Source organism: Eulemur rufifrons, chromosome 7 (assembly GCF_041146395.1).
Source record: "Eulemur rufifrons isolate Redbay chromosome 7, OSU_ERuf_1, whole genome shotgun sequence".
In the NCBI taxonomy this organism is placed as follows: domain Eukaryota; kingdom Metazoa; phylum Chordata; class Mammalia; order Primates; family Lemuridae; genus Eulemur; species Eulemur rufifrons.
In genome coordinates this window covers 279,494,008-279,562,022 of record NC_090989.1, presented here as the reverse complement: position 1 = coordinate 279,562,022, position 68,015 = coordinate 279,494,008, and the positions used below count along the sequence as shown (strand labels likewise).

At 51.9% G+C, this 68,015-nt stretch overlaps 4 protein-coding genes and 2 non-coding genes across 8 annotated transcripts in view; 2 read left to right on the top strand and 4 right to left on the bottom strand.

Annotated features, from left to right (window-relative positions):
• URM1 (ubiquitin related modifier 1) overlaps positions 1-16,334 on the bottom strand; it is an 18,336-nt gene extending 2,002 nt beyond the window's left edge. The window contains exons 1-5 of the mRNA XM_069474721.1: positions 16,300-16,334; positions 11,416-11,486; positions 2,323-2,404; positions 771-819; positions 1-278 (exon numbers count right to left, since the gene is read on the bottom strand). The exon at positions 1-278 is cut by the window's left edge and continues 2,002 nt beyond it. Coding sequence (XP_069330822.1) covers positions 210-278; positions 771-819; positions 2,323-2,404; positions 11,416-11,486; positions 16,300-16,334 — 306 coding nt within the window. The 3' untranslated portion in view covers positions 1-209. The remainder of the gene's footprint in view (positions 279-770; positions 820-2,322; positions 2,405-11,415; positions 11,487-16,299) is intronic.
• A 6,514-nt stretch (positions 16,335-22,848) lies between these two features.
• SLC27A4 (solute carrier family 27 member 4) lies at positions 22,849-36,633 on the bottom strand. The gene is made up of 13 exons (XM_069474720.1): positions 36,310-36,633; positions 34,790-34,956; positions 32,848-33,242; positions 31,438-31,596; positions 29,764-29,833; positions 29,568-29,659; positions 28,445-28,554; positions 27,953-28,162; positions 27,648-27,774; positions 26,940-27,077; positions 26,552-26,716; positions 26,320-26,466; positions 22,849-24,011 (listed from the first exon to the last, which is right to left on the bottom strand). Exons 2-13 carry the CDS (start codon positions 34,948-34,950, stop codon positions 23,854-23,856), a joined length of 1,932 nt encoding a protein of 643 aa, XP_069330821.1. The 5' UTR covers positions 34,951-34,956; positions 36,310-36,633; the 3' UTR covers positions 22,849-23,853.
• Positions 36,634-36,965: 332 nt separating this feature from the next.
• Positions 36,966-37,056, top strand: TRNAR-UCU (transfer RNA arginine (anticodon UCU)). The gene is given in 2 exon segments: positions 36,966-37,002; positions 37,021-37,056. It is a non-coding gene; the product is annotated as a tRNA-Arg (tRNA).
• Positions 37,057-42,503: 5,447 nt separating this feature from the next.
• Positions 42,504-52,743, bottom strand: COQ4 (coenzyme Q4). 2 transcript variants are annotated; one of them, XM_069476866.1, is made up of 8 exons: positions 52,658-52,743; positions 52,388-52,512; positions 52,169-52,300; positions 49,481-49,577; positions 48,824-48,926; positions 44,289-44,418; positions 43,625-43,718; positions 42,504-43,115 (listed from the first exon to the last, which is right to left on the bottom strand). In XM_069476866.1, exons 2-8 carry the CDS (start codon positions 52,455-52,457, stop codon positions 42,944-42,946), a joined length of 798 nt encoding a protein of 265 aa, XP_069332967.1. In that variant the 5' UTR covers positions 52,458-52,512; positions 52,658-52,743; the 3' UTR covers positions 42,504-42,943. The 2 variants fall into 2 exon arrangements, with proteins under 2 accessions (XP_069332967.1, XP_069332966.1); XM_069476865.1 differs by having other exon boundaries at positions 52,388-52,743.
• Positions 52,744-52,896: 153 nt separating this feature from the next.
• TRUB2 (TruB pseudouridine synthase family member 2) lies at positions 52,897-67,352 on the top strand. 2 transcript variants are annotated; one of them, XM_069474718.1, is made up of 8 exons: positions 52,897-53,019; positions 53,736-53,867; positions 57,296-57,370; positions 59,526-59,587; positions 61,685-61,766; positions 64,376-64,448; positions 65,831-65,967; positions 66,811-67,352. In XM_069474718.1, exons 1-8 carry the CDS (start codon positions 52,911-52,913, stop codon positions 67,032-67,034), a joined length of 894 nt encoding a protein of 297 aa, XP_069330819.1. In that variant the 5' UTR covers positions 52,897-52,910; the 3' UTR covers positions 67,035-67,352. The 2 variants fall into 2 exon arrangements, with proteins under 2 accessions (XP_069330819.1, XP_069330820.1); XM_069474719.1 differs by lacking the exon at positions 53,736-53,867.
• LOC138388934 (U7 small nuclear RNA) lies at positions 54,696-54,757 on the bottom strand. Its single transcript, XR_011234389.1, has one exon. It is a non-coding gene; the product is annotated as a U7 small nuclear RNA (small nuclear RNA).
• Positions 67,353-68,015: the final 663 nt, after the last annotated feature.

Genomic DNA, 68,015 nt, shown 5'->3' with positions numbered 1-68,015 from the left:
CTGGCGCCTGCCTGCCCACCCCTGTTCACGTGCCTGAGAAAGGCTCATTTTTAGCACCTGGCCTCTTTTCCCTGCCTGGAGGGAGCTTGGGGGACAGAGCAGAGAAGAAAGCAGCCAAGGGGGCCGGGAAGATCTTGAAGCAGGGCCCAAGGGGACATCTGATTGTTCTGATCTCCCCACCAAGGGTGCGCGGGCCCAGAGAGGGACCCTCAGCCGCCGTGCAGTGTGGAGATGAAGAGGACGCTGTCCTTGTCCTGCAGCTGGTAGTCCAGCTCACCCTGGTGCAGGAGAGAGAGGAGCAGGAGACGCTCAGGGGCACCTTCCCAGTTTTGTCCCAGGTGTTTGGAGGGCAAGTGGGGAGGGCTGGCTACTCTGGGAGAGAGAGACAGACTCTACCAAAAAAAGGGTATCCTATACACCTGCAATCCCCAACCTCCGGGCCACAGACCAGTATTGGTCCACGTTAGGGATTGGGCTGCAGAGCTCGCCGCATTCCCCAGCCCCCTGGGTCCATGGAAACATTGTCTTCCATGAAACTGGTCCTTAGTGCCAAAAAGGTTGGGGACCGCTGCTGTAAATGACTTGCAAATCTCCAGGATGGAGGACAGTGCCTGCTTCCCAGCTGCCCATCCCCTCCCCACTAGGGAAGCTTCAGTGTGGGGCTGGAGTAGGGCAGAGGATTATCTGGCCACCCTATATGGGCCTAAGGAGAGGCCCCACTGAAGCAGGCAGGGCAGGGGCTGGGGGAGGGACGTTCCCGAGGTACTGACCAGCAGCTCCCAGTCGGCATCGTTAATCAGCACCAGAATTCCTGGCCGCCTGTGGGAAAGATGGTGGTGAGTAGCAGGGAGTGAAAGGCAGGAGGTGGTTGCAGCAGGGGTAGAGAGGTAGAGAGGCCACAAGGCTTTGGGCTACAGGGGAGTGTACTGGGGAGTCTTTCCTCCTGGGGTCTGGCTAATGAGCTCCCAAGAAGGGGAGGCCACAGTCTGACAGTAAAGGAATATAGTCATGGTCTTTGGGACCAGATGGAAAATGGCTGCAAATGCCAGCCAGCACCACCACCCAGACCTCAGGGAAGTCATTTGTTTTTCTGAGCATCAGTTTCCTCATCTGAAAATGGGGTACAATGATAGCACCTGCTCCACAAGGTTGGCGTGAGATTGAGACGAGCTGATGTGTGTGAGGTGCTTGCCGCACTGTCATGGTAACTATTAGGAGAAGCACACTTTCCTAGGGGTCTAACCTTACTTTCCTTGGCCCTGGGAATGCCCATCCTGGAGAGGAGGCCATCTTGGCTCTTCTGAATCAGGGATGGCTGCCAGTGGCACCAAGCACCTGAATGCTCAACAGCAATCCTGCCTGGCACAGGCATGGGACATTTGGACAGGCAGCTTAGACTGGCTCCTGCTGGCAGTGACCCAAGGAGCACTGCTGGCCTTGGGGGTGGCCTCCAGGACCGCTGGAACCATGACCTTAACCAGGGGTTGGATGGGAGCCCTAGCTCCCAGAGCCTGCTGGTGACTGTCCTAGGCTTCGAGGCAGATGAATGAGCCTCACAACTGCGCTGCCCACCTCTTTGACATGGGGGGCTGGCCTTGTTTTAGAGGTGACTTCTTTGCATATGAAATCTGGTCCCTTGCTAGGACGCTGGGTTGGGCCCGGGACAGGTATAGATGATTTGGATGTGAGTGCGTGTGTGTATGCACGAAGTCAGTGACTCCCTGGAATCTTAGACCTGTGTACCTACTAGCCACATGTGGTTATTTAAATTATAATGAAATAAAATGGAACGTTTAGCTCCTCAGTCATACTAGCCACATTTCAAGGGCTCAATATCCCCATGTGACTAGTGGCTACTATATTGGACAGCGCAGATACAAAACATTTCCATCATTGCAGCAAGTTCTGTGGGATGGCACAGTCCTAGACAGTCGAGGGATGAAAGGAACCTTTGGCAACATCTTTTTCTCAGTATTTTCTGCATGGAGAGAGTAACTGAGGCCTGGAGAAGTGATATAACTAGCCAAAGGTTCCACACCAAGTTTATGGCAGAATCCAAGTTTTCTGAGAAATTCACCAGGCTCCTTTCACCTGGGATTTTAAAAAATCCCAAACAGTCCAGTTTTAGTAACAAGAAAACTGAAAACAGACCTCAGACACAGCTGGACCAAAGCTCTTGCCTCAGAGGAACCAGGGAGGAGGAAGGGGAGAACAGGACTCAGAGAAGGCTAGGGCTGAAGGCTAGCCCACCACCTAGGGTGGGGGGCTCAGACATCCGCCCCTCCCTCCACCCTCCTCAGGGAAGGGAGGAACGGGACTCACACGCTGTCTCCCTGGATGAACAACTCTGGTCGCTCTTTTAGCAAATTCTTCTTGATCCAAACAAGGAGGTTCCGGATGTCCCCTGGAGAGAAATGCACAGAAAAAGCTATTGTCAAATCCAATTGATTCCTGGCCCTCAGATCCTTGCTTGGCCCAGAAGGAAATGAACATGGGGCTCAGAGGGCTTCTTTTAGACCAGGCTGTGATGGCCTATGAACCTGTGGATTCCTGAGGTGAGGAAATGGGTTAGGAGAGGCCAGTGACCTACCAGACAGATCTTCAGAAAAAGCTAAATCTGGCACTGCTGAAGTCTTGAAGAAAAGGTAATCGTGTTTACCTATAGTAGGGGGACTCAGGGCAGACAGCAGCAGGAACTGTCACATCTAAAGAGTTGGAGGACAGACCCCCCCTCCCCACAAATCCTGGAAGCTAGTCTGAAAATGCCATGGTTAGACTTCTGAGAGGGCCCTGAAGAGCTCCACCTTTATCTCTCCAGACAGTCCCAGATGGGGAGGATTCAGCTTTGCTCTTGGAGGGGTCTGCATATATTTCCCTTTGTGAAAGGAGAAAAACAATTGCTGAGCCGATAACATCAGTTAATTTCCTCTGGCAGAGGGAGAGAAGGATCCTTCACCAGCCGGGCTGCTGACAATCTCTGCTCCACTACTCCCTCCTTCAAAAGCCCTCCAGGCCGGGGGCGGCCACCTTGAAGAGCCAAGAGGTTCCAGGTCCAAAGGGCCTCTCCTGCTCAGTTAACACTGAGATCTGCCTCCCTGTGGTTCTGAGAAAGCCACCAGTTTCTTTGCACATCATGTGGAGGCTCAGAGCCACCTGTCCCCAGGGTTACCTCGCTCTTCCTAGGGGCAGCAGTACCAGGCTCTATAAACTCTTTGAAACCTATGGCTCTCAACCATATACTCCTCAAAGAGACCATTCTCCTAAGGCTGCTGCAGTTCCTCCTCTCTCCTGAGATGACTTGAGGATAAAGGTCCTAGGGTGACAACCAGTCTCTGCGAAGCCAGTAGGGGAGCTGGGGTTAAACACCCCCAATCCTGAATCCGTGTCTTAGAGGGGTCTGCTGTCCTGGACCCACACCTGAGACAAAGCTCGGCAGCTAAGCTGGAGCAGGCCCAGGCAGTGCCTTGCTTTTTCTGCCTGGAGTCCAGAGTCCTGGAGTGCAGGCAGGGAAAGGCTGCTTGGGCACAGGAAGGTACAGCTCTGCCCCCAGTCTGGGCACTGCAGCATGGCACACACACAGCCCCAGCCTTGGGCAGGGTGTTAAGGCATTCTCACTAGCTCGCATGCCACCCTCCCGGGAGGCAAGAAGGCTGCGATCTGTCAGGCCTGCACCCCGGATGAACTGGTCCACTTTACTCTGTTGCCAACCTGCCTGGATTGTACATCAGCAGAGCACAGGGCCAAGGGCAGTCCATGGACTAGACTGCTGCCTTTCCATTTTAATTTCTCCTTTTACACATAGCAAATCGGGGTCTTCATGGTCCCTGGAGCAGGCAGGGGATAGGGAGAGTGCTGCCTCCACTAGCTGTAGTCCATTTGGACTCCTGGCTGGGTTCCTCCCTGAGGCCTGGGTTTCAGAGCTTCCCCTTGGCTCTGACTCTCCTTGGCCTCCATCTTGGCACTGTCTGGTGGGCCGCCAGCCCATACATCTTGTGGCCGCTCGATAGAGCCGCTGGGGTCTGACACATCCATCAGCCAGCCCTGGCGGGCGGGGGTGTGCCTATGTGTGCAGAGACAGCGAGAGGGACGGGGCAGTGCCTGGCCTAAAGACCACCAGGCGCACCTCCACAGCGCTGGCCTGTACAGAACCGGGGCTCAATTAGGGAACAGCTCAGGCTCCCTCCAAAAGGAAGGCGCTTCTGTTCCACTCTGGATAGGCTTGGGGGTGGGGGAGGGCCAGTGGTCATGTTGGGGTCATCCAAGTGATGGCACCATCATGGAGTCCCAGAGGGATGGCTGGGGGATGAGTCTGCTGCCTGGTGCTGGCTCATTTATCACGATGCTCCTATTTGCTGAGGTCACTCCCTCCCTCCTTTACCCGCCCCCCACCCAGGCCTGCTCACATTTTTGATAGCCTGTTACCATGGTGAGGCTACTGCATCACCACCCGTATTGTTCCCCCATGCCTCGATTTGGGGGTGGGGAGAGGTGGAACTCACAGCTCCCTTCACAGGATGCAAGGGCCACATTGGCCTGGCCTGAAACACACCCCCAGGGACATCTTGCTAGGCTTGTTGAGGCCCAGACAATATGCAAATAGCCTCCAAGCCAGATGGTCGGCTTCCAAAGGCGCCCAGGGGAGGAGGAAGGGTTAAGCAGAGTCAGGGGCTGGTGGCTTGAGGATGGCTCTGGGATAGATGGGGGCTGGGGAATCTCACTTTCACCTTCTCAGTCTGCTGAGGGTGGGCTCCCTCCTGGGATTGATCCCATACAATCAGTGAGGAGATAAATATTTATTGAGCAGCTACTATGTGCAGGTGCTAGGGAGATGGTGCTAAGCAAGACGAACACAGAGCCTACCCTCATGGAGCTAGAGGCCAGTAGGGGAGACAGACGGCGCTTAATTAGTTGTGGTAAATGCTACCTCCTTCATCTGGGATCAGGAGAGTCCTTGCCGAGAGAGTTAAACACTGAAGCTCAGGCAGGAAGGATGAGTGGGGTGGGCTGGGGAGCATTCTGGGCAGAAGGAAGAACATATGGGAAGGCCTGAGGCATGAGGGAATTGGCAGGTTCAAGGTAGCAGAACAGAGATGGCAAGAAACTAGGCACGAGACAGGATCAGAGCAGGCCTTGAGAAAGGGCCTGCTCTGGAAGAGGCCTCTCCCAGCTCGTGAATTCCAGTGGTATTTACTGAGCGTGTGCTTCCGGGAGCCAAGCCCACACTGCCCAGGCCTGTGCTACCATGTTTCTCTGCCTCCACACTGAATCACGATGCGGCTCAAGTGTATGGCATCAGCATTACCATTACTAGAAGTGGGGTCTGAGGGCCTGACACAGTGTGCTGAACCCCGAGATGTTTGAACACATGGACAACTGTGGAGGGAGGCAGGGAGGAGGAACAGGTTAAGAGCATGGGCTTTGGGGTCAGATGGGCCTGGTTTTGAGTTTGATCCCATCACTTCCTAGCTCTATGATCTTGGGTAAGGAATTCTTCCTTTTCTTGTAAAACAGGGATGGTAAAACTAGGGTTGTTGTGGGGATCAAATAAGATGATCTGTACAAAGCTCTCGGCATGGTGCCTGGCATGGCAGGCTGTAAGCATTTCAGGATGTAGAGGAAGAACCTTCACATTCTCTGATGTCCTGGGTTTCCATATGCTCTGCCCTGTGGCCTGGTACCCCTGCTTTGGAGCGTGGGGTACAGTCAACCATTAATCAGACAGTGCTGGGACTGGCTGGTGTCTTCTGTGAGATCCAGTACCTTCCCATTGGAAGCAAGAAAGGGAATGGGGGGATTGTGAGAGCAGTGAAGGGGTCCCAGGCACTGACCCTCTTTCTATTTTAGATGTTCAGACCCACAGGATGTCAGGGGTTGGCCAATGTTCCCAGTACAACTCAGGTGGAAGGAATGACATTCCAAGGCTGTAGATGCTGGAGGCCAGACACCATGGGCACACAGCACCATAGGACGGAGCAGGGCACCTGAATAGGAGGTTTCCAGTGCACGAAGCCTTGGGACCTGGCCTGCCCATCTGGGGAAGAGTAAGTGATGGGCGCTGCTGGTCTGTGGTATAGTGCTTAAGAACTCTGATGCTGGGGCTAGGGGACCTGGGCTGTGTGCTAGAATTTAGTGGTCCCCAACTTTTTTGGCACCAGGAAGTGGTTTCATGGAAGACAATTTTTCGCGGACTGTGGGGTGGGAGGGTGTGGTGCAGAGTTCAGGCAGTGATGCGCTGCCCATTTCCTAACAGGCCCAGGGGCTGGGGACCACAGTGCTAGATGAGTTATTCATGTCTTTAAGTCTTGCTGTCATCCTCTGACGAAAGGGGATAATAATGCAAACTGCAAGGAGCTGCTGGAGGATGAAGGCACAATGCCAACAGCAGGCCCAGCACAGTCACACACGGGACACACTCAGCACACGGGTGCTCTGAGCTGTATGACCCCAGTGACTTCTGGGCTGCCCGAACCTTCTCCCAAAGCCTACTGCCAAAGGGGTAGCATGGCATGCCCATTGTAGAGAGCACCAGCAAAAGCTCCCACCAGAATCTCTCACCCAAGGGATTTGTCCTTGTCTGGGTGACACTGACCACCCCAAGGGTGTCAACCCCAAACCTCTTGGGGCTGAAAGGGAACAACCTCAAAGTCCTATCTGATACTGACTCCTGGCTGTAAAAGACCCTCATCCATCCTCTCTATGAACCTCCAGGGACAGGAGGCCAGCTCCTCTGTGCAGCAGCTCTGACTGTTAAGAGCTCTTTTTTCCCCAAGCAGAAATCTATCTTTCTGTCACTCCCACCCACTGGGCCTGGTTGGTCTACAGGGACCATGCCAACAAACATGTCCCCTTTTTCTCGAGAGGGCCCTTCAGATTTGGTAAAGACTGATCCCTTAAGTCTTCTCTTCTACAGGTTAAACTGCGCCTATCCCCACTGAGTCCACCAGGTTCCAAGATGGCTCTTCTGGGAGCCCAACCCCAGGCCTCAGTAGAAAACGGAGAAGAAAGAGCTGGTCTGGGGTGGGTAAAGGAGGAGAAGGGGTGGAGGGAACATCAGAGGGGCTATTTACAAGTGAATGGGGGTAAGAATGGAGCAGTTTGTGGGCTAAACTGGCCTCAGAAGGAGGTTTACAGATGTGTGAGGGGACGCTCCTCATTGTTTAATTAAGCAGAAAGTGGATCTTTTCAAAAGCAATTTTGCACAGGGACTGGGAAGGGGTGGGGAGGGAGGTGGAGAGGGGATCAGCAAACAGGCCCAGAGAGCAGAGAAAGGAACAGCTGGCCCCAGAGAGGCTGTGAAATGCATGCTAAGCAGTTTAAAGCGCCCAGGAGCTCCTGCAGCTCCTGCCCTCCCTCACCAGCCACCCTTTAATGCGAACAGAGCAGGCAGGCGGAGGGGGCCCAGTGGCAGGGCAGAGGAGAGGGGCAGGGAAAGGTGAGGCAGCCTTGTCTCCTCCAGGGGCCCAGCTGGGGGCCTGGAGTTGAAGGGATCCTGAGTCACAGAGGCTGGCTCCCAGCAGCCACAATGCCCAGAGCTGGTAGGTGCCCACCCTACCAACCCTTGCCAACCAAGGAGATGGCCTGTTTCATGGAGATGGCTTTGACAACAGCACCCTAAACACACACTCAACTTCTTTCTGGGTCTGCACACTCTGCTTCACAGAACTGTACATACTTGGATCCTGAGGCAACTTTTCCAAACTATAGATGTCAAACAGACAACCAGCTCAATAAAGTTAGCCCAACCTCCCATTTTACAGATGGGAAAAAGATGCCCAGACCAACGACCAACTTGCAGCTGCACACTGCCAGGGATCCACTCTCGCAGCTTCACCCTCCTTGGCCTTACCCATCCTCTTCTCCCAAGTTGGCTGGGCTGGAAGATCTCTCCTGGCCCAGGACCCACGGGTCCCCTTGTTTGTAAGACTTGTCACAATCCATAATCTTACGGCTGCTGTTATGTCTGCTGGAGTCTCCAAGACATCCTTGGCCAAGTGGCAGCCCCTGGGCTGGGAAGGCTGCCAGATGACAGATCTGGGCCTGGGCTGGGGGGCGGGGGAAGTAAGACTCTCCTAGCAGCACCAGGCCCCTGCCCTCCCATTGGGCTCACATGTGCCAGGATGAGGCTGACAGCTGCCAACTAGCTCTGTGGCTGCAGTGTGACCTATGCCTCTGGGCAGGATGAACGTGGGAACCAGGAGAAGAGATCCACAGCCCAAAGATGAGCCAAGGGCCAACCTGCCCCCAACCTCCTTTCATTCCACCTGCCCCCTAAGCAGTGGTAAGAGGATGAAGGATCAAAACCCTGAATTCCAGTCCAGCCTCCCTACTTGGGTAACTCTGGGCAGGTCTCATGTCCCTCCCTCCCTCCGGTTTGGTTGCCTTGATAGTAATATTTATTGGGCTCACTATGAAAATTGAAATAAGTAGCTATTGAAGATGCAAGCGAATGGACAAAAGCATAAAAACTGGAAAATACATTACAGGTGTGAGATGTTAGGGCGACTCAGGGAGCCAACTGGGATAAATAGTGATAGGTAGTGGCACAGTGCCAGGACTCTGGAGATCCTGATATCTGGTTCTGAATCCCAGCTCTGCCACTTAAATAACTGTGGCTGGGCATGGCGGCACTTGTATGCAGTCCCAGCTACTCAGGAGGCTGAGGCGGGAGGATCCCTTTGAGGCTGCAGTGAGCTATGATGACACCACTGCATTCCAGCCTGGGCTACAAAATGAGACCCTCTGAAAATAAATAAATCAATAACTGTATGACTTGGGGTGAGGCCCCTGACATCTCTGAGTTTTGGAATCCACCTTTTAAAATGAAAATAATAATGGTAGCTACCTAGTAGGAATTTGTAACAATGATGTGCACAACCATTCGGGGCTTTGCCTACTGCTCCACATCAGCCTGTGCTTGACAGTTACTGGGCTTCCTTCAGGTCCTTGCCCACCCCAAGGCCTCTTACCCCTTGGGGCCTTCAAAAGTGCTGTCCCCTCTGCTTGGAATGGTTCCCCAGGCACCTCTGCTCTCCCTCTGCCATTTATTAGGCTGGATTGTCTTCATCCTTCGAGACCTAGCCTTAATGTCACCTCCTTAAAGAAACTTTCTTTAATCACTTGTTAGTCCCACTCAGAGAACCCTTTTGTTCTCCTTATGCCAATTACTACAATTTGTAATTATATAGTTGTTTTTTTTTTTTTTTTTGAGACAGAGTCTCACTCTGTTGCCCAGGCTAGAGTGAGTGCCGTGGCGTCAGCCTAGCTCACAGCAACCTCAAACTCCTGAGCTCAAGCGATCCTCCTGTCTCAGCCTCCCGAGTAGCTGGGACTACAGGCATGTGCCACCATGCCCGGCTAATTTTTTCTATATATATTTTTAGCTGTCCATATAATTTCTTTCTATTTTTAGTAGAGGTGGGGTCTTGCTCTTGCTCAGGCTGGTCTTGAACTCCTGAGCTCAAACGATCCGCCCACCTCGGCCTCCCAGAGTGCTAGGATTACAGGCGTGAGCCACCGCGCCCGGCCTGTAATTATATAGTTGTACATTTATTGTTTACTCATTTATTGCCTGGCTCCCCTTCCATTACACTGCTACTTCTATCAGGGCAAGAACCACATCTGTTTTACTCACCACTGAACATCCAGCAACTAGCACAGTGACGGCACAAAGGGGGCACTCAAAAGTATCTGCCAACTACATGGAAGAATAAAGTCCTTTCTACCTACCATACCTGGCACTTGCTGACTACTCAGTCAATGAATGAGTGAAACACGGCTGGAATTACAAAAATTTGTGGGCTTTCATTCGAGGCAAACTCCAGAGGAAATAAATTGTAACTTGTGATATTTTAATACACTTCCAGGCAAGGTCTTCAAGACTCAACCTTTGGGAGAATCCTTATGAGAAACCCTTGTTCCCTCCCAACGCTGCATGGCCATATGTCAAACTAAGAAACAGTCCCCTTTATTACCCCTGGGTCTTCCTTCACCAGGAACACACAATCCTACAATCCTGACATTTAACCCCAGACACATATCTACCCCCAGTTCAAGGTGGGTGGTGCCCTGCTCTTCAGTAAGTGACCCCTAGCCTCTAAGTGTGGCAGACAAAATCGCCCTTTGCCATTGGTCCCCCACCAGAGGTGTGTGGTAGTCAGTGAATTTGGGTAATAATAATTGTTTGATTTCTGGTAGATGTACATCCAGTTCCAGAAGAATCCTATCAAACCTCACTTTACCATTTTCTCCTTCCCATCTCCAGGAATCTCATTCCCCTGCCGCCTCCTATGATCGATGCCCTCTTCTCCCAGAATATCTCAGCTATAGGTGGAGACAGGAATCCCATCCCTGAGCACTGCTAGGGTCCACTGCTAGGGTTGCAAAAGATCTCAATAGTTGCCATGTCCAGCCCGCTGCCTCTAGGCTTTACTGATAGTTACCCAGCCAGAGCTCTACAGGTCAACTCTTTGAAACTTCCCAATTTGAAGGCAGGGACTTGCTCTTGTTCGTGTCCATCTCCCAAATGACTGGTACGTGGCTTGCCACACAGGAGGGGCTCAGTGTATTATTCGTTCAAGAAAGATCAACAAGTATTTGAATGAACAAATGAAAAATAACCCACAATCTCCCTTAGTCAACCTCCCTCTTCTGACCTTTTTGGCTCGATATTTTTCTTCTAATCTAAATCTTCTTCTGATAACGTTGAGCCCATCCACATGATTACATTTTCATGAGCACCTCTCTCTGCTGCCATATTTTAATAATAAAGACAAATGGGGCTAGGCGCAGTGGCTCACGCCTGTAATCCTAGCGGTTTGGGAGGCCAAGGTGGGAAGACTGCTTGAGGTCAAGAGCTCAAGACCAGCTCTGAGCAAGAGGGACCCTGTCTCTACTAAAAATAGAAAACTTAGCCAGACATGGTGGTGCATGCCTGTAGTCCCAGCTACTCGGGAGGCTGAGGCAAGAAAATCACTTGAGCCCAGAAGTTGGAGGTTGCAGTGAGCTATGATAATGCCACTGCACTCTAGCTAGTACACAGAGCAAGATTCTGAGATTCTGCCTCAAAAAAAAAAAAAAAAAAAAAAAAAAAGAGGACAAATGGTATAACTTTTACAATCCTCAGAGATAGGGATTACCATCCCCACTTCACAGATAAGAACACTAAAGCTCAGAAAGGTGAGGTCACTGGCCTAAGGTTCTAAGGAGGGAATTCAAATTTAAGCCTATATGAACATAGAACCTCCACAAAGGGACTAAGCTACACACCTCCCTTACGAAGCCAGCTGACCCCAGAAAAGATGTGGGAAGAGTACTGTGATGATCTCTTCCTTCTTCTCCACTGACCAGGGCAATCCTACCTACGACCACTTGAATGGAGCTGAGTGATTCAGCTCCTGACCAATGACTAATACTCACAGGGCTCCTCCTGTTCAGGTAAGGTGACTTGATGTTTCTTTACACCATCAAACAGGAGCTCCGCACCGCCTCTGCAAAGGAGGGCCAGAGAAAAAGACAGCCAGGTGAGCTCCTGCAAACAGGAGGAGGTAGCTGAAACTGAAAACTGAGGATGGGCTGATAGTGGAAGCCCAAGAGATGAAGAGAACAAGGTTTAGGAACACTCTGGATACCAGTGACCCATTGTTGTGATTTCCTAATGTGGTAAAGTAGGATGTAAATAATTTTTACTAGTAATCACGTACCCAAATTTGCAGGCTCTCGATTTTACTCTGCCTTCTAGAGAGGCAGCTTGGCACACAGGTGTAGACACGGGCCCCACCTCTCCCCAACAGAGAGACCATGGGCACTTGACAAAATCTTCTTAAGCCTCAGTCTTTCCATCTGCAAAAATGTTGAGAGGCCACTGTGAGGCACTATGGCAACCTGGTGCATCTAGAGATTTCCTCTGACCAGGTGAGAGTTTGAAATGCCCCTGCCTGTGCCACAAGCTGTTGTCCTAGTGGGCACTTCATAGTGCTGGAGGCTGAGAAAGTCCACTGGGCCTGGCATCAACTAAGAACTGCCCACATCACCTCATCATTTCATCCTCATGGTATCCCAAGGAAGGAGGGAAGGAGGCAGACATTAACTTCATTTGATGGAGAAGCCGACTAAAGCCTAGAGAGGTTAAATGACTTGTCCAAGGTCAAATAGGCAGCAGCTGAACTAGAATTTGAATCTAACTGGTTCCTGCTCAGCACCAGTAGCCTTGGCAGAAACAAACTCGATTCCCCAAAGGTTAGAAAGCCCCTTGAGAGCAGAGTTTGATTCATTTCTGTGTCCCAGCACCTGGCTAAGGGAAGGGACAGCAGAGATGCTTGGAGCCAAGTCTAGCTTCTGAGGTGGGCCCCAGGGCTCTTTCAGTGCCCCACCCGCTTCTCCCTCTGGGTCTCCTGATTCCATCTCAGACTTTATTGGTCTTAACTGAAAAGGTCTTAACAGACTTTTGATGGACACGATGTCTTCCACCCTACCACCCTTTCCCAATTTCAGGAAACAGAGATGTCCTGAGGCAGCCCACTGAGAGGCAAAGGCAAGGCAAGCATTGTCATGGGGGAAACATGGGGCGACTGTCATCCAAACAAGGTCACGCTTTGTTGATGCAGAAACGTGGAGGGGGAGAGGAGGCCCATCTGTGGCCGTGCACACGGCCATTTCAGCTGCAAGCCCACACAGAGCCTCCATTTATCCCCTTCCAAGAGCTTCGTTTTCTCCAGGGTGGGGGTTGGCACATGCAGCAGCTGGGATGGGGGAGGGTGGTAGGCAAGGGGCTCAGAAGTTGGGGGTCAGAGAAGAGGGATGGGAACCGGAGGCAATGGGACTCAGGCAAACAACCAAGAGTGGCCAACCTGGTGGTGCCAGGCTCAGAGGCTGAGGCTGTTTTTTCCTTTACAAGCGGATGAAGGGAGAACCAGTCTGGCTCAGAGAGTGACCCGTCATTGCTGAATTCTCTGGTCCTCAAGGGAGGGGTTGGCATTTCTCTTGTCAGCACATCTGGAGTGGGGGAAGGTGTATGCCCAGTGTCTGGAGTGATTCAGGGAGGCAGACAAGGGGCCTGTTCTGGCCCCAGAGATACTCAAGGATAGGCCCTCTTATGTCTGGACGTCTGATAGGATTTGCTAGTCAAACTCAACTAAGATACCTCTATCTTCCTCCTACCCTCCAATTCTTGGTGGATGTGTTTGTTGATACCAGTAACAGGTACAGACATTCCCAAAATTACCTTCACTTTTTCTAGTTTATCTTTTTGTGAGATATACACACACACACACACACACACACGTATATGGTTTATTTATTTCCCCTCCACCTGCTGGACTGCAAGCTTTGCCTAAAATAGGGCCTGCCATACAGCAGGCACTAAACAAATATTTGCTGAATGAATAAAAAATGTCCATTTCTACCACTTCTCCGACCTTAATGGCATTCCCCCCACCTTTGCCTATACCTGCTCCCCAACTCAGGAAGGAAGAAAAAGTATGGAACACAGGGAAGCTCACATCTGGGCCTTTACAACATCGACCACAGGAACACAAAACACATCTGTACTACATACTTTGAACCCTGTGTGACCTGAGAAAATGCTCTTCTTCTAAGGACAGTTCAGGAGGTAAGACAAAGGATGGCAGAACTGATTACTGACAAGAGGGAGAGATGCAGGCGGCCTTCTAGAGGGTCTACAGAAGATCTGGTGGGGGTTGGGCATGGTGGCTCATGTCTGTAATCCTAGCACTTTGGGAGGCAGACGCAGGAAGATTATTTGAGCTCAGGACAGACCAGCTTGAGCAATAGCGAGACCCCATTTCTACAAAAAATTAAAAAAAACTTAGCCAGGGCCGGGCGTGGTGGCTCACACCTGTAATCCTAGCACTCTGGGAGGCCGAGGTGGGAGGATCGTTTGAGCTCAGGAGTTCGAGACCAGCCTGAGCAGGAGCGAGACCCCATCTCTACTAAAAATAGAAAGAAAATTAGCTGGACAACTAAAAAATATATAGAAAAAATTAGCCGGGCATGGTGGCACATGCCTATAGTCCCAGCTACTCGGGAGGCTGAGGCAGAAGGATCACTTACGCCCCAGAGTTTGAGGTTGCTGTGAGCTAAGCTGATGCCACAGCACTTTAGCCCAGCAACAGAGTGAGACTCTGTCTCAAAAAAAACTTAGCCAGGCAAGGTGGCACAACCTGTAATCCCAGCCACTGGGAAGCTGAGGCAGGAGGACTGCTTGAGCCAGGAGTTTGAGGTTGCAGTAAGCTGTGATTACAACACTGCATTCTGGCCTGGGCAACAGAGAAAGACCCTGTCTACAAAAAAAAAGAAGAAGAAGAAGAAGAAGAAGGAGAGCTGGTGGGGCCAAGATGACATCTGCCCTCAAGGGGAAGAGGCCAAATCCTAACCTAGACTCTTGCAGGACCAGAGTGGGAATGGGGCCAGTCAGGGATAGAAGGGAGAAATTGATGGGCATGGCAGCATCTTTGCAAATCTGCTCAGGATCAGAGTGAAGGGCAAAGCATGTTTGCTAAGAGACATAGGAAATGATAGAAAGGTTGGGGGCAAAAACATGCATTGAGACAAGGACAAAGGGAGAAAGGACCTAGGTTTGGCATCATCTTTGGCATTCTTTCTTCTTGAAAAGCTGCAATTCTCACAGGACACTGTGGTGTGGGTGGAAGTGGTAGGAGGTGGGTAGGTGGGTGGAGGAATGCTGTCCTGCCTTTCCAGAACTCACTATTGCTCTTGGAGGTAAGAGAGGGTGAGACTAGTGATGTCAGACCAGAAAGGGAAAACTACACTGATATGTAAGGTCTGGAGGGCAAGGGCCACATCTTCTTCATATGTCTTCCCCACTGTTGCCAGCATAGCACTTGGCAGACAGAAGACATTTCTGATGAGCAAATACCATGACTGATTCAGTGAGAATGAAAAGCAAGTTGGCTGTAGATAAATTCTAACACTAGCAGTCTGGAGCTTCTCCCTTTCCAGCTCTGCTGAGGTCTGTCAAAGCAGCAGGGATCCTAGAACTCCCAGCTTTGGGGAATACAGCTGGGCCAAGGGTCAAAGAGGCAAAATAGTTAGGCGGTCAGACCCAATAAAGTTCTAACTGGATCCAAGTGGCCAGACAATATCAATTAAGATGCACTTAACAGTCACGAGTCTGTCCCCTTTCTAAGGGACAGAAATGCTGAACACTGTAGGGCATGGACAGAGTTCTATTTATCTTTGTATCCTCAGTGTCTGGCTCACTGCCTGGCACATGGTAGGCACTCAATAAATGACTGGTGAATGAACTACCCAATGAAGGAAAAACATGAAAGAAACTGGGGGAATCCAGTGGGAGGAAAGGCATTTGGGCAGGGGTTTTAGATTCCTATCCCAGACTTTTCCTTTCACACAGACCTTGGCTTCTTTATCTTCACACACACACACACACACACCCTCTTACTCACCTCTAATCCCAGCTTTTCCAAGTGATTCTGGAAATTATCCCACCCATCTTTTAGGGCCTGTTTCCTTGCCTTCTCTCTAAGCTCCGCAGTTTCTGTCAGCTTTGAAACTATGACAAATCTCCTGTTTGTAGGAGGGACAAGATAGTGTCTTGAGTAGACTTCCTCCTTGGTCTGTTTCTTCAGTTATTGTTGTGTGCCCCAATTCCCTCATTTTTCATTTATGCATACTATACTGTCAGTGTGAGTCTCCCTCACTGTGATTTCTTATTTATCCCACCAGACTCAGATTCTCCACCCGACTCAAGATGTGCAGAAGGCACTCGGCAAGTTTACTGACTGTCCTGAAGGAGGCTCAGGTCTGTTTAACATACCCAAGTCTTGGGGAAGCGAAAGAAAGTCGTCCCGTCCTGGCCACGCATCCCATGAGAAACAAAACCCCAAGAACAGTGTAAGCAGAAATTGCTGTCTGAAGGCAGAAATCAGGGGATGAAGGGTAGTCCTTCTAGATTCTAGGAGCTCAGATGCCAGACAGATGGGATTGGTCCGAAACGGGATTGGTAAAGAAAACAGGGAGGCTGCCTGCTAACCGTCACGCTCGTTGAGTCCTGCAGGGCGTCAGGCACCAAGGAGTACCCACAGCGCGCCTCCTCAACCAAGTGTGCGCCTCTATTTCCGGACATACGGCCTCTTCGCCAAAAGAGACTGAGCCTCTCAGACTCTCCGAGGCAGGTGGCGCAGTTCACGGCAGACATCGGGAACCTCGACAATTGGGCCGTGTTAGGCCCCAAGGCAGAGGGAGGGGAGTTCCGGGCCCGACGACTTCAATCCATCCCCACGGCGCCCCAGCTCTGCAACTCACCCGAATTCCACCTCCACTGACAAGGGCGCTGCCATGTTGAGGAAGCCGAGCTCGCAGGAAACACCCCTCAACTTCCGGCGCGCCTGGCCATTTCCGGTCACCGCCCGGCGCGGCGGACGGAAGAGGCGGTGCCCAGGGGATCAAGGGGGCGGAGGAGGGAAGGTTACGGGCGCTGTGACAGCTTGTAAGTAGGTCTCCCTCTGCTTTTCGCAGCCCGGGCCCAGACACCCAGGGTGGGAAGCGTCCTGTAGATGACGCTAGGCGGAAAAGAGCCCCCCAGCATCTTTGCGACGTGACTGCGAGTCAAATTACTGTTTATCTTGCGTTAGTTTCAAATCTCTTTTCAATCAGCACACTGCTTGGGGAAGCCCATCCACTCGTCTGGTTTGAATTACCAATGACTTCCAAATCTTTATTTCCGACCCAGAAATCTCTGTCCTGAGCTATTGACTTGCTTCCAGCCGCCCCTTTCGATGTCGATTTGTATGTCATGCATCACAGCTGTGCAAAGCACCGCCGTGTGCCAGGCATATTGGTCGGAGCTGTGGGTGCAGTGGTAAAGGGGACGGGCAGGGTTCCTGCCTTAGGGCACTCACAGTCTAGTGGGCAGACTAACTGTAAAAAAAAAAAAAAAACATGCCCATACGAACAAATGTAAAAGTTTAAACTGGAAGTTTTTTTTTTTTTTCCTCCGCACCTTCCTTCACCAAACTGAAAAAAGTTACAGGAACTTTGAAAGGAAAACTGACTAGATGGGACTTGCTGAGCTCTAAAGCCTAAGTGGAGTTAACTAGGTGGATGTGAGGGGAGAGAAGGCCCTGGGAGCTTTCCAATGAAGAGAATAGAAGTCACAAAGGCTCTGGGTGAGAACATGCTAGAACACAAAGAGAGGAAGTTGGAAGTTGGGGAACAGGGAACCTGGTAGGAGATGAAGGTAGAAAGGAAGGGAGGGGCAAACTATGCCCTGTAAGCCAGGTAAGTATTTCAGTCTCTAGGAGGCTGTGGAAGAGGGTGGCATTGTTAGACTGTGCTTTAAAATGTCTTTTCTGGCTGCAGTGTGTAGAATACTTTGGAGAGGAACAAGGAAGGAGACAAGGAGACCACTGGAGTGTGTTGCAAAAACCCAGGACAGAAATGGAGTGAAGTGGATGCCCCATGGATATCTAAACAGCATTTCCAAAACTGAACTAAGCATTAGTAGAGAATGGTGGCACAGTCTACTGGTTAAGGACAGAACGATGTAATGGTTGAGAGCTAGGAGTTCAACTGCCAGCTTTTGTCCAGGTCCTGTCACTTCTAGTTGTGTCTTTGGGCAAGTCCCTTAACATCTTCGTGCCTCAGTTTCCTCATCTGTAAAATGGCAACCCCATAGCATTGTAGTGGGAACTAAATAAGTTCTGACACAGTGCCTCTTTCCCTAAAACAGGCCTTCTCTGTGTTCCCCATCTCAAGAATACCACTACCACCCACCAAAACACACAAGCAAGAAACCTTGGACATTATTCTTAATTTTCTCCCTCCTCTCACATCCAGTCACCAAATTTGGGTTAGTCTCCATTCTAGCCTAATTTTGAACCCCAGATTCTTCTAGACAACCCCCTACCCCCAGTTTATCACCTCACCTGTACCCACGTCTTCTCTGGCTTGCCTGCCTCCCACCTCCCTCTCTCTGGCCTTGGCTTCATTGTACAGTTCAACTCCATGGACAGCTCTGAGCCCCTTCAATGTACCAGGCCCTGTTCCAGGGCACTAGTAAAATGAGAACAAATGAGACATTGCCTTGGTCCTCAAAAAGCACAGAGGAATCCTATGGTTAATGGAGAGGCCCCACATTTACCATGCCAGGTGGGTAGGTCACTTCCTCTCTATGAAACTCAGTTTCCCCAATCTGTAAAGAGGGTTTGGGACCAAATGATCTTTTCAGGTCTTTTCAGCAAAAATATTCTAAGATACTGGGAGTGTTGTTGGCCGGGTGTGGTGGCTCACGTCTGTAATCCTAGCACTCTGGGAGGCCGAGACTGCTCAAGGTCAAGAGTTCAAGACCAGCCTGAGCAAGAACAAGACCCAGTCTCTACTAAAACTAGAAAGAAATTAGCTGGACAACTTAAAATTCTATAGAAAAAATTAGCCGGGCATGGTGGCGCATGTCTGTAGTCCCAGCTACTTGGGAGGCTGAGGCAGAAGGATTGCTTGAGCCCAGGAGTTTGAGGTTGCTGTGAGCTAGGCTGACGCCAGGGCACTCTAGCCTGGGCAACAGAGTGAGACTCTGTCTCTAACCCAGCCCTGGGCTCAGAGAAGGCTTCCAGGATGAGGTCACCTGGAAGCACAAGTCCAAAGGGACCTGGAAGGCCAAGGGAGGGAGAGGGCATTTAGGAGGCCAGAGGCATTCCCTCCCTTCTGCAATCTCAACAGGCAGGTGATCCTCCAACTTCCGGCATAGCCCCAGAGACAGGGAGCTCACTTCTGGGTAAGTAGCCCATTTTGTGGATGCCCAGCTCTCATTCTAACACCCTTCCTTCTCCTGACCCCAAGCCTACCCCACTCAGGCCCTGGGTTAGTAATACAGTATTAGCTTAACATATTGTTTTTCCGAGCTAAGAGCGAGACCCTGTCTCTACTAAAAATAGAAAAATTAGCCGGGGGCGTGGTGGTGCCCTCCTGTAGTCCCAGCAACTCAAGAGGCTGGGGCAGGAGACAGGAGGATCGCTTGAGCCCAGGAGTTTGAGGTTGCAGTGAGGTAAGATACGCCACTGCACTCTAAGAGCGAGATTCTCTCCAAAAACACAAAACCAAAAAACGTATTGTATTTGTTCAAAGAGTTATTTATTGAACACCCACTTTGCACCTGCCAGGTGCTTCACATGCATTACCTAATTGACTCCTCACAGCAACTATTCATTATCCCTTTTCCAGATGAGAAAACTGAGACTCAGAATGACCTCAGTCAGGCCTCAACCCCAAGTTTTTGTGCCTCAGGATCCCTGCCCCTACTCGCTGACCCTCACTGCCGCCCCTTGGGTAGTCTCACCCAAATGCCTTCCCTCAGGTCCACGAACAGGGGTTTGGGCCCTATCCCCTGTCCCTCCAACTGGCCAGCCAGCCCAGGTGTAAGCCTCCATCCCCTCTGAAGCTCGTAGGGAGACAAAGGCGGGGTCCAAGGGGTAGGCGAGGGCGCGGGTGCCCCCCTGCCTGCTGCCCTTTGTCTTCCCGCCCACTCCCCTCGCGCGCCCTGGGAGGCTGGGAGGCGCCTCTCGCAGGCTTCCTCCTCCCATTCTTGTGCTAATTGGGTGTCAAGCTGAGATCAGTGAGAAAGAAATCCGCTCTGGCTCGGGTTAAACTGCTGCCAAAGACAAGGGCTGAGCCCAGAATATCATTAGGTGGGGAGGAAGCAGGGCCCCCTCCTCGTAGGGAGGGGCTGGCCGCGCATTCAGGCCCCTTTGAAAGTCACTCGGTCCCCCCTCCCTTGCCACCGTAGCCTCAACGGGCCCCTCAGAGCTATTTAACCTCCTTCCCAGGAATTGAAAGTGATATGCCTCGCACTGGCCTGGGCAGCCACTTGCCTGTCCCGAGAGCAGCTGGACCTCCGGGGATGCTCAAGGCTGGCCTCTTCCAGCCTCCCCAGACAGAGCGGACAGGCTGCAGAGGGGAACACTGAGACTGAGAAAGGGGACTTTCCTCCCAGCCCTGCCTTTCACAGGCTCTGTGGTCTTTGGAGAGACTTTGCCTCTCTGAGCCTCAGATTCCTCATCTGTGGAATGGCAAGAAAAATTGTACCTGCTTTGTTAAGAGATTTTTTTTTTTTTTTTTAACAGAGTCTCACTCTGTTGCCCAGGCTAGAGTGCCGTGGGGTCAGCCTAGCTCACAGCAACCTCAAACTCCTGGGCTCAAGCAATCCTTCTGCTTCAGCCTCCCAAGTAGCTGGGACTACAGGCATGCGCCACCATGCCCGGCTAATTTTTCTATATATATATTTTAGCTGTCCATATAATTTCTTTCTAATTTTAGTAGAGATGGGGTCTCGCTCTTGCTTAGGCTGGTCTCGAACTCCTGAGCTCAAACAATCCGCCCGCCTCGGCCTCCCAGAGTGCTAGGATTACAGGCGTGAGCCACCGCGCCCGGCCTGTTAAGAGGATTTAATAGAATCACGCACATAAAATGCTTTGCACAGGGCCTGGCACATAGTAGGTGCTCCATATTAGGTGACCATTGGCGAGAATCTAAGGAAGCAGGTTTGACCTGATACTAGGACCTCCAAATGGAGCTCCCAGTCCCTGGAGGTGTGGAAGTATAAATGCCCACAAAGGCTTCATTTTCCATGTCTTGCCTTAACTCTAACCACTTCCCCCCACCCAGCCCAGCAGCTTCACTGCCCTGCACCCCCAGGCCTCTACATGCCGCTGCTCCCTCTGTCTGGAACACTCTTCCTTGGAAGCCCTGCCTGATAGTGAACACCCCCACCCCCACCCCAGGGCGCTGGGTTAGGTGCAGCTGAGGACACACAGCCTTTGCTTCATTCTTGATAGCCCTCTCCTCCATCCCTGGGGATGTTTGCTTCCTGAGGGCAGATCTATTTTGCTCATATGGCAGCTCTGGACCCCCCACCCCTGCACAGTAGGCATTTAGAATTTGCTCCATAGATGAACTTACGGGGTGCTCTGTAAAATGTCTGGAAATTCTTGATAAACAGTGGCTGTTGTTAATTAACTTCATAAGCATGTACTGAGCACCTGTTTCGTGCATGGAGATGATTCACTTAGCCATGCTTTGGGGATGGCCTGATGCAGTAGTGCCACCCAGCCCTTTCCATTATGGAGGGGCTATGGGGAGGGAGAGGTGTACAGTGCATAAGTGGGAAACAGCTTAGTCTGGGATCTCAACATCTGAACATGCCTTTTTTCTTTTGATTACTACGCATTGAGCAGATACCAGCACCAGGCCCGTGCTAAGAGATTTCCATGCACAATTTTACTGCATTTTCACATTGCAATCCCCACGGGAGGGATTCCTTGATCTCCATTTACAGGAGGAAACTGAGGCTTAGGCTGGCAAATGGTAAAGCTGGGATTTGGATGCTGGCCTTGCTGACTGCAGAGCTGGAGCTCTTAACCACCACTGCATACTGCCTTTTGGTGACCGTATTCAACCCGGAAGAAGGAATGGGCCCTCTCCAAAGGCTTCTTCCCATTGTAGAGAACTTACTATTGAGGGCTAAAGACACAAAGCAGCACCGCAACCAAGTCCAGCCTCTTGAAGACCAACCAAAGGCCCTCAAAGGCCTGCCATGGGGTCCTCTGAGTTGGTACCTGCTTGGGGGTGAGGTGGGACTCACAGCCCCTCCTCCTTGCTGCTTCCCGTGGCTGAGCTCTAAGGGCCAGGGCCGGATGCCCCAAGCTCTGCGCGCCCTCTGCTGACCACACTCAGACACAGCAGCCAGGCCTGCCATCCCAAACTCCGAGCAGGCGCTCCCCACTCCAGCTCTGCCACCCCCCCTTTCTCCTGAGACAGGCACCAGAGTCCTCTAGCTTTCAAAGGTCACTCTCCCAGGAGGCACCCCAGGTTTCTCGGCCTGGCCACCCTCCACCTCTCAGCCACTGGCCCAGGGTGTGGCCGAGTTGGCTCCACAGGCATGCCTGGAATGGACACTCTTCTGACTTCCTGTTGTCTTCTGCACCAGGAGCGAGGGGGGTGCGGGCAGGGCACAGGACTCAGGTTCGCATTCCAGCCCCCACTCCTTGCTGTGTGACCTTGGCCAAGTGACTCAAAATCTCCAAGTTCTTTCCTTGAAAAGCCCATTTACAAAGCCCACCTCACAGATTTGGGGTGAGGGTTCAGCAGTGGAGATAAAGGCCCAGGGGCTTGGCTCGCATTGCCCGCTGCCTCGGGCTGTGTTGGAACTCCTTCCCACCGGCTGTGAGCCTCCAGCCTGGGCTCGACTACAGCAGTAGGGCCTAGGAGACAGTTGGCTCTCTACCGCACTGCTCCAGGAAGCTTTCCTGGATTCTGTCTGGGCTGGTCAGGCAGCCAGCCTTGCTTTGGCGCTCTCACAGATCTTTCCAGCCCGTAAACAACTGGGAAGATGCACCACAGGCAGAGGGAGTGGCAGGGTCTGGAGTCCGCATCCTGCCCTAGCTTAGGGTTTCTCCTCAAACCCCTTTGTCATAATGGCTACCTTTAGCTTCCGAATCCTCTTAACTGACTGTTCCTATTTCACAGGTGAGGGGACCGAGTCACTTGCTCAAGGCCACAAACTTGTGAGAGAGCTGGTGTGGGCCTGGTTTTTCTTTTCTTTTTAGAGACAGGGTCTCGCTCTGTTGCCCAGGCTGGCATGCAGTGGTGCGATAATAGCTCAATGCAGCCTTGAGCTCCTGGGCTCAAGCAATCCTCCCGCCCTCAGCCTCCCAAAGTGCTGGGATTACAGGTGTGTGCCACCACACCTGGCTAATTTTTTCTTGTAGAGACAGGGTCTTGCTGTGTTGCCCAGACTGGTCTCAAACTCCTGCCTCAGCCTCCCAGTGCTACAATTACAGGTGTGAGTGACTGTGCTCTGCCTGGTTTGGACTTTTGTACTCACGTTAAACAGCTTGCCAGACTCAGGTGGAAACTGCCCCCATCTGAGCTGCACACTGAAGGCAGGGGCTGTGGCATCTTACCTGCTGCATCCTAAGTCCAGGTGAATGAATGAATGGAAGAGGGAGTGAACAGGCCAGAGGGGCAGGAGGTGAGGCCTGAGCAGGCCAGGGGGGGACGGGAGGCTCTGGGGCCGGGTAGCTCAGGTGGCTTGCACACAGGCTAGGAGGAGTCAAGGCAGAGTTTATTGGTCCCTGAGGACCCCCCCTCCCCCCCCCGGTGCCATTCCTCCTCCTCTCATAGCCAGGGCAGGACTGAGATGGAGAAGGTGACACAGACAGATCCACAAGGGCAGAAAGGCCCTGCCTGAGGGACAGCCAGGCAGCCACCCAGGGAGAGGATGATGGAGTAGGGAGAGATAAGGGGCGCTCTGTCCTGACCTCCTGTTGCAGGAGGGGGTCAGGGGCCCGGTCGGCGCCTCCCCTCCCCTCCCCTCCTGGAGGTATGGGTGAAGCTGAATGAACTTGGGCAGCTCTGGGGCCAGGATCCTCTTCGGCCACCTAACCAACAGCCACTACTGCCCCTGCCCAACTGTGTTGGCTTCCTGAGTCTGGAGACTGCTGCTCTGGTCCCATTTATAAGCTCCCTGCTCTCTGTGGAGAGCTTGGTGACCCCTCTACCTCTCCTTGCACTGACCCAAGACATCATCCTGAGAAGGCCCTGTCAGTCTCAGCCTGCGAACCAGAGGGCCTGCCTAGCCCAGAAGACATAAAACTTGCACATAAGGCTTTCACAGAAAACCTCTGGAGTGGGTGTGGGAGGTGGCAGTGAGTCACTTGGCAGTTTTGGAGGGAGGGGCCAGAACCTTGGGTGGAAGTGCTGGGCCCTGCTTGCTTTGGTCTGGCATGTGTCCAGGACCCCTCTGGGGTGGAGCCTCGGGCTCTGGATCCAGCATCTGCCAGCCCTCAGAGGGATGTAGGGGGAAAATCACAGCTTCTCTTTGCCTGCCTGGATTCGGGTATAGGCCTCTTGGTCCAGTGGGACGTAGTGGCCCTTCCGGGTGTCCAGGTAGAACAGCGGGTCTTTCACGATAGCTGGGTCAAAGCCCTCCTTCCGTAGCTCTGTCTTCTGAAACTTGTAGGTCCCTGGGGGAGTGGGGAAAACTCAGACAGTTCGGGGCAGGGGCCTGAGATCCCAGGAACCTGACCACCACTGTTGGGGAAGGGCAGAGAGAAGGGCTGGAGAGAAAACAGGGGAGGGGGAGTGTGGGAGAAGGAGGCACCGCCCTCACCTTATGTATTGCTTCTAGAGCAGCCATGACAAAGCAGAGGTGGGGGACAGGGACAGCTATGTTACCCACCCACACCTATTTTGAAAATGGGGAAACTGAGCCCTAGAGAAGAGAAGCTATGTGCCCGACTTCACACACTGAGTGACAGCAAAGTGGGGGACCAGAACTCGGGTCTCCTGACTGATGACCCTTTACTTGAGCACCGACTTACAGAGTACAAGTGTGATCTCATTTTCTAAGACGCACATGCTTCCAAATTTTAACATCTCTGAAATAGTTTAATTAGCAGCTTTTTTCCCCTTAATAGTATGTAAACTGTGCCTCTTTCAATCAACAGTATTAGCCCCACTGCATGATGAGAAGACCGATACTCATCAGTCTTCTGGGATTTGAGCCTGGGTGTGACAGACTTCCAAAAAAGGGCTACAGAGTCCTCCCCTCCCTGTACACCTTTGCAATGTGGCTTTGCCACTTCTCCCAGCAAGAGCTGGAGTCTTTCTCAATCCCCACTGGCCTCAATCTGGATGGGCCTTTGACTTGCTTTGACCAATAGAATGTGGCAGAAGCAACACTGTGGGATTTCTCGGTGAGTCTAGGCTACAAGGGCCCTGCAGTCCCATCCCCTCCTCTCTCCCTGCCCCCAAGGTCTCAGGGATGCCTTGAGGCCAGTGTAGCCTTCTGAAGGATGAGAAGCCACATGGAGCAGAGAGAAACCATCCCTAGTGGGCCCCAGACCAGCACTGTCCAACAGGGTCATCGTTGGTTGTATGTGGCTATTTAAATTTAATTAAAATTAAACAAAATTTAAATTTCAGTTCCTCAGTCACACTAGGTACATTTCAAGTGCACAATAGCTATGCAGGGCTAGTAGCTACTGTGTTGGACAGCAGAGATCCTAAACATTTCCATCATCGCAAAAAGTTCTGTTGGACAGTGCTGCAGAAGCAACCAGATGAGAGCCAGACACGGGAGTGAGGCCATCTTAGAGCCTCCTGCCCCAGTTGAATAACTAAGTGATGGCAGCTCTTTGAGTAACCCCAGGCAAGGCCAACAGGAGAACCGCTCAGCTGAACTTAACCCCCAAATTGCTGACCCACAGAACTGTGAGCAAATAAAATGGTCATCTGATGCCATTGTGGGGCAAATACATTTACGGGTGGTTTGTTCTGTAGCAAAGCCCATCTGAACCCCAAGATCTGATAGCCTCCCTGCCCCTCCTGGACAGAAGTCACAGTGTCATCCAATCCTCAGGGAACTCACACGCAGTCTTGGTCATGAGCCTGGTCCCAGTGTCCTTGTCCTTCAGTGCCACACTGAAGCCCTAGACCCTCCCTATTGCTATTGTTTCAGGAGCCCCCAGAGGTCCAGGCGTCCACTCTCTGGCAGGGGCCACATTGATCGGGGAAGGCCTGCCATCAAGGTGGGCGATGACATGATGACCACATGGGAGGTGGCCAGGCAGATATGGCCCAAGATCCTGCTCAAACACTTCTGTGGCTCCCTACTGCCCCCAGGATAATACAAACTCCCACCCGGGCCTCCAAGGCCCTGGGCTTCTGGCCCCTGCTGGCCTCTCCCTCCAATCTCATGCCACTGCCTGCCCCTCTCATTTGGCTCCAGCTTTGGGGGCCTCCTTTCATCCCCTGGCACCCAAGCTCCTTCCTGCCCTGGGGATTTCATACTTGCTGCTCCCACAGCCTAGAATGCCTCCCACCCCAGTAAATTCCTCCCTTTCCTTCGGATCTCAGCTGAGCTATCACCTCCTCAGGGCAGCCTCAAGTCATCCCAAACGTCCCTTCATTCCTTTTCTCTCAGCTTGACCTGTGGCCCAGTCTTTATCTTTGGAATTCCTTGTCCTATGGCTGCCTTCTCTCCTGCTCTAAAAGCTCCAAGAAGGCAAAGGTCCCGTCAGAATTTGTTACCTGTGTCCCCAGGGCCCAGCACGGTGCCTGGCAGTCAGTAAGTATTTGTTCCACGAAGGAACCATGAGCCTCTTCTCTCTGGAGACTCAGTCTGCTCACTCTACACGGGCAGGTCAGTTTACCAACTACCCAGCCACGCTATGGGCACAGGTCAGACGATAGCCAATTGGGTCTCCACGGAAGAAATGGGAAAGAGCCTAGGCTTGGAACCCCAGAGCTGGCGCAGGGGGTGGGACACACCTGTTTTGTGCAGCTCAGGCAGGAAACGCAGGAAGATGGGGCAGGCGTACAAGGGCAGCTCCTTCTTTAAGACCTGTGCAAAGTGCTCCAGGTCACAGCTCTCTGTGGGGTTGGCCACAGCAGCCATTCCGGCCCGGCCCTCAGCTCCTGGGGGCAGTAAGGTAGACGGTGAGTGGCTGGAGGTGGCCCCGGGTGGTGCCTCCGCACGTAGCTCCCCTCTCCGCACACATACCTGGCACCTCCACGCCATACACCACCACGTCGGCCATGTCCAGCAAGCGGCTGAGCGTGCCCTCCACCTCGGTGGTGGACACGTTCTCGCCCTTCCAGCGGAACGTGTCCCCCGTGCGGTCTCGGAAGTACAGGTAGCCCAGCTCGTCCATCACCAGCACGTCGCCTAGGGAGGGGTTGTATGAAGCCGCTTGCGCCGGCTGACCCTTGGCCCGGGCTTGAGCCAGGCAGTCCTCACTGGAGCACAAGGACTTCTTTTACCCTAAGAGCTTTACCCTAAGGCGGGGGGGAGGGGGGGGGTCCTGGGGAGATATTCTCTGAAGGTGGGATAAGCTCCCCTCATCCACTCCGCCTCCTCAGAAAGGGGCTGTGAAGGGCTGGGGACCCACCAGTGAGGTAGGCCTGGTCCCCTTTCTTGAAGACATCCTTGGCAATCTTCTTATTGTTGGCGCCCTGGTTGAGGTAGCCGTCGAAGCGGCGCAGGGGGTCTTTCTGGATGATGCGGCCCACCAGCTGGCCTGGCTCACCTAGGGGATGGGGCAGGCAGACTCAGATGTGGCCTAGGCAGCCTCTCCCACCTGTCCCCACCTCGCCAAATGCACCCTGCATCTTGATCTGACTGGATCCGTACTGCTTGCCACACAAATGCCCCTCTTCACCCCAGCCGGGAGCTCATCTCGGCAGGTCTGACACCCTTAGGCACGTGGTGATGCCTGTTCACTGAATGGATGGGAAGATGCGCACACAGCAATGCGGTCAGCCTGCACGGGGACAGCCTAATAAAAGCAGCACATCGAGCCCCTGCTCCCTGCCTTCTGCTCGCAGAACTTTATGTTCTTTACCATATGTAATCCTGCAGTCAACCCGATGAGGGAGCTCAGGGTCCTCTCGAGTCAACATGAAAATGAATGAATGGACAGATGGACAGGCAAGTGAATGAATGGATGGACAAAGAAATGAGTAACTTGTAGCCCTAGGAGCAGAGCTGACTGCTGGCCACCGGTCAGAACAGGGCTTCCCATCCACCCACATCTGGCTTCTCTCCTTCCCGGGCCAACCCCTCCCCCTCTGACCCCCAATTCCGGCCTGAGGCAGACCTGGCTGGCAGGGAATGCAGACGCCATCGGGCCCCCGGATCAGCTCCATGGTGTCCTCGTTGACACGTACCAGCCGGATAGGGTACACGAAGGATAGGATGCGGCTGTTGAAGCCACAGGCCCCCACCTGCGAAGGCTAAGACTTGGGCCTGGGCTCTTCCACCGTGGGCCCCAAACTGGACAATGAGGGCAAGGGGACTCCATCACCCACACTCTCGCACTAGAACTCTGCCCTCTTCTCTGCTGCCCAGTGCCTCCCGTGGCCCATCCTGCAGTGGCCTCACCCTCCCCCAACCTGGCCGAACCTGGCTGTCGAAGTTGCCCAGGCTGCAGTTGCACTCAGTGGCCCCGTAGAACTCAGCCACCTGGGGTATGTGGAAGCGGCTGGAGAAGGTGGTCCAGATGGACTGCCGGAGGCCATTGCCTAGTGCCATGCGAACCTGGTGCTGGTTTTCTGCCTCCCGGGGAGGCTGGTTCAGGAGGTAGCGGCACAGTTCGCCAATGTACTGCACGATCTGGGGGTGGACTTGGTGTGACTCTAGGCTCCTGAGGTGCCCTCACTTCACTACTTCCCAATCCCTGAAGCCTCTACCCTCCCCAGGGGTTGGCTGTGTAATCTCCTCCCTCTCCGGGACTCAGTCTTCCCATCTAAACAATGGGAATTTTGCCCCGAGGGAACCCTTCTGAATGAATGGCCACCTCAGTTGTAAGACAGATGCCCCAAAGTGTGGTTATGGGCAGAGTAACAAGGGGATGGGGGACAGTTCGCCCACTCCCTCCCTTCCCCTCTCACTCACTGTGCAGTTGTACTTGATACAATCATCCCAGAACCGGGAGGCTGAGAATTTCTTCCGGATCACCACCGTCATTCCGTGGAGCAGGCACTGCCCAATTCCCACGATGTTTCCTGAAGCAGAGGGGTGGGCCCTGAGGTCAGGGAAACAGAGACCCTCCCTCCAGAGGTTCCCCCCATTACCCAGGCCTACCTCCTCTCAGGCCCCCTCTCCTAGTCTCTTTCCTGTCCTGTCCTGCCTGCACTAAGTGAACATCTCTCCCCTGTTCAGACCCCTTCTGTGTGCCTCAGTGCCTCTGCTCCCAGGGGAGTCTAGAGTTTGTCCCAAGCCCATAAAGCTGCCCTTCAGCCAGGCAGGACAGAGCTGCCCTGCGGGGCTTCTGCCCCTCACACCTGTCAGCCTTGAGGGACCTCCTCCCAGAAGCCTCCCAGCCTCCATCACCCAGCTCTTCCTTGGGCTGCACTCCTACTCCCTGCCCCTCCTCCATACTCAGGCACACGCACCACTCTAAACACCCGTAGGGCAGGAACTGTATCTATTTAAGCTTTGTCTCCCCTTAAGCCTCTAAAACCAAGCAGCAGTGCCACGCCCATCTGTGGAAACAATATGAAGTGTCAGACCAGCCCAGATGCCCCGTGGGACACTGTCAAACACACACTGAGGCTGGTGTGGATGCCCTAACAGACAAGACAACTGAGGTCTAATCAATGGCCAGAGTTGTTTTTTTTTTAGAGACACGGTCTCACTCTGTCACCCAGGCTGGAATGCAGTGGCGTCATCATAGCTCACTCAGCCTCAAACTCCTGGGCTCAAGCGATCCTCTTGCCTCAGCCTCCCAAGGAGCTAGGAGGACTACTGGTGAGTGCCTCCATGCCTGGATAATTTTTTAATTTTTTGAAGAGATAGGCATCTCCCCATGTTGCCTAAACTGGTCTCGAACTCCTGGCCTCAAGTGATCCTCCTGCCTTGGCCTCCCAAAGTGCTAGAATTACAGGCCACTGCACCCAGCCCCAGATTTGACTCTAAAACTCATGTGTTTCTATGGCAATGTGCTGCTTGAGAAGAAAAGTGGGGTTCCTGTGGCGCTGGGGGATGCTAGAGGCAGAGGGGGCAGGCCCAGGGCTACCTGCTGAATGGTAGAGGGGGAGGCAGTCATAGACGATGTCGTCGGCTCGCATGCGGAATCCGTAGTACACCAGGGCAGCCATGCGGTAATACCTGGAAGGGCACAGGGCGAATGGCCGGGTGGGCCCCTGGACAGGGGGAGGAGGCTCCCAGGCCCTGCCCATGCTGACGCCGACGCTGAGGGACCCGTGCCTTACCTGCTGTGCACCACGATAGCAGCTTTGGGCAGCCCTGTGGTGCCTGATGTGTAGATGTAGAAGAGCTTATCTGAAGAAAACAGACACATGAGTGCTGTGAGGGGCAGCATGGGACTGGCATGGGACCACACAGACAGATGCCTGCATATGTGCAGCCCTTAACACCTGCTCCCACCACACTTCTTCCAGGAAGCCTACCCTGATGCCCTCAAACACTGCTCTACTCTAACGCCTGCATCCACTCCTTCAACAAACATTTCCTGGGCCCTCGCTCCTTGCTAGGCCGTGGGGGAGAGACATTAGTGATTAAGATTGGCACAGGCCCTCTCGGGAGTTATAGCTGAGTGGGACAGTCAGATGAGGATGGAGGCAATTCCCATACTGAGCACCAAGCACCAGGGGGAGGGCAGGAAGCACAGGACCTATTGAAGCCTGGCAGTGACACTTGGCCTGGGCTTGTGGGAGGGGAGATGGCGCCAGGTAGGCTTCCTGAAGGAGGTAATGACTGCCCTAAGTCTTAGAGCACGGGGAGGCATTAGCTGCAGGAAGTGGGGTGTTGAGGTAGCTTCTGCACTGCTAACTATGTATTTTTCTCACCCCGTGGCCCTAAATAGGGGCTGCCCCATTACAGTTTCTATAGGAAACTCAGCCCTACCAGAGTGGAGGTTCCTGGAGGTCAGGAGCTCCACAGGATGACCCTACATGCTTCTAGCACACGCCATGACATCTCATGCTCTCTGGCTGTCTGCTGTTTGCCGGCCCTAAGCACCAGGCAGCAGGGTGAACCAGCCAGAGTCCCTGCCCTCAAGCAGCTTACAAAGGCACCCAGGAGACCAGGTCCATGTATGAAAGAGAGGTCAAAGGACAATGAGGACAATGCCCAGTTACTGAGCCCTTCCTGCCACACCCTAGCTTTAGGACTTGATCCATTGTATTTTTTTCAACTCTCATAAAGTAGGTTCTGTTGTTATCCTCTATTTTGTGGCTGTGGGCACCAAAGTTCAGAGGGCAGGTTAGGTGTCAGCCACATAGGGAAGCAGCAGAGCCGGGATATAAACTCAGATCTGACTCGCCAGCCTGAGCTCTGAGCCATCGGGCAGGGTGGCTTTGCAGGGGAGAGGGAGGAGCAGAAGAACCAGGCAAGCTAGAGTATAAAGGAAGAGAAGTGAGAGGCCCAGGGAGGCCACCTGGAAGAGGGGGTGGGGGAGGCAGCCCAGAGCTGGGAGAGGATCACAGCTGGAGACACAGTAGTGTCCTGCACTGGACGGGCACTTGATGAATATTCAAAGGCTCTTGCCCCTCACTGCACTCCCCCCACCCCATCTCACCCCAATCCCAGCAAAAATTCAGACGAAGCAAGTTCCTGGGGTCCTCATAATCCTGTACTTGTTAGGCATCCATGAAGGCCTGATCAACAAATCAAAGAATTGGACTTAGGGAACCCTTGTGTACTTGCTCTGTGCCTGGCGTCTTTATACACATCAGCTTGTTGCACCTTCATGGTAACCCCAGTGTCCCAGGGTTATTGTCCCCATTTTCCAGATGGAAAAAGGGAGGTGACATGACTTGTTCAGGCACACAGCAAGTTTGCAGAACTCAAGCCTTCTGGTTCTGAGGCCAGTGATGTGTCTTGGGCCCATCTTAGAAACCCTCTGTGGGGGAAGGGGAGCCCACCTGTGAAGCCCTTGTCAGGACGACTGGGCAGGTGCTTTGGGGCATCTTTCAGCAGAGGATCCAGGTGCTCTGTGCTGGCGGGCACTGCGCTGGGCTCCCAGGAGCCGGAGCAGAAGAGGCTGAGCGAGGGGTCCAGGTTGGCATGGATCTCACAGACAGCTACAGGGGAGACAGGGCAGGTCAGCAGGCAGACCAAGAAACCTCATGTTCTCAGGACCTCTGCTCATGCCAGGGCTGGGCATGTTGTCAGGGCAGACTGGCTGGGCAGGGAGAGAAGTGGGTGAAGCACCTGGGACTTCAGTGTTGACAGGAGCAACAGCTCCATCAGCTGCTGGCTAACCACAGAGCAGGCCCTTTACCTGCATTCTGCTGCTCCCACAACCCTAGGAAGGAGGTATCGCTGACAGCCCATTTTACAGATGATAAAATTGAAAATGAAAGGAACTTGTTCACAGCTAGAATGTGCTGGACCTCAGATACAATGCTAGTTCTATCTCACAGCAGGGCCTGGGCTTTTATCCATTGCACTATGTGCTACTCGGTTGAGGACTAGTTAGAAAGGAAGAGTTGGGGTCAGAGGTCGGCAGCCCTCCATCCCCTTTGGAGAGGGGGAACCTCCTCTTGGGCTCCCCGGGCACTGCACAGACATCCAGATACCCACACTGGCCTGGTGCAGTGCCAGCCCACTCGGCCCTACTTCCAGTGGATTCCTCTTGATTCGTCCAACCCTCCCCCTCTCCCCACTGCATCTTTCTTTCTCCTTTTCAGCATCTTAATAATGTCCCTGTCAATTATCCCACAACCACAAGTGCAGGGAGAAAAAACAGGGACCCTGTGGTTAAGCCCAAGGTCAAACCCCAATTCTGCCGCTTACCAACTGTGTGACCTTGGACGAGCTCCTCACACCCCTCTGAACCCCAGGCTCATCATCCATGAAACCAAGACGACAATCCCTACCTCCCCTGGTCTTCTTGAAGATTAGAGCTGTTCTTGTAAAGCACCAAGCTCAGTACTCTGTCAGTGCCCATTGTAGCAGCAAACGTTAATAAAATGCAAGCTTTACGAGGAGCACGGGGAACAAATCTTTATATAGATGAGGCAAATGAGCCCTAATCAGTCACAAGGACACTTACCATTAGATCTGAGGGGCCACCTAGTATCAGCCACTTTGCTAGTGCTTTAGGTAAAGTATCTTGTTGAAAATAGGATGAGATAGGAACTCCAGGTGAAGACACCAAAGCTCAGAGAGTTCAGTCCCTTACCCAGGACCTCCAGCTTCCTGGTGTTTGACTCCATGGTTCATGCCCCTAAGCACTGACCCACACAGCTTCCCCCAGGGCTAGAAGGGAGCTGCAGTCTGCGCAAGGTCCCACGGGACTCCTGCATGTCCCCTGCTCCCTTAGGGCTCACCTGGGGCCATTTCGCTGCCAAAGATAAGGGCCCGTGCCCCAGAGGTGGTGATGCAGTGGAGCAGGGCGTCCCGCCGGAGGTTGGTGTTGATGAGTGCTGCCTCCACACCCAGCTTGGCCATGCCCAGCCACAGGCCCACAAACTCATTTCGGTTCTCCATGAAGAGGGCGGCCACATCCCTTGAGGCCAGGCCACGGGCCTGAAGGAAGTTGGCCACGCTGCTCGAGTACTCATCCAGCTGGCGGAAGGTCCAGTGGGTGTCCGTACCCTCGAAGATCAGGGCCGTCTTGTCAGGGTGACGCTGTACCATCGAGGCAAACAAAGTGGGCACTGTCCGCCGCTCCCGCAGGTACCGTCGCACCTTTGCCTTCACCTTCAGGAGCACCAGGCCGCCACTGTGTGGGAGCGAGCAGGGAGCTGACTGCTGGGGGTGGGAGTGAGGGGTCCTGACACCCAGCCTAGGTTGCTGCCTCCCCAGCCTGAGCCTCACGAGCCAGGCCTCCTACAACACTTCCACTCCCAGCTCCTCCTGGCGCTTGGCACCATAACATGCCCCACCTCACTGATGCCTCCCAAGGACACTGCAAGAGCGCGTGATTCCTCACACCCCTTACACAGAGGAACCGCAGCTCTCACAGTGCCACGGCTTGCCCAGACCTTCCCAGGTGGAAGGTGGCTGAGCTGAGATTTGAAATCCAGGCCTTTCTGGCTCAAGAGTTCAACTCCTCCCACGCTCTCAGCCTGCTGCTCTGGCACAAGCCTTCCAGGGCCCAGAGCTCCATGTGAAAGTCCAGACTCCTCATTTGGAGCCTCCCACAGGCCATGTATCACCCTGACCATCACCACAGTAAGTAAAGCAGAAGTTTAGTGATTTGTCTAGTCTTTCTCCCTGTGAGCCAGGGTATGCCTTTGTTTTGGTCACCACTTTGACCCAGGGTCCTGTGCCAGGCACAGAGTAGATGTCTGTGGAATCACTTGGCAACATTTCCTTTCCTACCCCACCTCTGCCACCTTCTGACCCCTTGAACTCCGTGAGGCCCAGCTTCTGTGCCTTTGTCGATGCTATGCCCCCTGGCTGGACTCCCTTCCTTCCACCACCTTCAAGGCACCTCTCAATTACAACCACTTTTCCTCCAGGAGGCCGTGTCTGCTCCCCAAGGCCCTGGCCAGAGGCCATCTCTCTTTGCTCCATGCTCCCACAGACTCGCTGCTACCACTCTTCCTGGGGTGCCAATCAACCCAGAATGACAAATACTGAGCTGCCTGTTCTGGGTGTGGGTCACTGTGTTGGGCACTGGGACACAGTAGTGAGCAAGGCCACCAGGGTCTCTGCCCGCACAGCACTGCCAGGGTAGGGATTTACTGTGTCCCTTTCTTTCTCCCTGACCAGTCTGAGCTTGGCAGACTGACTCTGCCTTGTTCCTCTCTGGGCGCCACAGCCAGCCCAGCACCTTGCATGGATCAGGTGTTTCTGGACATCCCTGTGGAGAATACCTGGCTTTCTTCAGGGAACAGCTTCGCCCAGACATCTGACTAGGGGCCCTGCTCTAGAACTAAGTGACCCTTTTCCCCCTCAGACCTGTGCCAACCTGAGGACAGGGCTCACAGGGGTCCTCTTCACCCTCTCATAATCTAGAGTGTCCTCAGGACCCTTTGCAGATGTCTCTTCAACAGCCCTGGTCCTTGATGTATCTCCCAGACCCCAAGCCTGTCCCCGGCCAAAGAGCCTCAAGTTAGAGAGATTCCCTGGGAGAAGACTTTGACCTTGGAGATGGAGGTACCAGGTACTATTGCCAGGGGAAAGGTGTGAAACAGAGGCTGCTCTTCTGGGGCTCAAGTGCCCTGTTATGGTTGAGACCATGGGCTCTGGTCTAGGAAGATATGGGGGATCAGGAACCCAGTATGGTGTGAGACCCCGGGAAGGACTGGACCAGGTACTCACAAGACATCGCGCCTGACGGTCTTGATGAAGATCCGGATGAAGCGCCAGCCACCAGACCCCAAGTAGAGGAGAAGGAGGGAGAACCCCACCTGGGTCCAAGGCAGTTTCAGCACCAGCTTGGAGAACAGCAGCACCCCCACCAGAGAGGCCCCGAGTAGCATTGTGGCCTGCAGGCACAGGACAGTCAGTGGACCCAAATGTCTACATTCCCCAGGTCTCCCACCTCCCAGCCCAGGCTGCCAGGCCGCTGTAACCCCAAAGGGTCAACCTGTGGTGAGGCTTAGCCATACCGAGTAGAGTGACTGAGGATAGGGGTCCCTTTCTAGGCTTAGGTCCCACGGCTGGCTAGAAGGGACAGGCTACAGGCATGGGACTTGAGGTGAGGAATTCCAAGGGTGAGAAGCAGGGGGCTGGTTCTAGCCTGGTAGTCCCACCTCTGCCTGCCACTCTCCAAGTGACCTTGGGCAACCCCCTTTCCCACTTTAGGCCTTTGTCTACACTCCTGACATCCAGGGTCCCTAATCAAGATGGCTTGGCATGAGTATTAACTTAAGTGCTCTAGCTCGACTCCTTGCCCAGAGACCCAGAGTGGTTCTGTGGATGACCAGGCCAAGACACAACATCCAAAGAGGCAGCTGGGGGGTGGGGGGTGGGCGGGGAGGTGCCCTGCTCAGTCCCTGTCCACAGGTGCAGGCAGCGCAGTGCCTCTGCTGGTCAATAGAGGGCAACCGAGCAAACAAGTTAGAGGCTGGAGGTGCCTGAGAGGTGACCGCCCAGGGGGCAAAGCTGATTAAGGGAGGGGAAGAGGGCCTTGAAGGTACACACCTGACCACCACCACACACCACACACACACACACACACACACACACACACACAGAGAAAGCCACTCAGATGAATCTTTGGGGACTGAGGCTTAAGGTAAGGGGAATGGCTGACTGTGCCGCAGGGGCTGGGCTGAGATTAGGACTCTTGGGTTCTATTCCTGGCGCTTTGCGGACTTGCTCAAGGTGATAGTTGATGGGACTCAGTTTTTCTTCGGGTTTTCCTATTCTTGGGAGGAGCTGAAGGTCATGGCTGTTAAGTAGCTTGAGAGCCTCCAAGCCAGGAGGAGGACATGGTCTGGACCACAAGGAGCCCTTAGAGACCACCTTCCCCTATCCCTCGAGAAAAGCAAAAGCCGAGGACGAGGAGACTGAACCAGCGCCCCCAACCCCAATGCCTGGGTCTCCAAGGTCCTCAGACCTCTGGCCACCCAGAACCCACCAGAGCAGAGGGCAGGAACCCGTCCGGGAAGGCTGGGGGATGGGGAGAGAAGAAGGGAGGATGCCCAGTCTCCTCGGGCCCCCGTCCCGGATCATGTGTACCGCCCTCGCCCCTAGACAGCACGGATAACACAGCGTCTGGAGGGGAGAGAGCGCGGCACGGCGCGCCCTCCACCCCAGGCCGGCATTGCCACCTTCCCCTGACTCGGCCCGGCTCAGCTCCCTGCCCAGGAACCCACGGCCCAGACTGTGCTCACCCGGAGTCGGCTCGGCAGCGCAGCGCCCTGTCCAGATGCGGCCCGGTTGCAGCAGCGGAGTGGAGAGCGCGGGGGACATTAGCCGCCCCTGGGCGCACAGAGCCGGGTCTCAGCAGTGCTTCGCCGGTTCTGCGCCCTGCATGGCCTGGCCCCCGGGCGAGCCCCTCCTGCCGCTCGGCCCCGCCCGCCACGCTCCTCCTCTGCCCGCCTCCTGCAACCTAACCGGCTGCGCCGGCCGCCAACACCGCCTCCCGCGCCTTCCCAGGGCCGGCGAGCCGCAGAGGTGGCGGCGAAGCTAGCTCCTGCGCGCCCGACGCCGCCCGACCCCAGGCGGCCCTGCGCGTGCGACGGGCTCGGGCGCCGCCGCCGCGCGGCACACTGGGAGTTGTAGTCCACGCCGTGCAGCCACGCCCGGCCGCAGAGACCCCGCCCCCCAGACCCAAAGGAGACTTGCCGGCTCCGCCCCAGCCCTGCCTCCCTGCAGTCTCCGGGAGCCAGGACGTAGAGGAACACCCGACCTGCACCGTCAGCCAAGAATCCGGAGCACGTGCCCAAGCCCGGGCAGAGTAGGGCAAAGGCTCAACGCCACACCTAGAAGAGCGCCAAAAGGGCAGTTTCAGGCAGAGAGGCGAACCAGGGGGCACATTTTGGTGGCTGGCTCTGTGGCGCAATGGATAGCGCATTGGACTTCTAGCTAGGCCTGGTGTGGTTATTCAAAGGTTGTGGGTTCGAGTCCCACCAGAGTCGAATTTTGACAGCTCCTCCCTCACTTCCATTTGGTATTTTAGGTCTCCCAGTGACCCTTATAAGGTTCAGAAAGAAGAACCGACCTATCGCTGCTTTGGTACAATAAACTTGGCGTTTGAGAAGGCAGCACCGCTTGCTTGCTGACATAAAGGGCACAGGTTTGGAGGCTCTTGATTAACTTCAGCCTATGATAGTTCTGGACCGGGCAGCAAATCAATTAGGCTATAAACCTGAGGTCTGATTTGTCATGCTACCTGCAGACCCACAGGCCGTTGGCCAGATTCCCAGCCTTGTGGAGCTCTTGGCCTCTGAAACAAGGTTCCTTGATAACCAAACATGTTGGGCATCCACTGTTGCCACGTGTCCTTAAATAGATCCTTAATCCCTTAGTCCTGTTGAAATCTTTGAAAGGGGGGAGGGGCACTTTTCAGAGTCTATAGGGATTAAAGATGAAATTTTGTTCTGATCAGGATTTGGACCTAGTTCTTCTGGAGTATAGAGTGCATCCTTTCAGGGACTTGGGTAAACTCAACCACCTCTTCCAGGGGTATCATATTCAAGAGGCAGGGTATGCAGTGTTTATGGGCATGGACACTGGCATCCAACACACTTGGGTTCCACTTCTCAGCTGAAAGTTCAAAGTCTCATTTTTTTCTTATATATTAAGATAAAAATGGGGACATATTTGAAGTGCTTTCCTCACAGGGTTGGTGTGGAGATTCATGGGGAGCGTTTGAAGTAGTGCTTAACATATTTATTATTGTGGTTTATAGGCTTATTGAGCACAAGCACATACAAGATCGGAATCTAGACACGAAGATTATCTCTGATTGTATCCACAGAGCTCAGCAAATGATGGAAGCTCAATAAATGTTTGTTGAATGAATGAAAGGGAAAGTGAATTGGAGGCATTGACCTGATCCCCACCAGGATCCATGAGTGTAAACATGAGTATTTCCACATCAACTACCTAAGTCATATGCACACTGGGCAGGTGAGAGTTTTGGGGAGGGTGCTGGTGACCAGCCACCTGCTCTTCTCCAGCCAGGCTTGTCACACTGGTGAAACCAAGGCAGTACCCCAGCAGACAATGTGCTGGGCCTAAGGGGGAGGAGCAAGGGGACACAGAGAAAACAAGACAGTCGGCCTTCAAGTCGCTTACAGTCTGGCTGGACACACAGAGGGTGGGTGGAGGGGAGACTAGAATAGATTGTACCTCACCAAGTGCTCACAATACTTCTGCATAATACTCACCACACAGTACTGTGATTATTAAAGTGTCTTTGTGATACAGTCAAACACAGCTGGGTGCACTCCCAGGCCCCGCTGTGAGACTTTGAGCCAATCACTGCTCCCCACAGAGCCTCAGTGTCCTCACCTGAATACAGGTGGGAATACAGTCATCATGGCCCCTGCCTTCTGGGGCTGCGTAGGGATTCAAGGAGGCCGGGTGTGGTGGCTCACGCCTGTAATACTAGCATTCTGGGAGGCCAAGGCAGGAGGATTGCTTGAGCTCAGGAGTTCAAGACCAGCCTGAGGAAGAGCAAGACCCCTGTCCCTACCAAAAATAGAAAATTAGCAGGGTGTGGTGCACACCTGTAGTTCCAGCACTTGGGAGGCTGAGGCAGGAGGATCACTTGAGCCCAGGAGTTTGAGGCTGCAGCGAGCTACAATGATGCCACTGCACTCTACCTAGGGTGATAGAGCAAGACTCTGTCTCAAAAAAAAAAAAAAAAAAAAAAGGGATTCAAGCAGATGATAAATGTCAACCTCTTAGCTCAGGCCTGGCACTGGAAAGCCCTCAGCTGTCATAACTACTCAACTGCCCAGAGGGCAAGGATGGAGCTCTCAATCACTGCTGAACCCCCAGCATCTGCATTCAGCAAACACTCAGAAGATATCTGTCAAATGATCGAAGACTAGTGGGCTTGGACATTACATGGGGAAGGGAGGGCCATGTGGTGGGAAAAGTGATTGGAAAAGCTTTTGTGTGCCAGGCTGTGCTGTTTGTCCCAGGGGTAATGAAGAGCCATTGGGGGTTCTTATGAAGGTCAGGGACTGAGTCCTGTCATTTGTGGGACAGACCAAGCTTAGGCTGACCTCAAGGGGGGCGCTCCTTCCCACTGTCATGACCTCTGTCCACACTGCATTAGGGAACTAACGTCAATCCTGCGACCTCCAGACTCACCAGAAACGTGAAGGAGTTCAGGCTCTCCAGGGCACTGAATTGGTCTGGCCCCTGGCACACAGTAAATGCCTACCCCATGGGTATTCAGTTCTATTTGGCATTAGGACCTCCAAGCTATGGAAGTCCTCCCATTCTGGATGTGTGCAAAATAAAATACCTCTGGCTTGACTTTGTACATGGTGACTTCAGAGGCCTGGAAGGGCCTTCCTGGCAAATGACAGCTTCCTAAGTGCTTACAATATGCTAATAAGCACTGACCATGCCTGACTTTACAGAGCCTCACAACGGTCCTGCTGGGGGTAGGTATACTTCTCTCCCCATTTTACAGTTGGGAAAACAGGCTCCGAGGGTAATGTGACTACTGCAAGGGTGCAGAGCTGGTCACTGGTAGGATCAGGTCTGTCTGCCTTTGGAGCCTCTGCACCCAAACATTGCTCTGGAGTCAGCTACATACAGTTTTTATCAGGCAGACGGGAAAGGGGGTTTTCCCTTGGCTACTGGGAGAGAACTCAAGACCTGTGTGTCCCAGGACAGGCTCCACCATGGCCCAGCTGTGACCCAGGGTCTTCACTACCATCAGCCTTTACTCCATGGGGCTGTTATGGGGACCGAATGAGATTTTGCATGTAGGGTGCTCAGCACGGGGCTCGGCCTCCATTCCTTCAACAACGAAGTGCCAAGCCCCTACTGTGTGCCAAGCACTGTTCACAGCAGTAAAGAACAAGGTCCCTGCTCTTCCAGAGCAAACATGGAACTTGTAAATAAATGAACCAATAAGGTAATTTCAGAGTGTTAAGTGCTCTAAAGAAAATAAGGTGCTGGCATGGAGGGGGAAGGGGACTGCTTCAGTGGCATGGTCAGGGAAGGCTTCTCTGAAGTGCCATTTGAGCAGATGTGACAAGGAGCTGACCATGCAACAACCTGGGGACAGAGTGCTGTTCCCAAAGGTGGGAAGAAGCCTGACGTGTTCAGGAAGCTCGATGAAAGCATACATGATTTATTGAGATGGGAGAACGGACGTTCCTAGGCAGAAGTTGGCAAGGCCTCATGGGCTATTGTAAGAACTCAGTAAGTTGTAGCTATTGCCAGTACAATTTTTCTCCAATTATGAGCTGGTGACACAAATGCCACCCTATGCCTCCATTCCAGATCATCCTAATGCCGTATCCATCTCACAAGTGCTATAAAGGCCCAGGGTCGTCCAGGCCTGGCTAGAGCAGGTGAGCCACCCGGCTGGGCAGAGGCAACCATCTGAGAGTCTGCCCTCCTCCTGCCACCTTGGCACTGTTGACTTTAATGAGCTCTGGTGGGGGTGCCTGGGACCTTGGGAAGCTGTGCAAATAGCTAGCAGGTCTGGAAAGGTAGCCTATCCTGCAAAGATTGATGAGGTACAGGGAACTCACCCCCATCCCCTTTTTCCTGCAGAAATTCCAGCTCAGAACAAGGCTTTCCTCTCAAAAGGTCTGTGGTTTGTTTTTTGTGGGTTTTTCTTGGAGACAGAGTCTTCCTCTGTCACCCCAGGTAGGGTGCAGTGGCGTCATCATAGCTCACTGTAACCTCAAACTCCTGGGCTCAAGCAATATTCCTGCCTCAGCCTCCCAAAGTGCTAGGATCACAGGAGTGAGCCACCATGCAGGGCCAAGTCTGTGGTTTTGAGGTAGACCTCCAGCCTCCCATGTCCTCCCTCTGCCACTGGGAGCACTGAACTGGATGCAGTGGCTGCAGGGATGGTTGGGGCCCTGGTGTGGCCGTGCTGGGCAGATATTCAGACAACGCCAGCTCTGCTCCCATTGCTCATTAGTGAGACACAAGTAATGGTACCACCTCCCTCCTCTAGTGGCGACCTTGAGATGTCAAGGTAATGATGCATCTTGAGTACTTAGCACTCACTGCTTGGCACATAGTACCGCTGTAAATAAGCTGCACCCATTGTTATAGATAAGGAAACTGAGGCATAGGTAAACCAACCAGGGCCCTTGTGACCTGTGTTCCAGGTATTCCAGGCAATTCTTTGCCTACCTCTAGGCCTTAGTTCACCTATCTACTGTGAACTAAAATAAAATTTTCAGGCTCACCCCCTGACAGGCTGACTGAATGGACCCCCTCGTGGCCAAAGGAATATCCTAAAACTAAATTGCCTGCCAGGAGGGTCAGACATGCCTTATCATGCCCTGCTCCATTCTTGGGGACATCCTTTGTAACCCATTATTACCAGGCCTAAGGCTATGCAAGACAAACCTGCAGGTCCTCAATTTACACAACAAATGTATGTCTGGTGGCTTATCTCTGTTAAACAGCTCCTTATGTTGAAACATTCCAAGCCTTTAGACAAAGCTTCATGTCTTCAACCAATTACAAGCCAAAGAATCTTCAAACCCACCTAGAACCTGTAAGCCCCCTCCCCCTTCGAGATGGCCCGCCTTTCGAGCCAAACCAATGTATGCCTCCCACATGTTGATTTATGACTTTCCCTATAACTCCTGTCTCCCTGAAATGTATAAAACCAAACTGTAACCCAGCCGCACCGAGTACGAGTACACTTGCTCAAGGCTTCTTGGACGAGGCTCTGGGTCATGGTCCTCACATTTGGCTCAGAATAAATCTCTTTAAAATTATTTTACAGAGTTTGGCTTTTCTTCCGTTGACATTACACAATGAAGAGTTGGCCCCAAACAACTCTAAAGGCTCTGCCATCTTAGAAGTTTTTCTGGTTCTAAATCTCAAGATAGGGCCACCCACTCTTCCAATGATACTTGTCATCCTGCCTGTCCTCACTCCTTGGCTCTGACACAAGGAAACTTTGTTTGCCACTACAAAATGAACTGCAGCCTCACACCTTCCCTTTGTGCCTGTGAACACAGTGAAAATAAAATAGCTCCTACTCTCTGGGCCCTTTCTCAGCGGCTCTTTTTCTGAATGTCACCTCAGGAAACCCCCCAAGTAACCCTAGGAGGTGAGTCCTGTTTGCATTCCCATTTTACTGAGGATGAAACTGGGGCTCAGAAAGGGGAAGGGAGGCTGGGCGTGGTGGCTCATGCCTGTAATCTCAGCACTTTGGGAGGCTGAGGCAGGAGGATCACTTGACACCAGGAGTTCGAGACCAGCCTTGGCCACACAGTTGAGACCCCATCTCTACAGAGGATAGTGGACAAACAGCTAAAGCTCAGGCTGGGAGGGGAATTTCTGTCCTCAGTGCTAGGAAGACCCAAGGCTGCCAAAATCCTGGGCATCACTGGGTCAAGGGAAGACAAGCAGACAGTTGACCTGATAGAGGCTTTATTCAGATAGCAGACTTGCCTCTTCCTGTCCCTCCCTGTTCTCAGGCCTTTGGAATTGGGTGTAGCCCTAACCTTTGCAAGGACACTCAGCCTGCCCCCAGAAAACCCTGGCTAGAGGAGGGGAGTCCAGAACAGGAGTTGTAGACATTCTAGCACAAGCCCAGACAGCTGATAGCTGTTCCACATGGTTCTCTTTAGACAGATCTTGGCTCCTCTGGGAGCCCCACTGTACTGCCTGCTCCCTCCTGGGTTGGTCCTCAAGGTCACTCAGCAGCGGTTATGACAAATTAAGATGAATGATATTCAAGGATCAGTATTCAAAGAAAAAGAACAAAGGTAGTGGCAAGGGAGCCCTTTGTCCCCAAGGGAAAGAGGGGATGGGGGAGGCAGGCCAGGCCCCCCTGGCTCAGCAGCTCAGGGCCTAGGCCATGCCCTGGATGTGCATGGGTGGAGCTGTGATGCCCAGTTCCTCCCGCAGAGCCCCCAGGGGCTGATCCCAGCGCCGCTCGTAGTACACGTTGAGGACACTTGGTGCTCTTCGCCCATTCTGAACTGCCCAGGGGATCAGCTCTGAGACCAGCACTTGCAGGGTCCTGTGGGGCAGCAGATGAAAAAGAAAACAGAAGGTCCCCGAGGGCCAGGTACTCTATGTGCTCAGTACATGTGTATTTTCTCAGTTAATCCTCACGCAGACCTAAGGAGGAAGTTATTATCCCTGCTTCTCAGATGAGGCAACAGGAGCTCGGTGAGGTAAAATCTCATGCCCAAAGCCACGCATCTTGAACACACCAAAGCTCAGGTTTAAGTCGAGGGCTACCTAACTCCACAATTTCATACCAACGTGCTTTCCCACTGACTCCCATCACTCTAAACTGGCACTGAGGCCTGGCTCAAAAGACCCTGGGGTCCCAGGAAATGTCCAGGCTGTATTCGTGCCCTGGAGACACTGGCTCGGGCCAGTTTCCCTTCTCTGCTTCATTTTTCTTACCCTTGTTTCATGGACAACCATGAGGGCTGCTCAGGGGCCTGTGTGCTCTTCCCATTTCTAGGAGCCCTGGCCCCGCTGAGTTCTTCCTTCATCCTCTGCCACTTGAAAACTTACCGAGCACTGAGTCGGATGGGTCCAAAGAGTGCACCGAGGATGCACATGGGCAGGCCGGTCTGGACAGCCTCAAACCATTTCACCACGATCTCCCCTGGGAGTGAGGGATGGAGTGGGAGGTCAACAGGTGCCTAAAGGAGAGGCCGGTGGTGCCCATAGTAGGGCACAGAGAGGCATCTGTTCCTCTCTAATCTCTACCAGGAGTCAGCTGTGCCCAGTCCTGGCCTGTGTTGGGCCCTGAGCACTCTCCTTGGGGTGGAGAAGGTCCGAGAGCTAGCAGAAAGAAATAAAGGCTGGAAAGGAAGCTTGGGGTCAGAATGCAGAGGACCCCAAAAGCCAGGCTGAGGAGCCCAGGATGGTCCCCACTGGGCTCCGGGAATTGCTGAGGTTTCAGAGCAGGGAGGCAGCTAAAGATCAAAATGAGGCCGGGAGCCCTGGTGTTTAGACGCTGCAACATCAGTGTAGGAGCCATTAAGGGACAGTGGGGAGATGCTACCAAGATGTTTGGCTACAGCAGACAATGAGGCACCAAGCCAGCTGATGGGGGAGGGTAGCTGAGATAGGTGAGTCCTGCCCTGGTCCTGAAGCCACCCCGGGGAGACAGGCTGGCTGGACTTCCCTGCCCATACACTGCTCTCAAGGCTGCTGGGTTGGGGGCACTCACCCAGGATGTTGGTGGGCATTCCGAGCAGTGTGTGGAGCATGTCGTGCACCTCTCGGTACCGCTGAATCACGTACGCAAGCTCCTCATCGTCCACAAAGCGGGTGGGTGCTCGGGTGTCTGGGGAGACCCTCTGACAACCATGAACCTCCCTTAGACACCTTCACAACCGGTCCCAGGGCCCAATTAGCAGCCTCTCTTGGACTCTGTCACCACACCCACCAAGCTCATATGCCTCGAGAAGACCCTGGGACTTGGTTTCTGTCCACACCTGCCTGCTGGGGAGGCCTCGGTAGGGAATATGGTGGGACTGGCACCCCGCTCTCCCCCCCACCCCCCGGCTTATCCCAACTCAAATGTGTGTGGCCTGTTGGAATGGCAAAGAAGCCCCTCGTGGGGAGGGAAGAAAAGAAGAATTATTTAATGGGTATAGAGTTTCAAGTTTTGCAAGATGAAAAGATCTGCACAACATTGTGAATATACCTAATACTAATGAATTGTATATTTAGAACAATTAATATGGTAAATTTTATATTACGTATTTTATTTACCACAATTAAAAATTAAAAAAGGAGCCCCAAGGCCCCTGATCCTAGCATCAGCTGCTCCCAGCCTAGGGTACCCTCTCCCACCACCCCCATCTTCATCCTAATAATTCCTAATTATCTTTCATAACCTGGTTTAAGTGTCCCCTGCCCCACAGGAAGGGGACTTCGAACCTGTTGACTGAATGGGTCCATGTTACAGTCTCTTGCAGCATCCTGTGGCACTAAAAAGACTACACCTTCATGCTAACTGCATGTGATTGTTAATGTCACTCAGACCTGTGCTGTCCTTTAGAGCAGCCACTTGCCACATGTGGCCATTGAGCCTTGAAAGGTAACAAGTTCTGACTGAGATGTATTGTATGTGTAATACACACACCAGATTTCAAAGATTTATGTGAAAAAAAGAACGTGAAATCCCAATTTTAAAATATTGATTATTTGTTATAATGATAATATTTTAGATATATTGGACTAAACATGATGTATTACTAAAATTAATTCCACCTGTTTCCTTTTGCTTTTATTAAAGTAGTTAGTAGAAAATTTTAAATTACTTATGTGACTCACATTCTATTTCTACGGACAGCGTTACAACAGCCTGTCAGCTGCAGGAGGGCAGGGCTGGCTCTGCTTTGCTCCCTGTTCTCCAGGCATTGCAAATGTCTGGGTGGCACTTGGGACTTACCCAGGTGAGTTTCCCACTGATGAAATAACTTGCATCCTAGTGAAATCTGAGGGAGATAATGTAAAATAAGGCAAGTGGTTGCCCTGCCAAGGCAACAGTACAGGAGAGTGTGAGGAACAGATTATTGTCTCAGGGACAATAACCTTCTAAAGCAGTGATTCTCAACTGCTCACCAAGAGACATGTGAATGCCAAAGAGTGCCTGGATGAATAAACCTTTCCTGCATGCCCAAGTAAAAGGCCAGCCCTGGGTACTTTTCTGACTCCAGGTAGGGACGTCAACTATCCTCCTCTTACCCTCCCACTGTCTCTCTGGGTCTTCAGCAGCACCCACACAGGCGGGGACAGCCTGGTCTTTCTGTTCCCAAACCATGGCCTCAGCCTGTCCAAAATCTGAGACACCTGATGTCCTCATTGCTTTAGGGCTGCCTGCTCAGTCTGTGTCCACATGTGACCTCGATGGGTCCCAGGACCTAATTTCTTCTGCAGTTTTACTTGCTGTGTGAAGCTGAAGGTGGTCACAGAGTATTGACTATGTGCTCGAACAGCAAGATATCCTTTACAGATATTATATTCCATCCCCACAACAATCTGGGAGGTAAATACTGTTATTAGGCTCAGACATACATAAGAAAAACAAGGCTCAGAGAGGTAAAGTAATTTTTCCAAGACTGCATAGCTAATAAAGTGGCTGAGTCAGGATTTGAAACAAAGTCTGCTGGATTGCAGAGCCAGTAGCCTTAACATCCATTATCAAGAGCCCTGGAAGATAAATATTAGGTCCTTTTACTTCAGATAAGGAATCCGAGGCTCAAAGAGGTAGAAGGACTTGTCTAGTAGGGTCCTAAACCTGGGAAGAGGCAGGATATTTTTTCCTTTTTTTTTTTTTTTTTTTTTTAGAGACAGGGTCTCACTCTGTTGCCCCCTGGGCTGGAGTACAGTCGTGTGATTATAGCCTCTGAGGAGTAGCTGGGTTGACAGGCACATGCCCACATCCAGCTAAAAGAGGCAAAGATTCTAACTCAGGCTCCTCCTATCTCCAGAGGCCACACGATGACCACACCTCTTACCAATCTCAGCCTAAGGGAGGGTGGCCTCATCTTGAACCTTTATCTAAATCTCTACTGGGACAAAAGTGCTCCTTTACCATCTGTGGGCTGCTGTTTTCTCTGCTCTAGAAGAGTCACAATCTCCAGGCCTGTCACACAAGTAGGGCTGTGGCTGGGCAAGATGCCCAGGATGGTCCTGGTAGTTCCATCCCTGCTACCTCCTCCCCTCCACAACAACAGGAATAAAGGTTCTGGGGACTTCAGAAGGCTGTGCCTCCCTGGGTGGCACCTGGGACAGGTCAACCTGGTGAGTTTCCCACTGACGAAATAACTTGCATCCTGCTGAAATCTGAGGGAGATAATGTAAAATAAGGCAAGTGGTTGCCCTGCCAAGGCAACAGTACAGGAGAGTGTGAGGAACAGATTATTGTCTCAGGGACAATAACCTTCTAAAGCAGTGATTCTCAACTGCTCACCAAGGGACATTTGCAATGCCTGGAAACATTTGCAGTTGTCACAACTTGGAGGAATGCTACTCGCATCTAGTGAGTAGAAGCCAGAGATGCTGCTAAACATCCTACTATGCACAGGACAGCCCCAACAACAGAGTGATCCAGCCCTAACATCAATACTGCCAAGGTTGAGAAACCGTTCTAAAGCAAGCTTTTGTGACTCCTTCACCTCCTCCTGTCTGGGAGCTCTGGCAGCTGGGCGGGAGAGCCACTTGGCAGAAATGCTTTGATAGGATGTTTCTGTGTTGGGGGAGGAGAATGGGGTAGAGACAGGGAAGGTGAGCCAACTGTATTCTAAGGTCCTTTATAAATCAAGTCATATTCCTATCCTGCTCAAAACTTTCCAGTGATTTCCTGTTGCACCTACTACAAAATACAAAGTCCTTTTCTAGGGGCCTGTAGGCTCAACCCCAGCTGACCTCCCAGCCCACTTGTTCCTCTAGAGCCACACTGGTCAACTTTCCTGTTCTTAAACACAGGGAGCCTTTGCACTTGTTGTTCCCTGTCCTCAGAATGCTCTTCCCCAGCTCTCAAAAGGGTGGGCTCCTCCTCATCTTCCAAGTCTCCTCAAGGGATCTCCTCTTACACCCTGTCAGAGGTGGCTGCACCCTCCCCCACATTAAAGGTGTCCTCTTTTACACTAACTTTTCTTCACAGCACCCAGCTGCTAGGATGTAAGCTCCACAAAGGCAGGCTTTTTGCTGGTTTTGTCCACTGTAACCCAGATTGTTGAGAACAGTGCTGGCTGCATACATTCTAAGTACTCAAATTTTTATATGAAAATTTTTTTTACTACTTTACTATCTTTCCAACGAAAATATAAGCTCCATGAGGGCAACCACCTTAGCTGTCTAGTTCACCATTATATACCCGGCACACACAACAGGGGATGGCATGTGGCAGAGGCTGAATAAACGAATGAGTTCTTTAGTAGCTAGGAACACCTTCCCCCTCCCCCAGCCACCGCCACCCCTGTCCTACCTGCCTGGGGCTGGAGCATGCAATTATTTGTCATACCCTAGGGAAAACAATGTCCCTGGAACAAGAGGATATAGTGCAGCAATTAAGAGCAAGATCTGAGCTTGAATACTGTCTCCATTAATACTGGCTTAGTGAAATTAGCAAGTTGCTTAACTGCTCTGACCCTCTGTTTTCTCATCTATTAAAAGAGGATAATAGGCTGAGCTCAGTGGCTCAACACCTATAATCCTAGCATTCTAGTAGGCTGAGACGGGAAGATTGCTTGAGGCCGGGAGTTTGAGACCAGCCTGAGCAAGAGCAAGACCCTGTCTACAAAAAATAGAAAAAATTGGCCCAGCTGAGGCAGAAGAATCACTTGAGCCCAGCAGTTTGAGGTTGCAATGAGCTACAATGATGCTACTACACTCCAGGCAATAGAGCGAGACTATGTCTCAAAAAAAAAAAAAAAAAAAAGATAATAGTAGAACATATTTGACAGGGTTGTTGGGAGGATTCAGCGAGATCACGAATGAGCCTGGCATGCAGAGAGAGGTGAATAAATACTGGCCAGTATTATCATTTGGAGTGATGGTCCCAGCCCATTTGCCTGTCCCATAGAAAATGACAAAGCCTTGGCACAAGACTGAAAAACAGTCCTGCCCATGGTGGGCACCTCCTCACTCAGGATGTCACTCCTGTGCCAGGATGTCACTCCTGTGCCACTCCTGTGTCACTTCTTTTGTTCTTTCTGGTAACTGCCAGATGCACAGACGCTGGAAACTCACATTCTCATCAAGGAAACGAAGATATTCGCGGCCCAGAGAGCCTTCAGGCAGGCTCTGGAGCTTGCCCAGGTTGAGGGTGGACAGTGAGATCCGAGGACGCTCCCTGAAAGACAGGATTTGGGTATTGGGAGGGTGTTGGCAAAGGCAAGTGAAAGGTTGAACTAAAACAAGCTGGGGCAGGGGGTTCAACAGAACAGCCGTGTGGCCATAGCCCTAATGGAACATCTACAACTGGCTAAGCCAGTGTCAAGGAGAGAGGAGACTATGACAAATCAAGACATGGTTCCTGCCTGCAGGAGTACAATCTAGGCATGAAGGCAGGCCTCGGATGTGATCAGGGTACTTACAAAATGTAATGCGGGGGTACAGGGGTGGGGTACAGCTAGTACATGTTATGGGACCTTAATGAAGGCATAGAGCCCTGTAGCTGAAACTAGGCTGAGGCCACCACACTGCATAACCCAGAGGTCATCATAGTGTATACACATATATATAAATGGCATCCCTGCAGTTGAGCAGTGTCCTGCCCGTGCAACCATCCATGGCCAGGGTATCAAGAAGAGCTCCACAGAGGAACAGAACTGACACAATGTGACTCTAGAGAGGTTAGAATCCCTAGAGAATGCTCCCAATCCCCCATGCAGAGCTGGGACCTACTGTAGGATCTGGGCACCCTCTGGATCCTTCCTCATCTGGTCCCTGAGGACCTTCAGGGTACGGTGTCCTGTGGTCTCCCCTAGAACTGCAACCATGTCTGAAAGGACAGAAATGGGCACAAATGGGGGATATGATCTTAGGTAAACTACCTTACCTGGTCTGAGTCTACATGGTAAAATGAGGATAATATCTACTGCTTACTTATAAGGATTTATGCTGAGCAAGTCACCCAGCACATAGCAAGGGCTCAATGTACATATCTATAGTCGTTACTAGTGTTATTAATCTACTGGAGTGGGATAGCACAGTACTCTGAAGAGTTTACAAATCACTTTCACATCCATTAGCACAACAGAGTGTCATGTCTCCATTGATTGGTACAGGCTTTGGCTTCAGAGAGTACTGGGTTTCAGCCCAGGCACATTCACTATCTAGGTGACCTTGTGCAAACTGCTTCGTATTTCCAAGCCTCAGTGTCCTAATTTGTGAGGTGCAGATAACCCTTTCCTATAGGGTTAATATGAAAAATCAAAAACATCATGCATATCAAACACTTAGCACAGTGAACAGCCAAAATAAGTGCCAAATGAACAGTTAGCATTATTGTTTTTATTAGAAGGAGCAGTAGTACTTCCAACAACTTAAAAATTCTGGGAAGCAAGTGCCCATCAATACATGAGTGGAGCGCTGGGCGAGGTGGCTCACGCCTGTAATCCTAGCACTCTGGGAGGCTGAGGCAGGAGGTTTGCTCAAGGTCAGGAGTTCAAGACCAGCCTGAGCAAGAGCGAGACCCCGTTTCTACTAAAAATAGAAAAAAATTATTTGGACAGCTAAAAATATACATAGAAAAAATTAACCGAGCATGGTGGCGCACACCTGTAGGCCCAGCTACTTGGGAGGCTGAGGCAGGACGATGGCTTGAGCCCAGGAGTTTGAGGTTGCTGTGAGCTAGGCTGATGCCACAGCATTCTAGCCCAGGCAACAGAGTCAGACTCTGTCTAAAAAAAAAAAAAAAAAAAAAAAGATGAGTAGATTAATAAAATGTGGTGTATGTATACCATGGAGTACTACTCAGCTGTAAGAAACAATGGTGATATAGCACCTCTTGTATTTTCCTGGATAGAGCTGGAACCCATTCTACTAAGTGAAGTATCCCAAGAATGGAAAAATAAGCACCACATGTACTCACCATCAAATTGGTTTCACTGATCATCACCTAAGAGCACATTTAGGAATAACATTAATCGGGTGTGGGGCAGATGTGGGGGGGGGAGAGGATGGGTGTAGACATACATAATGAGTGCGATGCTCAACATCTAGGGGATGGACATGCTTGAAGCTCTGATTGGGGGGGCAAAGGCAATATACATAACCTAAACTTTTGTACCCCCATAATGTGCTGAAATTAAAAAAAAATTCTGGGAAGGATGATAAAAGCACTGTAGAATCCTAGAATGTTATAGTCATATATCCTGCAAATATATATTGAGCATTTACTATGTGCCAGGCACTATCCAATAAGCTGCAGATACAGTGGAACAAGGCAGTTATGGTGCTTGAAAGTTTACTTTCTAGTGGGATGTTATAATTTGATGGATGTTTATAATTCGTCTATTTATTAGTCCAGACATCTCAATATGGCTGGATGAGAAAATCTTCCGGGAAGTGGTTTAAAAAGGCAGACGTTCAGATTCCACGTGCCTTTCTCCCTTCCCCCCTTTCTTCCTCCTGCAGATTCCGATTTAGTGAGTTTAGGTGGGACCCAGACATCTGCGTTTTTATAAACGTTCTTGGGATTACCAGGTGCAGCCAAGTTTGGGTACTGTGAACTAAAATAAAATTTCAAGGCTCACACCCCGCCCCACCACCGACTGACTAAATGGACCAAATGGACCCCCTCGTGGCCAAAAGTATATCCTAAAACTAAATGCCTGCCAGGGGGAATGAGGTCAGACATGCCTTATCATGTCCCCCTCCCTTCTAGGGGACATCCTTTGTAACCCATTAACAGGCCTAAGGGTATGCAAGACAAACCTACAGATCCTCAATTTACACAACAAATATGTCCTGTGGCTTATCTCTGATAAACAGCAACTATGTTAAAACATTCCAAGCTTTTAGACAAAGCTTAGTGTCTTTAACCCCCACCTTTTCAGGCCAAACCAATGTATGCCTCCCACGTATTGATTTATGATTTTACCTGTAACCCCTGTCTCCCTGAAATGTACAAAACCAAACTGTAACCCAGCCACAGCGAGTCCACTTGCTCAAGGCCTCTTGGGCATGTCTCTGGGTCATGGTCCTCAAATTTGGCTTAGAATAAATCTCGTTAAAATTATTTTACAGGCCTGGCGCGGTAGCTTATGCCTGTAATCCTAGCATTCTGGGAGGCCGAGGCGGGAGGATCACTCAAGGTCAGGAGTTTGAGGTTGCTGTGATCTAGGCTGATGCCATGGCACTCTAGCCAGGGCAAAAGAGCGAGGAGACTCTATCTCCAAACAAACAAACAAACAAATATATATAATTATTTTACAGAGTCTGGATTTTTTTCCATTGACAGTACCCATTCTCCAGTTACTCATAGGAAGACAGAGGCTTTAGAGATCGTGACCTACCCAGCCTTCTAAGACAAGGACGCGCCGCGGCTCCTAGCAACCCCACCGGAGCGCCGAGCGCTTGCGGCCTTACCATGGCGATAGGGGTCGTAGAGCGCCATTCCAGCAGAGCCGGCGGCCAGCAGCGCCTTCTGCAGCGGGGAGGTGGGGATGTGGTCCGGGTACAGCACGCCAGCGCCATGGCTCCCAGCCCGGAGAGGCACATCTGCGGGGCAAGAAAAAGGCCAAAGTCAGAAGAGCCGGGTGCCCTCAGGCTCCTTCCCGCCTACGCCTGGGACCCGGCGACACTTGCCTGCCGCAGGCCAGGGACCGCCGGGGAGCCGGCCTAGTGGACGCAGGGCCCGGCGCAGTAGGGTCGCCATGGCAGCGGACGTCCGCTGGAGGACGGGCGGGGTAAGTCCGACGCCCTAAGTTTCTCTGGCGACGGAGCACCAGAGAAGAAAAAAAAAACCTCGATTCTGATGCGTTATGGCCTTTTGACGAGAAGCACCGTAGCACCGGCACTAACGGGTCCTACTGCTAAGTATGTGAAGGAAACCCACACGACCTGTCGACCACCTACCTCCACCAATACCAGACTCTCCCCGTTTCACCTCACCCCCAAAAAGAGTCCCCCACAGGAGACGTAACCCCACCAGCTTTGCGGTTCACCGCCGGCCCCTAGTTCCTTCTCCCCATCACGTTTTCCCCGAGGACAGTAAGAAACGAACCACTTCCGGCTGCGGAACATGGTGGCGCCCAGTTAGGGGCAGGGCCGTACGGCACTTCCGTCCAGATCCCCGTTTTCCTGCAAACCGCGGCCGCGGGCTTCAGATATGGCGTCCGCCCGCCTGAGACGGCTTCATGGGCTTTTCGCTGCCTATAAGCCCCCGGGGCTAAAATGGAAGCACCTGCGGGATACCATGGAGCTGCAACTTCTGAAGGGTAAGTGCCTCGAACCAGACCCACGATCCCGCTCCCATGCTCCTGGAAGTCGATCTCCGCTTCTGGTTCTTCCAGCAAAATAAAGTCACGTGACCTGTGCGCCTGGACAAGCGCTTTCCTTAGCGTCTGACCTGTATGTTTCATTACTTCTCATTTTCCCCTATTTTCAGCTGGGGAAACTGAATCATTATTGTCTCTTGTCATAAGGTTAATAAGTAACAGAGTTAGGATTTGAACCCAAGTCTGTTTCTTAACTACTGCTATTCTGTTTTCTACACCATGGGCTTCTCATCAGTCTTCTACATCTGCGGTCCCCAGCCCCCGGGCCGCGGACCCATACCAGTCCATGACCACAGAGCACCCCCACCCCCACCCCTTGCCCCCCGCCTCCTCCGTCCCGTGGAAAAATTGTCTTCCATGAACTTAGGAACAGGGTGGGGGCGGGGCGCACAACAGGAGGTGAGCGATGGGAGAGGGAGCAAAGCTTCATCTGTATTTACGCCTGCTCCCCATCCCCATCATATGGTATCACCGCCTGAACTGCGCCCTACCCGTCCCCCAAACCCCATCCTTGGAAAAATTGTCTTCCATGAAATGATTCCTGGTGCCAAAAAGTTTGGGGACCTCTGTTTTACATATCATACTTCCCTGCCCACCTCTGCCTCCCTGGTGTTGGGACAGAATTAACAAGATATCCTTTACTTGTGTGTGTTTAGGTCTCAATGCTGGGAAGCCTCCTGCCCCTGAACAGCGTGTTCGATTCTTGCTGGGCCCCATGGAAGGCAGTGAAAAGAAGGAGCTGACTCTCACAGCCACCAGTGTGCCGACCCTCACCAGCCATCCACTGGGTAAGGCAGATTCAAGCAGGATCCTGTATGTCACTTCCCAGGAAATCCCGAGTAGAGTCAGTGTCTTAGCACTCAGACTTCGGTGCCAAGCCCTTAGAGGTCCAGAATGGGAATGAAGTATTAATATTAGAGCAGGGAATGGCAAACTTTCCTGGAAAGAACCAGCTTTTAAATATTCAATGCTTTGCAGGCCATGCAGTTTCTGTTGCAACTGCTCAACTCTGTCATTGTAGTGCATAATAGCTATAGACAATCTCAAAAAGAATGAGCCTGGCTGTGTTTGTGTGTGTGGTGTTTTTTTTTTGTTTTTTTTTTTTGACAGAGTCTCGCTCTGTTGCCCAGGCTAGAGTGCCGTGACGTCAGCTTCGCTCACAGCAACCTCAGACTCCTGTGCTCAAGCGATCCTTCTGCCTCAGCCTCCCAAGTAGCTGGGATTACAGGCATACGCCACCATGCCTGGCTAATTTTTTCTATATATGTTTTTAGTTGTCCAGCTAAATTCTTTCTATTTTTAGTAGAGATGGGGTCTCGCTCTTGCTGAGGCTGGTCTCGAACTCCTGACCTTGAGCAATCCTCCCACCTTGGCCTCCCAGAGTGCTAGGATTACAGGCGTGAGCCACCGCACCTGGCCCTGGCTATGTTTCAATAAGACTTTGTTTATGAACACTGACATTTGAGTTTTGTATAATTTTGACATGTCACAAAGTATAGTTGGCCCTCTTTATCCATGGGCTCTGCATCCGTGGATTCAACCAACGATGGATTTAAATATTCATTTAAGAAAAATCTTCTGCACTTAAAGAAAGGATTGGTAAATTTTTTGGAGGGGGCGGTCTTCCGGTGGGGACAGGAAAACTTGCTAGACAAATTCTAAAAGAGCTGTAACACTAGAATTGGTAAGTTAAAAAAAAAAAAAAAATGCAAAGTTCCAAAACGCAAAACTTGAATTTGCCATGCATGGAATACTACGTTGAATCCACACAAATGAAGTGATGTGTAGGCATATGTCTTAGGGTATTATATGTAATCTAGAGATGATTTAAAGTATATGGGAGAGGCCCGGTGGCTCATGTCTGTAATCCCGGCATTTTGGGAGGCCAAAGTGGGAGGATTGCTTAAGGCCAGGAGTTCGAGGTTACAAGTTTGGATCATACCACTGCACTCCAGCCTGGGGGACAGAGCAAGACCCTTTCTCTAAAAAACAGGTTTTAAAAAATAATGTATACGGGAGGATGGTTATATGCAAATACTACACCATTTTGTGTGTGTGTGTGTGTGTGTGTGTGTTTTTCTTTTTTTCTTTTTTTTTTTTTGAGACAGAGTCTCACTCTGCTGCCCTGGCTAGAGTGCGGTGGCATCAACCTAGCTCACAGCAACCTCAAACTCCCAGGCTTAAGCCATCCTCCTGCCTCAGCTTCCCGAGTAGCTGGGACTGCAGGCATGTGCCACCATGGCCGGCTAATTTTTTTCTATATATATTTCTAGTTTTCCAGCTAATTTCTTTCTATTTTTAGTAGAGACGGGGTCTTGCTCTTGCTAAGGCTGGTCTCGAACACCTGAGCTCAAACCATCCACCTGCCTCGGCCTCCCAGAGTGCTAGGATTACAGGCGTGAGCTACCACGCCCAGCCCTACACCCTTTTATATAAGGAATTTGAGCATCTTTGGATTTTGGTATCTGTGGGTAACCCTGGAACCAATCAATCTCCCATGGATACTGAGGGACTTGATTTATTTTGAACCATTGAAAAATGGAAAAAACATTTCTTAATTTGCAGGCCATAAAAAACAAAAAAATGACCAGGCTTGAAGATTTGGCCTGTGGACTAGTTTGCTGCCCCTTTTACTATTCTGGGACTCCAGTTGGGACTTGAGACCTTTAGGTAGAAATCATAAGGAAGGGGTTTTGCATTTCTGGGAAAGGGTGACTTTTTAGTGAACAAATGTGCCCCACAGTGGAACTGGTTCTGGCAATGCGTCCCTGTCATTGGATGTGATTAAGGCATGTGTCAGGGAGGCCAGGGGCTTGATCAGAAACCTTTAAAACTCCAGCTGGTGGCCGGGCGTGGTGGCTCACGCCTGTAATCCTAGCACTCTGGGAGGCCGAGGCGGGCGGATCGCTGGAGCTCAGGAGTTCGAGACCAGCCTGAGCAAGAGCGAGACCCCGTCTCTGCTAAAAATAGAAAGAAATTATCTGGCCAACTAAAAATATATATAGAAAAAAATTAGCCGGGCATGGTGGCACATGCCTGTAGTCCCAGCTACTTGGGAGGCTGAAGCAGTAGGATTGCTTAAGCCCAGGAGTTTGAGGTTGCTGTGAGCTAGGCTGATGCCACGGCACTCACTCTAGCCCGGGCAACAAAGCGAGACTCTGTCAACAAAAAAACCAAAAAACTCCAGCTGGTGATATCAGTGACTCCCTATAGTTAACAATAATAGGTATAATGTATGAAGTACCTGCTTTGTACTAGGCATTGTGTTCAGCTTTCTGAAGTGTGATCTCATTGACTCTTTACCACAATCCTGCGAGATATGTCCTATTCTCATTTCACAAATGAGGAAACTGAGGCTCAGTATTGATATCAAGTGACATAGTCTGGATTCAGTAGGCTCTCAACCACCCTGCACCTTCCTCTAGATTCTTCTTGATCTGTAGAAGTATATGCACTTCTGGCCCATTCCTGCATTCGTTCCTTCAATAGTTATTTCCTGAGCAGCTAGTGAGTTCTGGGCTCTTAGGATAGAACTCTGAACAGATAGACCCAGGTCCTACCTTAAGGAGCCTCCATTTTAGTTTTGTTTTATTTTATTTTTTTTCCCTAGAGACAGGGTCTTGCTTTGTCGCCCAGGCTGGAGTGCAGTGACATGATCATAGCTCACTGCAACCTCGGACTCCTGGGCTCAAGCAATCCTCCTGCCACAGCCTCCCAAGTAGCTGGGACTACAGGCACGTGCCACCACGTCCAGCCAATTTTTAAATTTTTTGTAGAGATGGCATCTCGCTGTGTTGCCCAGGCTGATCTTGAACTCCTGGCCTCAAGCAATCCTCCCACCTCAGCTCTTCCAAAGTGCTGGGATTATAATAGGTTTGAGCCACTGCGCCTAGCTGGGAGCTTCTGTTTTCTTACAAGGACTCTCCTTCAGCAGAGTTGGGCAGGGACTCCACGGTCTTGATCCTCAGGGTCTGCCCCATCCTCTAAATGCCTGCCACTGGGAGACTAATGGTAAGCAGAGTAAGAGACATCTTGAGTTGCCCTTTCTCTGGGTCCCAGGGAACTGAGGAAATGGTTCAGGGCCCCAGATTCCATAGTGGGGAAACCTGAGAGTCTCTCTTGATCCTAGTTTGGGCTCCACGAGGCTCCATTCTAGGAATGAGGTCATCACACAATCCAAAGATTGAGCAAATGGACCTTGTTCTTTTTTTTTCAGTACGTGGACCAGCATTCACCAGTCTGAAGGTTGGTGTGGGACACCGGCTGGATGCCCAGGCTTCTGGGGTACTTGGTAGGTGATGTGGTAAGCCTGGGGGTGTGGTGATACGGGCTTGGGGAAAGATCAGGGAACTACCAGGAGCCTAGCATACTTTTTGCCTGACACCCACTTCCCACCACTGCCCTCCTCCCCTGATTCCTGCCCCAACTCTACTCAGCTGGGGAGATGATTGGTGAGAGGGTGGTAGTCATAGGGTAATCATCACAGTCGCCCACTGTGATCAAGTGATTCCTACACATGACATGTGTGTCAAGGCCCTTTGTGCACACTTATTCACCACAACAACTTTATTAGGTGGATAATTTTATGGATGAAAAAAGGAAGAGGCTGGGCGAGGTGGCTCACGCCTGTAATCCTAGCACTCTGGGAGGCCGAGGCGGGAGGATCGCTTGAGGTCAGGAGTTCAAGACCAGCCTGAGCAATAGCGAGACCGCGTCTCTACTAAAAATAGAAAGAAATTAGGAAAAAAAAAAAAAAAAAAGAAAGGCTCCAGGAACTTAGATTACTTGTCCTGGGTCACATGGCTAGTGAATGCCACTGGCCCAGAGAGGGAAACCATCATCGTGTTATGGGGCAGCCAGGCATGTGACTGCTGGTCCTACTGGTCAGGGTGTGGATGTTGCTGGAGCTGGATACACAAAGCCCTAGTCATGAACCATCTGTGTCCTCAGTGTCAGGTGGTAGCCACATCCTCCAGCTGTGACAATCACAGTCCCCTTGTCTCACTTCCTAGGGTATAGGCAACCAGACATGACCTCATGCCCCTCTCCTTGTTCTCCAAGAGTGAATGCAGGGTCATTCTCTCCTTCAGCAAGCGAGAGAAACAGACCAGAAGAAAGACAGGAAGTGGCCACAATGGCTACTGTTCATTGGGCTCGTCTTTTGTGCTGACTGCTTCCTGCCTGTGCATTGCCTCCTTTTTTTTTAGAAACAGGGTCTCACTATCGCCCAAGCTAGAGTGCAGTGGCATCATTGCTCACTGCAACCTCAAACTCCTGGGCTCAAACGATTCTCCTGCCTCAGCCTCCAGAGTAGCTGGGACTACAGGTGCACACCATGATGCCCGGCTAATTTTTCTATTTTTAGTAGAGATGGGGGTCTCACTTTTTCTTAGGCTGGTCTCAAACTCCTAAGCTCAAGTGATCCTCCCGCCTCGGCCTCTCAAAGTGCTAGGATTACAGGCATGAGCCACCACACCCAGCCAGGCTAATTTTTAAAATTTTTTCTTTTGTTTTTAAAGTTTCCAGTCAACATAATTTTTAAATTTTTTGTAGAGACAGAGTCTTTTTTTTTTTTTTTTTTTTGAGACAGAGTCTCGCTTTGTTGCCCGGGCTAGAGTGCGTGCCGTGGCATCAGTCTAGCTCACAGCAACCTCAAACTCCTGGGCTTAAGCAATCCTACTGCCTCAGCCTCCCGAGTAGCTGGGACTACAGGCATGTGCCACCATGCCCGGCTAATTTTTTGTATATATATATTTTAGTTGTCCATATAATTTCTTTCTATTTTTAGTAGAGACGGGGTCTCGCTCTTGCTCAGGCTGGTCTCGAACTCCTGATCTTGCGCGATCCACCCGCCTCGGCCTCCCAGAGTGCTAGGATTACAGGCGTGAGCCACCGCGCCCGGCCGAGACAGAGTCTTGCTATGTTGCCCAAGCCAGTCTTGAACTCCTGGGCTCAAGCGATGCTCCTGCCTCGGCCTCCCAAAGGGTGCTGGGATTACAGGCGTGAGCCACCGCGCCTGGCCCAATTGCCTCCTTTAATCTGCACAACACCCACGGGGACATACATCATTTTTACCTACATTTTACTGATGAGCTTGTGGCCTAAAGAGGTTAAAGGTTATACTCAGAGCCATCGCTGATTTGAGCGCAGGTCGTATGACTGAGCCAGTGATCTCTTTTAAGTGTATCAGAATCCCCTTGCAAAGGATCCTAAACCCCTCTCCACCTGAGTCAGATTCAGTACCTATGGGTGAGGCCCAGAAATCCACATTTTGATGTATATCCAGAGGAGCTTCCTTGCTCCCTGGGGAAGATCTTGCCCTCTTGCTGGCTTTAGTAGCATCGGAGAAGGGAGTATTCTGATGGCAGGGGTAGGGGCGAGGGTGCGGGTTTCCAAGGGGACAGGAAAGGGGTGCCCGGTATGAGATAAGGCTGGCTGTCTTTCAGTGTTCGGCGTGGGACAGGGACGCAGGCTCCTCACCGACATGTACAATGCTCATCTCACCAAGGTATGGGGGGGATGGGGACAGCCCGCCTATCCCTTGTTCCTTTCTCGGGGAGGGGACACCAGCATACCTCTGAAGCTTAGAGGATTCCATGGGGAAACACCAAGGCCAGCAGCAAGCATTTTTTATAGTCATGTGCTGGAGAGGCTATGATAACAATAACTGCTGGCATTAGTAGGTGCTGACTGTTCTATGCTGAGCACTGTTCGTGGGTTCCCTCATGGAAGCCTCACAACTCGCTGTAAAGTAGAATCTGTTGTTCACCCTGTTTTACAGAAGAGAGAACTGAGGCTCAGAGAGGGGATGTTGCTTGCCCAGGTCCCATAGCATTTCCAGGGCTTTAAGAGCTGGGATTTGAACCTGGATCTCTGTGACATCAGAGCCTGATCACAACACCCTTCCATTCTCTCCCCAAGACTGGAAAGTGGATGTCACCATGCAGCCCTCAGGGAGTATGCCATCCAGGGTGGGACTGTGGAATGTGGTATCACAAAGTACGTGAATAGGTGCCACATTAGGGGGCCCACGGTTTTACTGGTTAAGAGTGCAAATTCTAGGCTCAGCGAGGTGGCTCATGCCTGTAATCCTAGCACTCTGGGAGGCCGAGGTGGGAGAATAGCTTGAGCTCAGGAGTTCAAGACCAGCCTGAACAAGAGTGAGACCCTGTCTCCACTAAAAATAGAAAAAACTGGGGGAGGGGCAGGCCAAAAAAAGAAAGAAAAAATTAGCTGGGCATGGTGGCGCATGCCTGTAGTCCCAGCTACTTGGGAGGCTGAGGCATGAGGATAGCTTGAGCCCAGGAGTTTGAGGTTGCAGTGAGCTAGGATGATGCCACAGCACTCTAACCCGGGTGACAGAGCAAGACTGTATCCTCAAAAAAAAAAAGGGGGAGAGCACAAAGCACAAATTTTGGAGCCAAATGGTCTCATTTCAAAACCCAGCTTCTACCGCTCTGCCGCTGTGTGTCCTTGGGTGGATTGCTTAAACATCTGTATGCCTCAGTTTCCTCATCTCTAATATGGAGGCGGTATTAATAGTATTTCCCCTACAAGAAGACTATACTTGGAAAATTAATTTTTTTTTTTTTTTTTTTTTTTTTTTGAGACAAAGTCTCGCTCTGTTGCCCAGGCTAGAGTGCCGTGGTGTCAGCCCAGCTCACAGCAACCTCAAACTCCTGGGCTCAAGTGATCTTCCTGCCTCAGCCTCCCAAGTAGCTGGGACTACAGGCATGTGCCACCATGCCCGGCTAATTTTTTCTATATATTTTTAGTTGTCCAGCTAAATTCTTTCTATTTTTAGTAGAGACGGGGTCTCGCTCTTGCTCAGGCTGGTCTCGAACTCCTGACCTTGAGCCATCCTCCCGCCTCGGCCTCCCAGAGTGCTAGGATTACAGGTGTGAGCCACTGCGCCCGGCCATTGGAAGATTAAATTAATGATTGCATGTAAAGTGTTTAGTACGGTCCCTGACACATACTAAATGTTCAGTAAATGTCACTGTTGTCACCATCTCTGTCATCATCGTTGTTCCTCTTATTTGTGGCAGGGGCAGTTAGTTGCACAGATGTAAAGCCTGCAGCAGGGAGGAGGAAGGCCTTGATCTGGGTCATGAAAGCTTAGTCACATCAGACGGGTGGGGAGAAGCCCCAGGGCATGCTAGGAGGCCTCAGCATGGTAAATTGTCAGGTCAGGCTGCAGTGGAGAGACACCAAGGCACGAGTGGTTGCAGGACGGGCATCGGTGCCTTTGCAGGTAGCCAGTGCTCCTGGTCATGGGAGCCCAGGCAGCGATCTTGAAGGAGGCCCGCTGACTGGGAGCCAGGTACCGTGTCTCACTGAATCTGCAACTGAACTGTGAGATTGGCCCTGTCACCGTCCCCAGGTCACAGAGGAGAGCTGGGGTACAAAGAGAGCTGCCAAAGGCCACACGGCAGAGCTGGTGCCCTTCCCCAGGGGCAGTGGAGCAGCTGGGCAGGGGCTGGGTGCATGAGTTCCCTGAGGGAAGATCTGAGAGCCCCAGCCTCAGTCTAGCACCTGTGCGGTATTAGCTGCTAGGGCTGAGTGTGGGGACACTGAGCGGACCTTCCCCTCCCTGTCCTTGAAGGATTACACGGTGCGTGGCCTCCTGGGCAAAGCCACAGATGACTTCTGTGAGGACGGGCGGCTGGTGGAGAAGACGACATATGGTGAGAGCCTGTGGGAGCCCAGGGTGGCTGCCACCACCTCCCTCCACGCTTGCTTCCCTAGACTCCTGGCCCTCACCTGGGCCACGCTGATCTCTTTTCATTTACTCTTGACACACCAAGCTCAGGCTGGGACTTTGGACACCCCATCTGTCTTTTCCTCGCCTGGCTCAAATGTCACCTCCAAATACTCTGATTTCTCTTCAGACAGTATAAATTTTTCACCCTTTCAAACATCACCTCCCTAGAAAAGCCTTCTCTAGCCTCCAGAGTTGGACTGGATGGGCTCTCAGAAGAGTGACTAATGATTTGTGATCATTTAATATCTGTCTCCCCACCAGACTCACCCATGAGGGCAGGATTATGTGGTTCCTCCGCTGGTCACACATACAGCACCAGGCCTGGGAAGTGGGAGGTGCTGATAGATGGGTAGATGGAGGATGGATGCCTCATTCTTCCCTTCCCGCTATCCCCATGTTCTAAGACAGTCCATGGGATCTATTGTATTTGCTCATTTGACAGATGTTTTTTGGACCCAACCATGTGCCAGGCACTGGGGGGACATAGGGTGAATCAGACAGAGCCCCTAGTCTCAACCAACTCAGCCGAGCACACACCACTGCACCTCCTGTAGAAGACAAAACATCTGGCAAAGTGGCACTACGTATTTGTGCACGTCAGTGTGCGTCAACATCCAGGAAAGCACCTAGGGTTGGTTACCAAGTTGATACACCTAGGACGGAGGAAGCTAGAATTTGTGGGGATGGGAAGGAATGATTGTTGTTGCTAGTCTTAAATTTTTTTTTTGTTTGTATTGTTTTGTTTTTTTTTTTTTTTTTTTTGAGACAGAGTCTTGCTTTGTTGCCCGGGCTAGAGTGAGTGCCGTGGCGTCAGTCTAGCTCACAGCAACCTCAAACTCCTGGACTTAAGCGATCCTCCTGCCTCAGCCTCCCGAGTAGCTGGGACTACAGGCATGCGCCACCATGCCCGGCTAATTTTTGTATACATATATATTTCAGTTGTCCATATAATTTCGTTCTATTTTTAGTAGAGATGGGGTCTCATTCTTGCTCAGGCTGGTCTCGAACTCCTGACCTCGAGCAATCCACCCACCTCGGCCTCCCAGAGTGCTAGGATTACAGGCGTGAGCCACCGCGCCCGGCCTGTATTGTTTTTTGAGACAGTCTGGCTCTGTCACCCCTGCTAGAGTGCAGTGGTGTCATCGTAGCTTTCTGCAACCTCAAACTCCTGGGCTCAAGCAATCTTCCTGCCTCAGCCTCCCGAGTGGCTGGGACTACAGGCGTCAGCCACCACACCCAGCTAATTTTTTCTATTTTTAGTAAAGATGAGGTCTCACTCTTGCTCAGGCTGGTCTTGAACTCCTGAGCTCAAGCAATCTTTATGCCTAGTCCTCCCAGACTGCTACGATTACGGATGTGAGCTGCTGTGCCCAGCTGGTCTAAATTTTTAAGAGAAGATTTAGGTATCAATTATATAACTAAAAAGTAAGGTAAAAGTCAAAGAAAATTAAATGCTGGGAAAGAGACGCAGGAGCAGAGAGGCAGGAGCCAGGAGGAGGAAGCAGCATGCTCCAGGAAGGGCTTCCTGGAGGAGGCAGCCTTTGAGCTGGGCTGCGAGGAAGTGGGGGAAGGCAGTGGCAGGTACCTCTAGGCAAGGCCACAGCATGAGCAAAGCCAGACCCGGGGAACCAGAGGTCTAGGCCCTTCCAGGCTAGCAACGCCTTGGTCCCCACACCTTCTCTCGGAGCTCTGCCCTTGGAGCCAGAAGTTGGCACTTGCCCTGGCTGAGCCCCAGGATCCACCTCGTGGCCGAATTTGTGGCTCTGCTGCTGCAGCCACTCAGTGGGATCAGCGGGCAGAGCACTTCCTTGCTGCGTCTTTCTGCATTTTGGGCAGATGGCACCCTCTCAGGGTCCCTGGCATGGGAAACCCAGACTGGGGCTTAAGAGACCTGGCTTAAAATATTGGGCATGTATGTCTTTGGGCTTCCATTTACATAAAAAAGTATTCTCTTCTTAAATTTTTTTATAAGAGACAGGGTCTTGTTCTGTCACCCAGGTTAGAGTCCAGTGGCATGATCATAGCTCGCTGCATCCTCTAACTCCCAGGCTCAAGCGATCCTCCTGCCTCAGTCTCCCGAGTAGCTGGAGCTACAGGGGTACACCGACAAACCCAGCTGATTTTTTTACTTTTTGTAGAGATAGGGTCTTGCTGTGGTGCCCAGGCTGTTCTGGTCCAAAACTCCTGGGCTCCAGTGATTCTCCTGCCTCAGCCTCCCGAAGTGCTGGGATTACAGGCGTGAGCCACCATGCGTGGCCCAGAAGAATGTGTTCTTAACCTGGAATCTGGATGGCTTCAGGAGATCTGTGAGCTCCTTGAAAATGTCCTCAAAATGTTGCTTTCACGTGTATCTTTCTGAGAAGAAGGTCCAGAGCTTTCATCAGATTCTCAAAGGATTGCCAGCCATCCCTGCCATGGGAATCCCTCCAAAACATCCCGTCTCCAGGTTCCAAGGATGGGGCTGGTGTGGGGGAAAAGAGTGTGCTGTGGCCCATCACCACCTGTGCACTGACCGCCCCCTGCCTTTTCCAGACCACGTGACCAGAGAGAAGCTGGACCGCATCCTGGCCGTGATGCAGGGCTCCCATCAGAAGGCCCTGGTGATGTAAGTGGGGCCCTCGGGGAGGTGCTGGGAGAGCGTGGAGAAGTGCCTGGGGCAGACTCCATGAATCTTCTTTTTAGAACCTGAAACCACGCAGGAACTACCCATTTCTTTCTTGGCATGCAGAAGTGTTTCTGTGTGCCGAGTTTTGGGCATTGGGAGGCCAAGAGGAACAGGAGATCCCAGCTGTCGTCCTGGGGAGTATATGGTCTATTGGAGAGGAAACCAAGGATCCACATCAGCATAGCACAGAGCCCAGGAGCAAGAGTAGCCTCGTCTCGAGAGCTCGGGCTCTGGAGCCAACCTGGCTGGGATTCTTGACTCTGCCAGACTCCAGTGGTGTGGCCTTGGGTGAATGGCCCACCTGGCTGGGAGCGTCACTTTCCTTTTCTGTACAATGGGGATAGAAAGAGCCCCTGCCTTAGGGACATGTGCTGAGGACTCAAGGGGATCGGGCAGGTACCTGAGCACAGTGACTTGCAGGTGTAGGGTGACACCAGCAGAACAGCCACCTGAGGTGGGGGAGGCTGCTGTGATCAGAGAAAATGCCCTAGGCAACATCATTTCAAAGACAAGTGTGAAATTGCCAAGTAGCTGTGGTTGGGGAGAAGCAGGTGATGGGAACATCATGTTCCCAGGCTCGGGGTGAAACAGCCAGATGTGTTCACGACCTGGTAAGGATCCCGGCACAGGGGTGTGAGGTACCCGGGGGAGGAGTGAAGGGAAGCGGGACATGGCTGGCGAGGGCAGTGGGGAGCCATTTTCAGATCTGAAACAGCCGGTGCACTGCAGTCCTGTTCCTGGGGGCCACGTGGAGAAGGGACCAGAGGGGACAAATTTGGACGCAGGGAGTAGGCAGCAAGGACAGTGCCTGGGCAACCACCAGGAAGGGCCCAACCTGCAGCTAGGGCATGAGCCGTGGAGGAGAGCGAGGGATGGAGCAGGGCGGACAACACCATAGGGCAGCATTGAGGAAGGGGCTGGCAGACACCTGGGTTACTGGGGGTGTTGGGATGGGGAGGAAGGCCCTGTGGAGGAGGACTCAACCCTGTTGAGTCACTTTGGGTTGGGCTGAGCATGAAGAGCCTGTGGGCTGTCCAGGCTGAGATGCCGGAGCCCAGGGCACAGGTGGAGGTTTGGAGTGGTCAGTGTGTGTGACTGTGAAGCCAGGTAGGGCGTGCAGATGCTGCGTTTAGGGATTGCAGGGGACAAAGAGGCTGCTGCCAGAGTGGCTGTAGGAGCAGGAGTGGCAGGGCACACGGAAGGTGAATGAAGAGCTTCTGGAAAGGCGCCTTTTGTGAGTGGGGCAATGCCAGGGGCAGGTGGTCGGCCCAGCTCCCCACCCCATGCTGTCTGCAGGACCCCAGCCCCCTGCTGATCCGCAGGTACTCTAACCTCGACCTGAAGACCCAGGAGGCCTACGAGATGGCCGTGAGAGGCTTGATCCGGCCCACAAACAAGTCTCCCATGCTGATAATTGGCATCCGATGCCTCCACTTTGCGCCTCCAGAATTCCTCCTAGGTAGGTTGCACCAGGAAGTTGGGGCACTGAGATGGGGCCCCTGGGTTTAGGGAGTCACCGTGGAATGCTCTCGTGGAGGCCACTGTCCTCTGGCTCAGCCAAGACAGGCACACGCCAGCCCTGATCTCTGCTGGCCAAGGCAGCAGGCACTGACTTCCTTCCCAGCCCTGGCCCCAAGTTGGCTGATCACAGAGCACACAGAACAAAAGCCCTTCTATCTCCTGCCAAGTCACCCTTTGAAGCCAGACCTTAACAAGCAAGGTTACATTTAGCGGCTCATTTCCAGAGCTGCCAGTGGTTCAAGTTGTCACAGGCCCATCAGACACAACTCTTTAACTCCCAGTGCCCCCTAAGCTCAGTGCCCCACTTATCTTTGTTCCTTTTGTGTGCTCCCCAACCCTCACTCCTTTCTTCTCTGTTGATCATATGAATCCGTACTCCTTTGCTTGAGCACTGACCAGGGCTCTCCCAATGCTAAGCGGCTTCTATAAATGATCTCTTTCACTCCTGATAGCCCCTGTTTTACAGATGAGGAAACCAAGTCTTAGCGCAGACTGCTAAAGCCACCCTGCCCACAAATCACCTGGGGATCTTCTTAAAAGGCAGATTCTGACTCAGCAGGTCTGGGCAGAGCCTGAGATTGTGCTTATATAACATACTTTCAGGTGGCACCCACAGGGCCGGCCCCCAGGCTGCACTCTTAGTAGCAAAGCGGAGAGAGCTAAGGTGTCTTGCTCAGGTCCATTATGTCACTAGGAGGTATCCATGGGGTGTGGATTCAGATCAGCCAGACCCCAGAGGCTGTGCTCCTGACCTGTGTCCATCATTGTGTGTCCCTGGCAGAGGTGCAGTGCATGCACGAGACACAGAAGCAGCTGCGAAAGCTGGTGCATGAAATTGGCCTGGAGCTAAAGACCACCGCTGTTTGTACCCAAGTGCGGCGCACACGAGATGGCATCTTCACACTGGACGATGCTCTCCTCAGGACCCAGTGGGACCTACACAGTATCCTGGATGCCATCCAGGCTGCTGCCCCCCGGGTAGCTGCGGAACTGGAGAAAGCTTGAGGCCGGGACTGGACACCCAGCAGGTCCCCAGTCCACGCTGGCCCTGGGACTCGGAGGGCCCAAGCTCTGCCTTGGGGCTGGAGAGTGATGTGGGACATTGAAAGGCCAGGCAGCTGCTGGGGCAGTGCGTATGTGGCTGTATGAGAACTGTATGAGGCCGGGCGCAGTGGCTCACGCCTGTAATCCTAGCACTCTGGGAAGCCGAGGCGGGAGGATGGCTCAAGGTCAGGAGTTCGAGACCAGCCTGAGCAAGAGCGAGACCCCTTTTCTACTAAAAAATTAGAAAGAAATTATCTGGCCAGCTAAAAAAAAGTGTGTGTGTGTATATGTGTATATATATGTGTATATATATATATATATATGTATATATATATTTAGCTGGGCATGGTGGTGCGTGCATGTGGTCCCAGCTACTCAGGAGGCTGAGGCAGTACGATTGCTTGAGCCCAAGGAGTTTGAGGTTGTTGTGAGCTAGGCTGACGCCACGGCACTCTAACCCAGGCAGAGCGAGACTCTGTCTCAAAAAAAAAAAAAAAAAAATAACTATATGAGCTGGAACTGATGGCTATGCAGAAAGTGAGAGTAGGGGAAGCTTTTCTGCATGTGACACAAAACTCAGAAGCTGTAACAGAAAAGATTGCTAGACTTGACCCAACTGAAAAGAAAAAACTTCTGTATGGAAGAAAAGACAACAAACAAATGACAGACTGATAATAGTATTTGCAGTATCTTTAACTAAGGACTAGTATCCATAATATACAAAGAGCTCTTAGAAAGTAATAAGAAAAAGAGGACAAGAAAATTAGGCAAAGAATATGAAGTCTATATTAAAGGAAATCCAGATGGCCAGTAAGCCAGAAATGGCACCCAGCCTCTTTAACACTGAAAGACACAGATGGAAATGAGATGACTTGCCTTTCAGAGTGGGAAAATTAGTAAAAAGATACCCAGTAGTGGTGATGAGGTGAGAAAATAGGCAGT

What these genes read in the sequence shown, in the direction of transcription:
- COQ4 (XM_069476865.1), bottom strand. Translation starts at nt 52,457, where the DNA reads ATGGCGACCCTACTGCGCCGGGCCCTGCGTCCACTAGGCCGGCTCCCC. An exon ending in GAGGGTGCCCAGATCCTACA is followed by an intron (nt 48,927 to 49,480) that starts GTAGGTCCCAGC and finishes CCTGTCTTTCAG; the next exon opens with GGAGCGTCCTCGGATCTCAC. An exon ending in TTCGTTTCCTTGATGAGAAT is followed by an intron (nt 44,419 to 48,823) that starts GTGAGTTTCCAG and finishes CATGGTTGTCAG; the next exon opens with AGGGTCTCCCCAGACACCCG.
- TRUB2 (XM_069474718.1), top strand. Translation starts at nt 52,911, where the DNA reads ATGGCGTCCGCCCGCCTGAGACGGCTTCATGGGCTTTTCGCTGCCTAT. An exon ending in CCTCACCAGCCATCCACTGG is followed by an intron (nt 53,868 to 57,295) that starts GTAAGGCAGATT and finishes TTTTTTTTTCAG; the next exon opens with TACGTGGACCAGCATTCACC. An exon ending in CCAGGCTTCTGGGGTACTTG is followed by an intron (nt 57,371 to 59,525) that starts GTAGGTGATGTG and finishes GCTGTCTTTCAG; the next exon opens with TGTTCGGCGTGGGACAGGGA.
- SLC27A4 (XM_069474720.1), bottom strand. Translation starts at nt 34,950, where the DNA reads ATGCTACTCGGGGCCTCTCTGGTGGGGGTGCTGCTGTTCTCCAAGCTG. An exon ending in TGGCAGCGAAATGGCCCCAG is followed by an intron (nt 31,597 to 32,847) that starts GTGAGCCCTAAG and finishes TCTCCCCTGTAG; the next exon opens with CTGTCTGTGAGATCCATGCC. An exon ending in CCCCCTCTACCATTCAGCAG is followed by an intron (nt 28,555 to 29,567) that starts GTAGCCCTGGGC and finishes CCTCTGCTTCAG; the next exon opens with GAAACATCGTGGGAATTGGG.